The sequence below is a fragment of the Mauremys reevesii genome, linkage group 1 (assembly GCF_016161935.1).
Source record: "Mauremys reevesii isolate NIE-2019 linkage group 1, ASM1616193v1, whole genome shotgun sequence".
Taxonomy (NCBI): domain Eukaryota; kingdom Metazoa; phylum Chordata; order Testudines; family Geoemydidae; genus Mauremys; species Mauremys reevesii.
Window position 1 is genome coordinate 188,276,821 of NC_052623.1, and position 72,089 is coordinate 188,348,909.

A 72,089-nucleotide genomic window follows, 5' to 3' on the forward strand; every position below is an offset into this window, starting at 1 on the left:
CACATGTAAACAGACAGGCAATAGCAGGCTGCCCCAGTATGCACCCAGGTCCCAGGTGGGCGGACCTTGCCTCTGCAGCCACAGCTTCATTGCTATTGTTAGTCAAGATAGCTAGCTTTGATCTAGCTAGATCAGGAACATCTACATTGCAGCAAACTCAGCAGTGATATAATAATTGTGTAAAAAAAGCATTAGCTGGAAGCTGGTTAGAATGTGTGCCTGATTGACAAGCAGTATCATTTACACTGGCTTGTTACACAGAGGATGTATAAAAGAGATACAATTTGGTATGTTCTGGGATAATGTGATTGCAAACTAACAGGAATGTAGCATGCAAAAGGGGAAGCGGATGTTTTGTCTTCTATCCTCCAGCCAATTGCTTTTTCCACAATCCTCCCCTATTGCTCCAATACCAGGCAAATTGATTCTAACTATAGCAAAGAACAGAATGATCAGACATGTAGATCACCACAATATGTAGGAGAAGAGTCGACATAGCTTTTATGAAGGGGAAATCATTCTTCAGAGGGATCAAATAAACATGTGGACAAGTGCACTTGGACTTTCAGAAAGCCTTTGACAAGGTCCCACACCAAAGGCCCTAAAGCAGTGTTTCCCAAAGTGTGGTATGCGTACCCCTGGTGGTACGTGAAAGGGTTTCAAGGAGTACACAGCCTGTTCACCCCAGCTGGCAAGGGGCCAGCAGCAGGCTGAGCTGGGCCAGTGGCCGGGACCCCGGGTGGCAAGGGGTCAGCTGTGGCCTGAGCGGGGCCTCCCCCACCAAATTATCTTCATCGGAGAAGGGGTACGCCGGTAAGACAAATGTCTCAAAAAGGGGTACGCAAGTGTTGTAAGTTTGAGAAACACTGCCCTAAAGCAAAGTAAGTGGTCATGGGATAAGAGGGAAGGTCTTCTCATGGATCAGTAAGCGGTTAAAAACTAGGAAACAAAGGTCAGTTTTCATAGTGGAAAGAGGTAAATAGTGAGGTCCCCCAAGGATCTGTGCTGTTGAACATATTCATAAATGATCTGGAAAAAGAGAAAAACAGTGAGGTGGCAAAGTTTCCAGATGATACAAAATTATTCAAGGTACTTGTGGGTCACAGAAACCCCTTTGGGACTGTCACATGATGTGCCTAGACTACCTCTGAGACTGTTTTCCCTGCTAGCTTGGGACTTCAGTCCCTTGCCTGGTTTGAGCCAGACACGCCTGTCTGCTGCAAACACAGATCCAGGGTCTGAACCACGTCCCCCACAAGCTGCAGGCTTAACTGAAAACAGCATAAGAAGTGCTCCTGTCTCCAGCACTCAGATGCCCAGCTCCCAATGGGATCCAAACCCCAAATAAATCCATTTTACCCTGTATAAAGCTTATACAGGGTAAACTCATAAATTGTTCACCCTCTATAACACTGATAGAGAGCTATGCACAGCTGTTCCTCCCCCCCCCCCAAGGTATTAATACATACTCTGGCTTAATTAATAAAGTGATTTTATTAAATACAAAGGGTAAGATTTAAGTGGCTCCAAGAGACGAAACAAAGTAAATTACCAAGCAAAATAAAATAAAACACGCAAGTCTAAGCCTAATACAGTCAAAACTAAATGCAGATAAATCTCACCCTCAGAGATGTTCCAATAAGCTTTTTTTTTTTTTAAAATACAGATTAGACTTCCTCCTAGTCTGAGCCCAATCCTTTCCCCAGTACAGTCCTTGTTCCAGCTCAGGTGGTAGCTAGGGGATTTCTCATGACTGTAGTCCCCTTTGTTCTGTTCCACCCACTTATATAGCTTTTGCATAAGGCAGGAATCCTTTGTCCCTCTCTGGGTTCCCACCCCTCCTACTAAATGGAAAAACACCAGGTTAAAGATGGATTCCAGTTCAGGTGACATGATCACATGTCACTGTAAGACTTCATTGCCCACTTGCCAGCACACAGGTATACAGGAAGACTTACATGTAAACAGAGCCATCTACAGTCAATTGTCCTGGTTAATGGGAGCCATCAAAATTCCAAACCACCATTAACAGCCCACATTTTGCATAATTACAATAGGACCTCACTTATATTTCACATTTCTAGTTTCAGATACAAGAATGATACATTTATACAGATAGGATGAACACACAGATTATAAGCTTTGTAATGATTCATTACAAGGAGACCTTTCGCATAAAGTATATTCCAGTTATATTATATTCACACTCATTAGCATATTTTCATATCATATGGAGTGCACTGTCACAGTAGTCAAGTCCAAAGCTGACTGCAAAGGAGTTACAAAGGGATCTCACAAAACAGTGACTGGGCAACAAAATGGCAGATGAAATTGCATGTTGATAAATGCAAAGTAATATATAATGGAAAACACAATCCCAACTATACACAGAAAATAATGGGATCTAAATTAGTCGTTACCACTCAAGAAAGATCTTGGAGTCACTGTGACTAGTTCTCTGAAAACATCTGCTCAATGTGTGGTAGCAGTCAGAAAAGCAAACAGAACATCATCAGGAACCATTAGAAAGGGGATAGATCAGAAGACAGAAAAGACCATAATGCCACTATATAAATCCATGGTACGTCCATATCTTGAATACTGAGTGTGGTTCTGGTCACCCCATCTCAAAATATATATTATATATATATATATATATTAGAACTGGAAAAAGTACAGACAAGAGCAACAAAAATGATTAGGGATATGGGACAGCTTCCATATTAAGAGAGATTAAAAAGACTGGGATTGTTCAATTAAAAAAAAAGACAACGAAGGGGGTTTATGAGAAAGGCCTAACACATCATGAATGGTGTAGAAAAAAAAAGGTTATTTATCCCTTCACATAACACAAGAAGCAGGCGGAAACCCAATTAAATTAATAGACAACAGGTTTAAAACAAACCAAAAGGAAATATTTCTGTACACAACGCACAGTCAACCTGTGGAAGTCATTGCCAGGGGATGTTCAGAAGGCCAAAAGTATAACTGGGTTCAAAAAAAGAATTAGATAAGTTCATGGAGAATAGGTCCATCAATGGCTATTGGCAAAGATGGTCAGGGATGCAACCCCATGCCCTAACCCTCTGATTGCCAGAAGCTGGATCACTTGGTAATAGCCCTGTTTTGTTCATTCCCTCTGAAGCATCTAGTTCAGTTTTCTGTCTTCCAACAGTGGCTATTGTCAGACAGACCATTAGTCTTATGGTAACTGAAGTTCACCCCAGTGTACAGGGGCTGCTCAAGACCTCTGCCCATTTTATGGACGGAAGTAGTGCATAGGCCTTGTGCAGATTCTTTGCACAGAAATATTGCTCTTATTGAATTCCAAACTGATGCAAGTTCCATGACTGCCACTTCCATTCATTTTATGATGTGCTTTCACCTGAAGTCACCTTTAAATTTGGCCCATTGACTTCAATGAGATTTGCACCCACTTCCTTCAGGCATAGTGCATTTGGGCCATACAAGGGAAGTAATTAAAATAGGTGAACCAGAAAGATGATATTACAGTCATTGGACTCTACAATAATTTTGTCCCATATTTGTTCTCATTGAAATGTGTGTCCGAAATCTAAGAGCAGGGGAAATGAAGATGAACATGAGCTTCCAGTGCAATGCTGTAGCTACAAAGACTAACGTATAAGCAAAGGAATACAGAGTAGAAGGAAGGTGTTATCATCACTGCATACAGCTTAAGTTAAACCATGACTGGAGTACTGTGTCCAGTTCTGGTGTCTACATTTCACAAAGGGTGTTGGAAAGGGTTCAGAGAAGAGCTACAAGAACGATTCAAGGTCTAGAAAATCTGCCATACAGACGAGGCTAAAGCTCAGTCTCAGTTTGTCCAAGAGAAGATTGAGGGATGGATAATCATTGTCTATAAGTATCTACATGGGGGGAAAGTTTCTGATAGAAGGGTTTTTAGTTTAGCAGAAAAACAAGATCCATTGGCTAAAAATTGAAGCTTGACAAATTCAGGCTAGAAATAAGCTGCACATTTTTTTAATAGCCAGGGTAATTAGCCACGAGAACATCTTACCTATGGATATGATGGATTCTCCATCATTTGAAGTTTTTGCATCAAGACTGGATGTCTTTCTAAAAGCTACACTGTAGCTTAATCCGAGGTTATAGCCTTGATGTGGTGAAATTCTATGGCCTGTGCGATGCAGAAGGCCAGACTAGATTATCACTATGTTCTCTCTGGCTTTAAGAGTCTAAGAAAATTCCACAATTTAATAAAACATGAAGGGCTTCAAACCCAGGCCCGTAGCCCTGAGTTCAGAGACCAGCCTTCCCCTAGGCAGTCTTATCCTATTCCTGGAGCTGCTGCTTCTGGCCCCTCCCTGGAGCACCTGTGTAAGCAGCAGCATTAACCCCTCATTTTCCAGAGACAGGGAACTGCCTCTGCAGCCTGTCACAGTCACCTAAAGTCCTCTTTCGACAATAATATCCCCATGAGTACTGCTGCCTCAAAGAATGACAGATATGAGAGGTGGAAATGTCCACCTTATGCAGTTAATACACCAAATGTTCAAGGCTGGAATTGTCAAGGGAGCCTAAAACAGTCAGACACCCAACTTTCTTAGGCTCCTTAAAAAAAAAAAAAAATCTCGGCCCAAGCAATCAGAAAGCTCCATAAAAGCCTCTGTTCCTTTTTGCCACTGGACTGCCATAGACAGATCGTCAAAAGTCCTCAGAGTTCTCCATAGGAGCTGCTAGTTGATGAGCATTTTTGAGACTCTACCCGCTATTTCTCAATGCTATCTTCGAAAATATCAGAGATACTGCACCTCTGGCCACATGCGTTATCACTGGCTCACAATGAACTCTCATGGATAGTTTCTATTTTCCCACGTTGACCGTAAGGAAATCCCCAAACAGTACAGCATTCTTACGAGCAGACCTTGAGGCCAAAGATGTTGACTCCTATGGAACAAAGTGTGTTGAGAAGAGTTGGAGCCAAATAACGGGTTTAGCAGTGTGGTTTCAGTGAGAAAACCACACATTGGTCTGCATTGATCCTAAAGACCTCGTTAGACTCCACAGAGCACTAAAACACTCTCAACCACAATTCAGAAACCGCCAGGATGTAGGGGAGGAAAGGAGTAAAAGATGAAAGCAAAATAAGTAATGTTTGCAAAGTGTCATAAAAACACAAAGCATTATTAAGCCCCGTCAGCAGCACAGGTGGGAATAGAACTGAGGAGTTCCTGGCTCCCAGCCCAGCTCACTAGACCACGCTGCTGACAGACACTCAGCAGACACAAGTGCATATTTTTGAGCAAAATAAACTTTTTGCTTTAATGCAGGAAATGTCCAGCCCCCTAGATGTGATGGGTGCTAATGCACAAACACCAAAACAACAAACATTTCCAATTAAATTTCTATTTTATCTTTATTAGCCAGTTTTAGTGAACTAGTTATTACCTGAAGAGCCCCTGTTGAAATACCAATGATGGGAATTAACCTTTAACCTCCTTATAGGTGGGCAGAGGGGAGCATGACAACATGGAAATAGGATAGCAAAATAACATCTCTGTTGCATGTGCCCCCCTTTCCCTAAACCAGCAGAAGCCCCTCTGCTTCAACTCAACATGGTCAGATACTCGGACTGAAGAGGGAGGAACAGGATCTGCTCTCCATGTGATGAACCCTTGAAGCACACACAGAATCCCAATTAGAAATCTGAACAGTACTTAGACTCCCTCACCTTTGCATTAACTGACCGCACTACAACCTACTCTGAGCTTTGGGAGTCATGCCACCAGAAGAGCAGGGATTACAGCCACTCCGTAGGTATGCTTGGAGTTCCAGGGGGTTGGATCCATATTTCCCACAGCCTGAAAAGTTGGCCTCCTCCCCCCTTCCATGAAAACATCACCCCTGCATTATAGATGGAATAATATGGCAACTACACTGTGTGCCAAGATACTTCTCTCAGTTTTTAACATCTCTTTTCCCTTTCTGTGGATTTTTCCTTTGAGTGGGAAAGTCATGCACCTAGATCTGATAGGTGAGGTGGTCTCTTCCTGCCCAAAAAGTCTTTTTAAATGAATAATGTGTCACTCTCCTGTGTCAATTGTGTTGCTCTACTGTTTGAATTGTGTATTTAAGGGAAGGAAGTACATGTTTGCTGAAAAGCACGGGAAATTAGGTTTGCATTTTTCACCCACATTGTCCTACCCAGCCCAGATCCTCCTGTAACACCTGTTTTACACTTAAAATTAGACCAGCCTAGCTACTGTGCATAGGGGTGTGAAAATTTCTAGACACAGCTAGATCAACAGTAGAATTTTTTGACCAAACTAGCTACTGCAGCATGGGGAGCTGGATAACCTACCTCAACAGAAAAAAAAACTTTTTTCGAGGTGTCTGCACTACAGCACCACAGGGGCATAGTTGCAGGCCCAAGTTGGTTTTGTTTTGTAATTTAAGAGGAAAGCTCATCTAACTTAGCTTGTAGTGTATCAATATTAGATTAGACTCCATATGCCTGCAGGCTGTTTGTTTTAACATCTTCTCTCTTTAATACTTTGTTCCAACTGCTAAATAAAAACACTTTTTGTTTTAAGAAAGTTGTTGGGTCACTGAGTCACTATCATAGGCTCCCAAAGGGAGGGTCAAGCAGATGCCCAAACTAGGGTGACCAGATTTCCCATTTTTAAAGGGACAGTCCCATTTTTTGGGACTTTTTCTTATATAAAGCACCTATTACCCCAACCCCATCCCATTTTTTCCACAGTTGCTATCTGGGAACCCTAGCCCAAACAGATAGGCCTGCAGGGTGAAAAGAGGTTGGTATACATGGCACACTGTGCCAAGGTCCTGGTCTAAGAGTGGCAGAATTGAGAAGTCCCATCTTGAGACAGGTAAGGGCAAGAGCAAGAAAGAAGACAGACATGCAGCTAGCCCCGTAACTGTGACGTATTGGTGACCATGCTAGTAACAGATCCCAATACTGTATTAATAATCTATTACAGAGCATCTCATAATAGTCACAACATTCCACTTAAAGAGTGGAGGAGAAGGGGAGGTTTCGGAGGAGGGAATGAAAATACTGATGGAAGCAATGGTTGAAAATATAGTAGAGAGTAAGGCAGGGTGAAAAACAAATAGAAGTCATGGTGGAGAAAGGAAAGGAGAGAATATTGACTAAAAAAAGTTACAAAAAAAATTAGATCAGGTTGGGATTCTAGTTAAAAATAAAAAATGGAAAATTGTTCTGGAAGGGGGATATTTGCATTAATTTATTTCTATTTTTAGCTCTTAAAAGCATGTATCCACAGCTTTGAGCAGGGCTGGATTTAGGGGCAGGCAATCCAGGCTACTGTCTGGGGTGCCAGGCCTTAGGGGCACTATTTTTGGTTTTAGCAACAAGAGAGAAAATGGAATTCTTGGCTTTCTGGGGCTCATCAGATAAGTTGTTCACTGAACATAACAGTAATTTCCTCAGTTTGGCAGCGCTCCTTGGGAAATACAACAATGTCATGCATGAGCCCCCATCTTGAGTAGTTCATAAAGCAGCTATGGACCATTATTGCAGCAAAACAATTCAAAACAAATTGATTATCTTTAGGTGCTTGATAACATATTGATAAGTCTGTGGACGACTCTACTGGAAAAGGCCAAACAGAACTGTTTATGAACGTTTTGAATGAGAATAAAATAAAGCTTCAGGACTGCCATGGCCAAGGCTATGACAATGGCATGAACACGAAGGGAAGAAGCAGTGGCATCCCGGCAAGGATCCTTGTGCTGAATCTAAGAGCTTTCTTCATTCCTTGTGGCTGCCCTTCCTTCAACCTGGTCAGATGCAGTGTAATCTTCTTTAGATTCAGTATTAGGGGCTAGCTGTGTTAGTCTGCATTCACAACTAGATTCAGTATTTCTCTTTGGAGTACTGCAAAGGACATACATCCTGTTTTCAGCATCAACTATCAGATGGGAGACCCTCATGGACAATGTTACAAATCTGACCGTTAAGCCACAAAGTGACACTCACTGGAAGATGTCAATGATAAAAACCTCTCTGTCAAATTGGACAACATCCATCACATTTTGTCACATGGGAAGCACTCTCCACTCCAAGTTCTCCAATTCATTAATATGAAGCAGAGCTGAAGGATGTAGTAGGAAGAGAGCCTGAGACATAAGCCCTTGTATCACAGGGCTGAGATAAAGTAATGGTCAAACCTTGCTGATATAAATCAAAGTTAAGTTGTGATCAAGAGGCAGGCCCTGCTAACATAATCTGGCAAGAACAGGGCTGATATTGCAGCAACACACATTTCTAAGAAGTGCTAGGCATAAAAAGATATACACAAACATATTCCGGAGAGGTGGTACCAGAACAGCTCGATATCAGCATATTCCCCAAACACAAACAGGAACACACTGACCTATCCTAAAGATAAGGTCAGGATGACAGCATAATGGATAGAGATGTTTTGATCAAAACATGTACAAGACAATGGGTGGCACTCTAATAGCCAGAGGGTGGACCCCTGATATGTCAGAGGATGGCACCCTGATACATATAGGATAATAGGTAATTTGTTTGTATCTCTGTATAAATACGTATCTCAGAGGCAATGTCTTTGCCCAGCCGAGGGGGGCAGTGGAAAGTCCTGCCACTGACGGAGCTGCATCCATTGTCACGGGCATACATGTCCTAGTGTAACTGTAGACATTGATCCAGGGAGCTAGGACTATGCTTTGCTGACAATAAACCTGACCAAGCACCTTCACGCCTTAACAGATTTTGTGGTCTTTAGGTGGTTCGCTCGAGATCTGCTGGGCCAGCTATCTGCGCAGAGCTGGGACAACACACATACACAGCCGGACACCTGATGACAAAGGACACTTTTCCTAATGTGTGGATAGCTCTGAGGATTCTGCTCATGCTGGCGGTCACAGTTGCAAGTGGAGCTTTTCAAAACTCAGAGTCATTAAAACATGTCTTTGATTGACGATGGCCAACAAGAGACGGACATCGCTTCCTATTTTATCACTTGAAAATGCCACTGGCCAGTCTTTGGATCTCTCTGATGCAGTGCTTCAACTCACGAGGGCAAAGGCGAGAAAAAGTGACCTTTTGAACTGAAGGACTAGGGCTAACATTCCAAGGCTGTCACCTACTGTAACACTATTTAATACTGGTCCACCCAATGTTGGTGCACAATTCAATTTCTTGACATTATTTCATTTCAGTTATTCTTAAAATTTAAAAGTTTCTATAAGCTTAGAGGAAATGAATTTGTATTTGCTTATATGTGGCATGAATAAATGCAGACTTACAGATCCTAGCATGGCAAATTGTGTCATCTTATATGACATGGATAAATCATGCATGCAAATCCTGCATCAAAGTCGTGAAATGGTCTACAAATGGAATAAAAAATAAAGTATTTAAAAGTTTAACAAATGGAAGGGGGGGTGCCGAAGACGCTCCTCACTTGGGGTACCATTTGGCCGGCTCCAAGCATTTTTACAAAGAATTAATGCAACAAAACAAAAAATGCTTGCATAACTCTAATAATTATCATCCAATAACAGGAATCCAAATGGCCTTCAATGCTATCCTATTCCCCACAATTTTTCCTCTTCTCAGGGGAAGAGAAAGATGGTTTTGTCTGGAAAGTTAACAAATCCTGTCTTTGATCCAAAGCTGCAGGGAGAGCAGAGTGAATTAGGGAGGCCAGGTGCAGAAGGAGAACATTATTTCTGCTTTACATACTGAATATCTATTTAGTGTTAATACACACAGTGAGGTCCGGTGGTAGGATACTGTAGTAAGGGGAAGCAGAATATCCCTCCATTATTTGTTAAACTGGAAACATATGTGCCAAACTTAAGTGCTACTGCAGGAATGTTCTCTCTGTTCAAGAACATTAGAGATTATGTTTGTTTCTGTCTTGTCAAAACATGATTTTGCTACAGTAATAGGTTGGCAATATTTTGAAAATGTAATTAAGATTTTGATTTCAGGTCCCTACATTATGTAAATGTGTTATAAAACTAGATATACTCAAGGCCAGTCCTGCTCCTATTGAAGTATGTGGGAGTTGGATTATTGGCTTTAATGTGAGCAGAACTGGCCCTTGATCAATTGGTCTTTGAATTTACCCTTTTCCTTCAAGCCACAATTTCCTTTTTCATGCTGACAGGTCTGTTTCTTCCTGCTGGCCTACAAAAGGGTGCCTTTAATGTGGAAAAGGTTACCAGATATCTTTGAATGTCAGCTAACTTTTTTTAAAACATCATTATTTCAAAAGAAAGTTATTTTGTTTTAGACTAGTACCTCTTCATTTGCTGTATTGTTTTGAGTAAATTAAATTTCTATCTCCCATCACTCCAAAACACACTCTACCACACTAAGATTTTCTATTTACAACTCAATAATCAAACGAGATTAAGATCATTACTATCTCAAGGCAAAGTCAAACTCATTGAACCTTTGACTTCTGTCTTTTGTGATGGCTTTCAAGTTCAGGCACTGAAAAAAATCTTGAGATCTTCAATTTAAAAAAGCTACTTTTTGAGATAGTCAGAACATCTAATGAGGTAATAGGGGAAATGCATGTTTTAACCTGTTAGAAAAAATAATGTGCATTTTATCAGTGAGACAGCAAAGTGTAAATCTGTTTGCAGACACTGTGTAGTTCAGTATGCAGAGTTTTACAAAAGAGTGGGTGAGATGATACACTTTCATGCTTAACAATCCCATGAGGAACCCCTTCAGTGTGTCATGCCCCTAAGGGGCCCCACTCTTCCTTAAGGGTAGGGCACAGCCCACTGGGTAGTGCCTCTGAAACTGAGCCTCGGGCTCCAGCACTCCTGTTTCATACCATGAGTTCTGTCTCAGTTGGCCTCACTGAGACAGACACCTGTTTCACCCTTCTTCAGCAATCAATGCACTTCCATGAGTATTTGTGGTGACACAGGCAGCCTTTTCAAAACAGAATAGGGTTTATTAGTCAACTGGAGCATAGTGTCATGAGGTCCTTAGCTTAGTATAGAGAAGCTAAGGTTAAGACATGGAACCCTGGCTTGGCCAATGTAGACCATCAAACCATGTTGCTGAAGGGGGAAAAAAAAATCTTGATTTCTTCTGACCCAGAGTATGAGACTAACTATAGAGATGATGCTGGCAGAGCCATATGACCGTAACTAGGCTAGAATATCCTTGTAGCGTAGATGCAGCCTACACCAACAAAAGGTTTTTTTCCTGTTGGGGTAGTGACAGGAGCTAGGCTGATGGAAGCATTCTTCTGTAACCAGCTGCATCTATGCTAGGGTTAGGTCAGCATAGCAATGTCAGAGGTGTTTTTTCACATCCCTGACTGCCCTAGATTTATCAATCTAATTTTTAATGTAAACCAGGCCTCGTGCCATGTGTATACTACAAACTTTGGTCAATTCACATTATATTGGCCTAAAGCTGCCACAGTTAGTATCATATGTATGCATACTCACCAAGAGCGCTTGTGTTGACACAAAGTGTGGTGCACCATGGGTAAGTATCCCAGTATGCTATGCACCACTACAGGCTCACTGCCTTCTGGAGAATTTTCACCATGAATGGTGGGGCACACAAGTCATGCAGGGAGGGCTGGGAACAAGAGGTCAATCATGCAAATTTCTCCATCCCATATTGCCATCTATACCCCATAATTTTTGTGCCTTTTTTTGAAAAAAAATCCCACAAACCTGTGCAACTATATTTGCTATCTACCATCTCTGACACAAGCATTGAGACTACACAGCTCTGCACTAGTCATGAACATTGCAAAACACAGGACAATCCTCCAGTAATTGCAGAAAGTACTGCAACAATGGGAGACAAGACTTATTGGAGAACAGATTGCTCTGGGACATAAGGAAAAATAATTCAAGGCTGTTGGTAGCATTCACAGAACCATTACAGGTAGAGGAGTGCTGCTTCTGAGCCCAAGAAATGAGCATTGACTGGTGAGATCTCATCATCCCAAACTTTCATTATGATGCCCAGGGGCTGCAGAACTTTTAGATGTACAAGACCACATTCCTGGGTCTGTGTGCTGAGCTCGCCCCAGCCCTCCAGAGTGGACACCAGAATGAGAGCTGCACTGATGGTGGAGAAGTGAGTAGCAATTGCACTATGGAACATTGCAGTGCCAGATGGCTATTAGTCAGCAGGAAATAATTCTAGAGTTGGAAAAATCAAGTGGGATCTATTGTCATGCAAGTGTGTGGGGCCATTAATTATATCCTGTTATGCAAGACTGCAGCAAGCAGGTGCTTGGGGCGGCCAACGCAAAGGGGTGGCACGTCCGGGTCTTTGGTGGCAGGTCCCTCGGTCCCTCTCGGAGGGAAGGACCTGCCACCGAATAATGAAGCGGCCACAGTAGAGCTGCTGCCGATCACAGCTTTTTTTTTTTCTCCCCTCCCGCTTGGGGCAGCAAAAATGCTGGAGCCAGCCCTGTTGGCAGTTATGGGGTTCCTGAACTGTGGTGGGTGATAGATGGCATGCACTTCCCTCTTGTGGCCTCAGCCAATCATGCCACAGAGTACATCAATAGAAAAAGTTACCACTTTTTCTATTGATGGACAATAGACAGAACAGGTCGTGCAGGGGGAGGAGTGGCACTATATGTGAAAGAAAGTGTAGATTCAAATGAAGTAAAAATCTTAAGCGAATCCACATGTTCCATAGAATCTCTATGGATAGAAATGTCATGCTCTAGTAAAAATATAACATTAGGGATCTATTATCGACCATCTGACCAGGACAGTAATAGTGATGATGAAATGCTAAGGGAAATTAGAGAGGCTATCAAAATTAAGAACCCAATAATAGTGGGGGATTTCAATTATCCCCATATTGACTGGGAACATTTCACTTCAGGATGAAATGCAGAGATAAAATTTCTCAATACTTTAAATGACTGCTTCATGGAGCAGCTGGTACGGGAACCCACAAGGGGAGAGGAAACTCTAGATTTAATCCTGAGTGGAGCGCAGGAGCTGGTCCAAGAGGTAACTATAGCAGAACCGCTTGGAAATAGTGACCATAATACAATAGCATTCAACATCCCTGTGGTGGGAAGAACACCTCAACAGCCCAACACTGTGGCATTTAATTTCAAAAGGGGGAACTATACAAAAATGAGGGGGTTAGTTAGACAAAAGTTAAAAGGTACAGTGACTAAAGTGAAATCCCTGCAAGTTGCATGGGCCCTTTTTAAAGACCCCATAGTAGAGGCCTAACTTCAATGGATACCCCAAATTAAGAAAAACAGTAAAAGAACTAAAAAAGAGCCACCGTGGCTTAACCACCATGTAAAAGAAGCAGTGAGAGATAAAAAGACTTCCTTTAAAAAGTGGAAGTCAAATCCTAGTGAGGCAAATAGAAAGGAGCACAAACACTGCCAACTTAAGTGCAAGAGTGTAATAAGAAAAGCCAAAGAGGAGTTTGAAGAACAGCTAGCCAAAAACTCCAAAGGTAATAACAAAATGTTTTTAAGTACATCAGAAGCAGGAAGCCTGCTAAACAACCAGTGGGGCCTCTTGACGATGAAAATACAAAAGGAGCGCTTAAAGACGATAAAGTCATTGCGGAGAAACTAAATGGATTATTTGCTTCAGTCTTCATGGCTGAGGATGTTAGGGAGATTCCCAAACCTGAGCTGGCTTTTGTAGGTGACAAATCTGAGGAACTGTCACAGATTGAAGTGTCACTAGAGGAGGTTTTGGAATTAATTGATAAACTCAACATTAACAAGTCACCAGGACCAGATGGCATTCACCCAAGAGTTCTGAAAGAACTCAAATGTGAAGTTGCGGAACTATTAACTAAGGTTTGTAACCTGTCCTTTAAATCGGCATCGGTACCCAATGACTGGAAGTTAGCTAATGTAATGCCAATATTTTAAAAGGGCTCTAGAGGTGATCCTGGCAATTACAGACCGGTAAGTCTAACTTCGGTACCGGGCAAATTAGTCGAAACAATAGTTTCCAGGGGAGGGATAGCTCAGTGGTTTGAGCATTGGCCTGCTAAATCCAGGGTTGTGAGTTCAATCCTTGAGGGGGCCACTTAGGGATCTGGGCCAAAAATTGGTCCTGCTAGTGAAGGCAGGGGCTGGACTTGATGACCTTTCAAGGTCCCTTCCAGTTCTAGGAGATTGGTATATCTCCTATTATATTAATAGGCAGCAGGTTTAAAACAAATAAAAGGAAGTTCTTCTTCACACAGCGCACAGTCAACTTGTAGAACTCCTTACCTGAGGAGGTTGTGAAGGCTAGGACTATAACAATGTTTAAAAGGGAACTGGATAAATTCATGGTGGCTAAGTCCATTAATGGCTATTAGCCAGGATGGGTAAGAATGGTGTCCCTAGCCTCTGTTCATCAGAGGATGGAGATGGATGGCAGGAGAGAGATCACTTGATCATTGCCTGTTAGGTTCACTCCCTCTGGGGCACCTGGCATTGGCCACTGTCAGTAGACAGATACTGGGCTAGATGGACCTTTGGTCTGACCCAGTACGGCCGTTCTTATGCAAGCATTGGTGGATCACCAGGATGCTTAATCAACATCAATGTGGGCTGGTCAGGAAAGGTACATAATGCTTGCGTCTTTAAGAACCCAGGACTGTTCAGGAAGTTGTAAACAGGGATATTTTTTCCCATCCAGTGGATTATCATTGGCAATGTTGAAATGCCATGAGTGATCCTGGAGGACCAGGCCTACCCCTTGGCTCCTTTGGCTCATGAAGCTGTACATTGATCACCTTGACAGCTCTAAGGAAAGATTTAGCTTCGGGCTCAGCAGGTGCAGAATGACTGATGAATGTGCTTTTGGTTTATTGAGGGGACACTGTCTGTTTACACTCACTAGATTAGATCTTAATGAGAGATATCTCAATGGTTATAGTGAAGGCTATGTTTTAGTCATGGGTATTTTTAGTAGAAGTCATGGAGAGTAAACGAAAACTCATGGCCCGTTACCTGTCCATGACTTTTACTATATACCCCTAACTAAAACTTGGGCGGGGGGCTGCGGGGAGGTGGCCTGTGCCCCGGCTGGTGCTGGGTGGGATTGGCAGGGGCTCCCTACCTGGCTCCATGTGTGCCTGCAGCTCCTAGGCAAAGGAGAAGCCAGGAGCTGCCTCACACTACAAGTGCCAGCTGCACAGCTCCCATTGGCCAGGAACCGCAGCCAATGGGAGCTGTGGGAGTGGGGCCCGCAGTCATAGGCGGCGTGCAGAGCCCCCTGACGCCTCCATCTAGGAGGAGCTGCAGGGCCAGGCCAGTGGGAGCTGGGGAGCCCCCAACCCCAAGCTAAGTGCCCCAGCACCCCCGCAACCTCCTGCCTCTAGCCCTGATCCCCCTCCCACACACCCAAACTGCTGCTGCTGGCCACTGCAGAAGTCACAGAGGTCATGGAAAGTCACAGAATCTGTGACTTCCGTGACCTCTCCTACAGACTTGCAGCTTTAGTTATAGCTGCCTGCTGTCTCCTGCATAATGTCTAAAGCAAAAGGGGGGGAAAGTTGCTGTTGGGGTGGAAGGGAGGGTAGCTGTCTGCTGACTTTGAACAGCCAGATACAATGGCCACTACAAGAGCTCAATGCAGAGCTATGCAGCTAAGGGAGACCTTGAAAGGAGCACTTTAAATGGTCAGCCACAGTAACATGCGGTGCTAGATATCACTCTACTTGTCCCTGAAGATTTGAGGGTTGTACAGAATTGCATAGTGCTTGGCCTACATTTATGAACATCACACAGCTTTTTTATGAACCCATGAATTATGCTGTGCTTACCGTATGTTTATAATTATTACACTGGGTTTTTCACTAAACCTGAGAGTTCTGGGCTGCTGTTTTATTACAAAACAACATACTTTGAGTGCCACTAGACATTCTGCACAATGTGCGAGGAAGATGAATTTCCAAAAAGTGAACTAAAATAATGTGCAATTAAAAATTGACACAGTATAAACAGATCAATTAATGGAGCAGAACTTTTCTACTATTTTAAGCTTAAACATCTGTGTCCATTTCACTCCATTTCTGCCAAACATACATGAACACTGGCTCTCACATAGGCCAGTGTAGGTGAAGCTGTGGTTCTCCTTACTACCCCTGGCATGGAGTGGCAGAGGTAGGATGTGGCCCGTGATGAGACCTAGAATGTGGAGGGCGGGAGGGAGCTGCTGAAATGAAGTGTTCCATTGACTGCAAAGGGAGACGAGCCCATGGTTGTAGGTCAACAAGCGTTTGCAGCATGTGTGTTTGCTGATGGAGAAGTCCCATTACATCCTGGTGCCTCTCCTTCGCCGTTTACTGCTGGGACTCCTAAACCTTTCTCCAGTCCCTCTGTCTATGGTCTGATACAGCACTGGCTTGCAGGATCTCAGTGAATACAGGGGACTTCCATGAAAGTGTCATTGAGATCTCTCAGGAGGCACAAGGAACATCCCTATGTACATAAACACACTGCTCTGAATGCCCCCACTCCACCCCGCCTAATTCTAAAGTGGAATGAAAAAGCAGATAATCAACTCTACCTCTCTTTGTTGTACTGCTACATCTTCTCATAGGAGAGAAACAATGAAAAAGTAGATACTTGTGTCCTGCCAACTTGGGGTTGGGCAGGGTTCCAGCTTCACATTTAAACACTGTAAGGGAGAATGGATGCACACACTTACTGGAGGTTCTTTCTCCTCAATTGGACTCATCTGTGCTCAGTTGGTGGGACTAGCTAGACTGTAGTAGAGTCAGGATCTGTTCGAGACTTGCAGCATAGCTGGACACCCTGCCTCTGTCACGTCCCTCTTCCGCATCACTTTTCATGGCAGAGGTGTTGGTCTTAGGCTTCACTGAGGTATCCATGGTTGTCTGGGAATGCTGGCGAGGTCTCTGCCAAGGATGGTATGCAGCTCATTGTAAAGATCTGTGGCCAACATCAGATTGACTTGTCTTCCCCAGCCTTGTGGTGTGCCTGCCACAGTTCCTTTGCTTTCATGCTGCCAATCCCTGTTATACCCCTGCATCGTCTGCATCCCCTATGCAGTCCTTTCATAGAGGTCCAAGTTTCTAAGACTACGCCATACCTGTGATTACCCAGCCCCTTCTCTCCACAGGCCCAGGAGATCCAATATCTCCTGTCTGCTCCAGGCAGGACCCCATCTAGAGCATGTAGCTGGTACGGGCAGTTGGCACACAAGGGAGAGCTGCTAGGTGAGCTTGCCATGCTGAGCAACCAGGAAAAGATATTTCAAAATATGTGGGGATTTTAAGGGGGGAGCCTTCTGGTCTCCATGACCCCTGGGCAGTAGAGTTCACAATTGTGACCAGAGTGGTCATTGTTGGACTGTTAGGGTTGACATGTGTCATGCAGGATCTACACTTGGACTGCATCAACCATGGCTCAATGCTGTTTGGAGAGGTGGTGTTACTGCATCATCGCAACGAGTCTCTAATGCCAGCAAGAGACAGATTTGAGTGCAAATAGGTCGACACAAGGCAAGTTACCTCAACTTAACTTTGTAGTATAGACCAGGCCTTAGTCGAGTTCCCCGAGCCCCCTGTTCAAAGTGGTTTGTAGGTACCTAGGGAAGCAGAACAGGGTTAGGGTCATTAAGGCTACTGGCTCTGGTATTGTTTCCTTGCAACCTGTAAGTGGAAACTGTTAGGCAACTATTAAGAAGGGCTGCCTCCTTCTTGCCCTTGGCTCTGCTACCCAGACAGACCTCCTGAGTGGGCAAAACCCACCCCTATGTATGGTACAGAAACACCATGCTAATGATGAATCCAGATATAGTATTAAATCCTGAAGAGCACCTCCACATTTGTCACAAAATACAAATTTAATATTCTAGTTTAAGATGACCTTTCAACACTCACCCATATCTAATGGGATTTAAAATTTATTTTTTCAGTCATTTTTAATATTGCCCCAAGGCCTTGATATTCTCCAGAGAAAAGCACATTCAGATGCAGAGTAGCAGAAGATTTCATCTAAGGTCACTCCCTTTTAGCTTCTTCATAACGAACTATGGGCCTGATCCTGCAGTCCCGTCCATTGAGGGAAGTTTCCTGCAGCCCTCAGCCTTGCATCGGTCCTTATATGAAAGCTAAGATTTTCTAGCTGTTTCAAGCCCCCATATGGATTTCCACCTAATCCAGTAACATTTTCAAACTACCAAGTATTAGTAAATGCTTCTGAGCATATGGAAAGCATGGAAACAGTAGTTCAGCAACTCAATTAGTGAGCATCAGAAGAAGATGGAACCACCACTTTGGCATAGACAGGTATAACTCCAAGTTTCATGTTAAGGGAACAAAGGAATCAAAGTTAATTGATATGGAATTAAACTGAATTTGAGGTAAAATATTGCATAGGTACATGGGTCTTTTCCACTATTATATACTTGGAAAAATATACTCCTTGTCTAAGTACCTAACTATGAATCAAAATAGCCTAACTAAGCATGATTGATTACAGCCTCCTGGTTTACCTAAAAATGCAAATTTTTCTATTAAAAATAAAGTAGAGGGTAGGGAGTTACCATTATGATTAAAGAACAGGTACTTCCAGTTTCAAAATACTTAATAATTGGCTGAGGCTTCCTTTTCAGGAATGTCACATGTCAGATGATCCAATTGTGATATTTTGTTGGCAGAATGATTCTTCCCCTTCAGTGAGTTTCACTGCTTTAAAAGTTAACTGCAAAACAAATGAAAAAAACTTAGGACTTTTGGGGGTGGGGGAGAGAAGGAGCAGAGAAGTGACATTTTCCCACCTCTACACAGCTTTCCCGCTGACTCCCACACTGGAATGAAAAGGAAACTCATCAAGGGGACACTGGAGTTTCCTGCCCTCTCTCTGGGTACTGCTACCCAGGGGAATGACCTAGGTCTGAGTTAGGCCCAGTATTCTTCACTGAGTGTTCTGATCTGCAGCTTATGAGCGGCATTCAGCACAGAAGGAAGTTTAGTTCAAGCTTTTCATCCATTGCCAAACACTCACTGTGAAATCCTCCTCAAACTTCCTGGTTCACAACCTCAGAATGCACCGCGATCAAAAATACCATGGTGCTGAAAAGTGTGATCTTGTATTCTGGGATAAATTCAGTAAATGAGGAACTACCAAGAGGATTTCACAGGCATAAGGAATGCAGGTGGAAGGGAAGATGTTTTTCCATTATCTGCTTTGCTGTTCACCTGTACAGCGATAGCCTGGTTTGAAGAATTTCAAGTCTGAGGCATGTCTTATGCTCTTCTCAAAGGAACTCACATCAAGGGAAAGCCTATTTGCTTTAAAAATGATAGATACTACCTTTGATTATTTTTATCTTGTTGAATTCCTTAAAACTTGTTCATATAGCTAAGGATTCCATCTTCAAACGTTTTCATATTACTCAAGTTTTCTTCTGAAATTCCTCCCCCCAAAATTCTAAGGGAATTTCCTTCTTCATAGATTTGCATATCCGAAGTCAACTGTTCAAACATTTTCCACATGCCTCTCTCAAAGAACGCCTCATATGCAGCAAGGTTCTTACCTCTCTAGCCATTGTCTGCAGAGCACAGCTGAGAGGAGGCTTGAAAAGGATTCAGTTGTGATCCCCTCATTGTGGGGGCAGTTTTACATACACTTTAAAGCAGCCTGGAAAATGCTCTAATGTATGATGGCAGGCAGTAGCCTCAAGGGACCAGCTGCCTGGTGGAGAATAGTATTGCTCTGACCACACCCTATGCACTCACTACATATGAAATAGTCAGGAGTAGGTGTCCTAGATACCAGAGGAATTCCCAGCCAGTGAGAGCCAATGGCTTTTAGGACCATAGGGTGGATTCTGGCTCAGAGTAGGGAAGATGGGAAGAAAAGCACTCATAAAAGGGTTTTCACCTTGAGGAATGTACACGAATTATTCCTCATGATTAGAAAGAGACACCCCACTCCATGCCATGGTATTTTACTTCATTTGGAAGGGTCCCTAGATATAGGCCAGATTTTATGTCTACTGAAGTAGAGAGCAATTGACTTCCCTGGGAGTGGGGCATGTAGTGGTACTACCAACCCTAAATGTAGGATGAGCCATACTGGTATGTTAAACTGAAAAAAAAAAAATGAAGCTTTTCCTCTTTAAGCATCAGGAATTCCTTTGGAAAATGTCATACCATATCACACTGAAATATCACAAGACTGGCCTAACTTCTGCTATTTCCCTCTTCAATGCCAGCTCAATGCTCTTTCATGCACTAAGCGAGTGTGAAATGACAGAGCCCGGTTACACATTTTGTAGCCGATATTTTAAGGGAAACTAAATGTTTTACAAATCAGCAACATTTCTACCCTGCCCCCCAATGTCGCAGTCTAATTTGAGCTGACATTTTCTTAAATATCAAATGTATTTTTAAGTTAGAATTCAAGACATTTAAGCTATCTCGAGTTTGTCAGAGACTTCTACAGGAATTTTTTACTTAAGTGAGGATAGGAAAACTGCGTAGACCTGAAGTGCAATATTTAAAGGGCCCACTGATCATGTGTACATCTAATCTATTGGTAAACGTGTTACGGATCTCCAGCTCACATCCTCTGTGGAACAGGTAGAGTCTGTTACAGCCCTAGCTACAGACTCCTAACTCATTAGCTCAAGCTGAAGTAGCTTTAACTCCGGAGGTCACTGGTTTAATCCCTAGCAGCAGCACTGACTTTCTGATTTCTTGGGGGTGTTTGACCCCCCGCTGTGCCCCAGGTCCTGCCCCCACCCCACCACCCCTTCCTGCCCCATCCTTGAGCATGCCCTGCTCCACCTCTTCCTGGCCCCTTCCCCCCAGCGCCTCCAGCCTGCCGCTGAACAGCTGATCCTCAGCAGGCGAGAAGCACTGGCCGGGAAGGGAACAGGGAGGAGCTGATTGGTGGGGCCTGCCAGTGGGTGCTGAATGCCCATCTTTTTTTCCCCTTCCTGTGGGTGCTCCAGCCCCAGAGCACCCATGGAGTCAGCACCTATGATCCCTAGTGTATTGGCCATCACATATACATCTGCAGTGAAATGTTTTAGTAATAGAATTTTCCCCCATGCAGTAAACAGATTGAGAACCCATTCTGTATACAGTGAATGTATGTTTTCGTAAATTCTCTTCCTTTTTGTAAACTAACAGGCTGTCAAACAAGGGAGGAAATAAATAATTTACAGGATAGAATGAAAAAAAATCTGCCCTGTGTCAAAGAAAACTGTGTCAAAGCACTGGTGAAGGTTTTATATTTATTCATTTCCTCATAGCTAGGCCACATGAGGAGTTTCAAAAGAGGGCAAGAGAATAAAAGTTGAATGTCAAACATCATCCAACAGTCTTTCCTTTTTAAAAAAAAAAAAAAGGCAGACTAACCCATCTGAGCAGCACATATTCTCTAAAATAAAGTTTAACTAGCTAAATCAGAAAAAAAAAACTCTTAAAAGAAGCAAACAGGCCTGGGGCTTTGCAATCTAAACAGTGAGATTTTCAGGCCTAAGTTGCAAAGCGAATGAACATTTATTAGGAAATCACCAAATCCTAGTTTAAAATTGAGAGAGACCACCTGTGGGCTGGATTAAAGAAGGGCTCATTCCTTAACTATTTTAGTGGCTAGCATAACAATGAGAACTGAACACAATATTTTTCCTATTTTTGTACTGTGCAGATATCTTGGTTTGTGTGCATGCCTGGAATACTTTACAAGGGAAAGATTCTTACGAAGAAGAGATGTCACCGTTTCAAGGGTTAACTACACTTTTTGACTTCCTCTCTAGTCTCCCTTGAGGGCACCCACTTATGGTTTCCAGCTCCCAGGCATCACCTCTGACAGAGGTCTGTATTTCTCTGCCTCAAGACCTCCCGTTTAGGCTAAAGGCCCTCTGCACATCACTGTGGTTTTCCCAGCAGGGTGAAAACTTTACAGAGAAAACAAAAACAACAAAAGCCCTACACACATGCTAAAAGCTCACTAGAGGTCACCCCAACTCCAACCTAGAGGTCTGGTAGGTTGAAGTCTCAGACCCCCACAGCTAGATTTGTCCTGTCGGTTACAAGTTCATGTCAGTTTTTAGTTCAGGAACCAGAAGCCTGATCTAGATAGTTCAGCTGTTTCCTTATACAGCTCAGGCCTCTGAGACCCAGTCTCGGGGAACAGATAATCATCAGGCAATGGCCTTCTCCTCAGGGTACAGATTCAAAAGGCTGGGGTTTGGGTTTGCTTTTTATTTGGGGTCTTTTTTATATAACCAAACTTGTGGAATTTACCTTACTGTGTCCTCAGGGATTCCCCTGCTTATCACCTATTGTATTGTCCCCAAAGCCTGTCTGATATATATCTCAATATAGTCTTTTTTTTTTTTAAAACTCCTACTTCCCAGGACTCTCATCTGTCACAACAGGCATGCTATTAAAACAAAACTTATTTCCACATGTGGGGGAATTTTACTTAAATTTTACTGTACAGTTTTTGAAAATGGATTCTAAGTAGCTAAAAACATTACAGCTGTTAAACTGGATTGTATGTAGCTGTATTATGAAATAGTAACCAATAGCACATAGGACTTGATTATGTAAGCCTTTTAACAGGAAAAACTCATTCATGTTAATAGGAGTTTTGTCAGCAGGATTGGTCCTATAATGTTGAAAGGGGCAATATGTAGAGTGCCTACATTTTCATATTCTCTTTCAAATCTTCAACATACACTTTTCAGAAAAAAAAATTAGCATTATGTTTCTTTGTTCCATAGCCTGCAGAGTGACAGACATTATCTGCCATGATTAAACCCTCTGAACAAGCACAAAGCTCAAAGGAGAAGAATTTATTAAACTTGTGCTCTCCAATCTAGTGTCCTTGTTCGGAAGAAGCCTGAAGCAGGTATTAACTTCGTAAGGTAAACCTGCTGAAAATCGTGTCTATGCACAGGGAGAAGATGCAGATGCAGTAACTTCTACTACCCCAGCAAACCCACAAAGCAGGAGGGGAGGTCACCCTTCCAGTGTGTAATTTCTAAGAGAGGCCAGAGCTAACATGCGTGGGCTAATACGCTGGGCTGTGCTCCACACAACCTTAAAGGGGTGTAGCCTGAGGGTCAGAGGGTGCAGCCAGGCCACTTCTCCAGCTGTGCATATGCAGTTAATAACTCCCACTGAGGGACTGGCTCACATTACTCCGTTATGGAGAAGCAGCACTTGCATCTAGAGTGCATTTCCCCCTTATTCTCCCTTGGCCACTCTGCCACACATTATCATACATTTTGTGATACATGCCAGTAAAAGGTCAGATTTTTTTCCGTAAGGCAGTTATTTCTTAAAACAAATGATAAACAATAATAATCGTATCAAAAAATGAGTGTAAGGAGGGTAGTTTTGCCCAAACAAAAACAGTAGCTTTTTCCTGAAGTAACAAAGAAAAGAAAAAAACAAAAAAAACCACCACACACCTATGAAAAAAAGACATAGTATTACCAGGTGTTTCTGCTTTGTGTCACTGATGTATTTTTCACAGTAAATTATTTGAATTTCCTATAAAGAGACAGATATTGAGATTAGAAGTTATTACTGCTTAATAACAAGGTTGAAATATCTCATTAATGACAAGGGAAAAGTGGGAGTTCAAATTCTCAGATTTTCTGTATAAATCTATCATGGATGCAAACATATTGCCAGACTGCACACATCTTTCATGAACCAGAACAAAAATTACATGATCAAATTAATTTACAAACTGTTTTGAGTAGCACTTCTCTTGTTTTGAAGTGATTTACAATACTAGTCAATTAAGATGATGGCTTGATCATATATTGGGTGAAATGGTTCAGAAAACTTACATTAGTTCCACAGTAAGATTATTCATGAAGACCTTTAAATCTTACTGTAGGTTCTAATCACCTGCTTGGAAGGTTATTAGGAATATTACAAGAGCATTGACATTCATGCTATGTATAACTGTAACATACAAGTTTTCAATTTGCATATATTTCACTGAGCTTTGTAGCTGCAACTAAAAGCAAATCATCCTCTCAGAAGGGTAAATATTTAGCACATTGCTCCTCAGTTTAAAGAGAGCCACATTTTAAACAGCACAAAATGTTAACTATAAAGGGTGATTAAAGATCCCAAGACCCTTTTTCGCAAGACAGAGTTCGAGTGTCCTTGTCAAACTGCAGTTTGAGTAATTACACTCTGGCTTCCCAAATTCCCTTATCACTGCAGCTGAATGAGATAGAATGGAAGTCATTAAAAAGTCAACATTTGCCCATTACCATGCAGCTAATACTGTGATGGACCCCACTACAGGGTATGTCTGACTGCTGTGTTACATCCACTAAAGTGTCTGGAAGCATGCTCCGCATACCTCAAGGTTGGCGGCACATGTTGCCATCATTTCAAGCACTAAACTATCCATGTGCTAGCAGTCAATGGGTCTCCATAAGCATTCACATTTTCTGTGAGTGTCTTCACTAGGACTACCAGAAACAAAGGTGGCAAATTCCTTAGGCACAATTTCTGTAAATTGCATTACAAGATTACCCTACAGTTCTTAACCTAGTCCCTACTAGCAGGCCAATACAGGAGTATTAAGGTACCGCTTGCGGTCTATGTACTTGCTGGCTTGGTGCTCCGGTGCCAATATAGAGATATGGGTTCTATTGCAGCAAAGCAATCCACTATGACATGCACAATTCCCAGAGTCACTACCCTTGATTTCAGCAGCTCTTTGGTTGCATTGGCTGCTTGGATCACAGCAGCCCCCACAGTAGATTTGCCCACTCCAAATTGATGCCTGACTGACTGGTAGCTGTCTGGCATTGCAAGCTTCCACAGGGCTATTGCCACTCGCTTGTGAACTGTGAGGGCTGCTCTCATCTTGGTATTCTTGTGCTTCAGGGCAGGGGAAAGCAAGTCACAAAGTTTCATGAAAGTACCCTTACACATGTGAAAGTTTCGCAGCCATTGGGAATCATCCCAGACATGCAACACTATGCGGTCCCACCAGTCTGTGCTTGTTTCCTGGGCCTAGAATTGGCATTCCACAGCATGAACCTCTCGTTCATACTTTCCTGGACTCTGACATTGTCTGCCTCCACACATTCTGCTGGGCTCTTTCAGTGTGGGAGGACTGCATGAGCTCAGAGAACATTTCATCATCAGTGATTTTTTTTGCCTTCTAATCTTTGCTAGCCTCTGGGAAGGAGAAGCTAGTGTGAGTGTTGAAACATTTGTAGCTGGTGGAGGAAAAAAAAAGGGAGAGTGGTAGTTAGAGACATTTTAGAGAACAATGGGTAGACCCTTTCACAGTAAACCTTGCTGTTAACATTACATAGCACATGTGCTTTTGGTACAAGGTCGCATTTTGCCTCTTATTGAGGGTATGCCAGTTGGGTGTGAGAGATCACACACGCAGGGCCAGGCAACAGAATTCGGCTTGCAGGCTGCCATGGTAAGACAGTCTTTTGGCTTCTTTAACCTTTATAACATGTAGGAATGGTTTCAAACAGCAGCACCTTCATTTCTGATAACAAGCAGCCTTTGGGTTGGCCATTTAAAACGGGTTGGCTATTTAGAAGGAGGAGGGGCTGCGATTTTGGGTTTGTGCTGCACATTAACCCGAACTCTCCCCCCCACACACACACACAATTCTCTGGGATGATCATGTCACCCCTCCCCCCACTGCATGGCTAACAGCAGGTAACATTTCTGTTCTGCCACAGGCAAACAGCCCAGCAGGAACGGGCACCTCTGAATGTCTCCTTAATAAAAATCACCCTATTTCAAACAGGTGACCAGGAATGATATCACTCTCCTGATGATAGCACAAAGAGATAAAGAACAGATGATGTTTGAATGCCAGCAAACACCAGGACCATATGCTGCCATGCTTTGTTATGCATGGATTCCAAACTACTTGCTACTGGCCTGGTGTGGTAAAGTGTCCTACCATGGAGGATGGAATAAAGCTGCCCTCCCCAGAAACCTTTTGCAAAGGCTTTTGGAGTATCTCCAGGAGAGCTTTATGGAGATGTCCCTGGAGAATTTCTGCTCCATCCCCAGACATGTTAGCAGACTTTTCCAGTAGCTGTACTGGCTGTGAATGCCAGGGCAAATTAAACACGCTTGCTTTTAAACCATGTATAATATTTACAAAAGGTACACTCACCAGAGGTCCCTTCTCTGCCTGGCGGGTCTGGGAGGCAGCCTTGGGTGGGTTCAGGGTTTACTAACTCCAAGTCCAGGGTGAGAAACAGTTCCTGCCTGTTGGGGAAAATGGTTTCTCCGCTTCCTTGCTGTGAGCTACCTTCCTCATCCCCAAAACCCGCATCCCTGTTGCGTGCTACTCCATTGATGGAGTCAAAGCACAGGGGTAGGGTAGTGGTGGCTGCACCACCTAGAATGGCATGCAGCTCATCATAGAAACGGCATGTCTGGGGCTCTTACCAAAGCAGCCATTTGCCTGTTTTTTGGTAGACTTGCCTCAGCTCCTTAAGTTTCACGTGGCACTGCTGTGGGTTCCTGTTATAGCCTCTATCCTTCATGCCCTTGGAGACTTTTTCAAATGTTTGGGCATTTCATCTTTTTGAACGGTGTTCCGATAGCACAGATTCATCTCCCCATACAGCGATCAGATCCAGTACCTCCCATTCAGTCCATGCTAGGGCTCTTTTGTGATTCTGGGACTCCATCATGGTCACTTCTGCTGATGAGATCTGCACTCACCTGCAGATCGCCACGCTGGCCAAACAGGAAATGAAATTCAAAAGTTCACAGGCCTTTTCCTGTCTACCTGGCGAGTGCATCGGAGTTGAGAGCACTGTCACAATGGAGCACTCTGGGATAGCTCCCAGAGGCAAATACTGTCGAATTGCAATCACACTACCCCAATTTTAACCCAGCAAGGTTGATTTCCGCGCTAATCCCCTTGTTGGGGGAGGAGTACTGAAATCGATTTTAACAGCCTTTTCAGTCGAAAATAACAGCTTCGTCGTGTGGACGGGTGCAGGGTTATATTGATCTAATGCTGCTAAATTCGACCTAAACTTGTAGTGTAGACCAGGGCCCAGGCTGTGCCTGCTCTCATACAGTCTGACTCAATCCCCAGTCTGGACTCCTCTGATTGCAGGATGTTACCTTTCACCTTACCCTAAGACAAGAGTCATTCACCTGGGATGTGGGAGAGTCGCATTCAAGCCCTAGGTCTGTTTGATTCAGGTCAGGTGACAGTGCTCTCCACTGACTAGCTCCTTTTCCTCCTGCTCAGCCAGAGTAGAGGGAAGGTACCAAGTAATAAGAAACCAGGCTCATTACAATGCAGATATCACCTATTCTATGCACAGGGGCAGTCTCAGAAACCATAAGCTGGACACAGAGGAGGGTTTCTCTACAAAGGGAAATTGAAAAGAAATTCTGCAGTGTTTTGGGGCAAATTGCTTTTAGTTGTCTGTCTTGTCTTTAGATTGTAAGCTCTTGAGGCAGGAACAGTCTTTCTTGTGTTGAGTACGGTATCTACTGAAATGGGGCTCGTAATCCCTGGTTGGGACATTTAAATGCTACTGCAGTACAAATAAAGTATCATCTATAGTCACATCAGATACCATTGCATAAAAACTGTTGGCAAATGCCTTTTAAAAAAAATAGCAACTATTGTTTTTTCTTCCTCTTCATGTCTTAAAACTGTTGCTTTATTGCTGTCACTGCAGTGATGTATTTTCAGGATGTGTGAAATGATCCCTACTATATGCTGTGCACAGTATGAAAAGTTGTGTTACGGGTATTTCTTTATATACACACACACACAAAATAGGATTTTGCCAAAGACTGAATGTCAAACTATTAAATTTGTCTCTTCTAGTGTGTTATGGAATTTAAGCTTCAGTTAATGGGTTTGGAAGGATGTTAAGAGAAGTACTCCGGAGACCAAGACCGAATACTTTAAAACCAACAGGTGACAATATGAACTGTAGAGTGTTTGCTACATAAAATATTCCAGTGAAAGCTTAATAAAAATATTTTAATGACATAAGAAGATAAATGCTTAGTGTTTGCATCTTCTTACAGAAGAGATCCATTAAAAGAACAGAAACACTTGTGCAACAAATGCACAGCTTAGAAATATAAAAATCAAGGTGCTATAAAGTTATGAGCTAGGCTCCAGTGTAGGAGCTCAGCTGTGTGTGACCAACTACAGAAAGGCCAGTGAATAGCTACTCTGTTCCAAAGCAGCATAACCAAGAATGCAAGAATACTCAGAACAGCTGTAGCTGCCCCTCCCAGGCTTTAATATTCTAGACCGTAAGAATTATGGCCATACTGGGCCATACGGTCCATGTAGCCAGTATCCTGTCTTCTGACAGTGTCCAAAGCCAGATGCTTCAAAGGGGATGAACAGAACAGGTAATCACTGAGTAATCCATCCCATCATCCACTCCCAGCTTCTGGCAATCAGAAGGTAGGGACAACCAGAGAATGGGGTGCATCCCTGACCATCTTGGCTAATAGCCATTGATGGACCTCTCCTCCATGAAGTTATATAGTTCTTTTTTGAACAACAGGGAGGACACAGAGACATTTAGTAGAGGGCTAACCAATGGATAAGTCAGCAACATAAGAAGACTATACTGTAGCGAGCCTGTGGGGATGCAAATAGTTTAAGGTCCATGAGAACTGACCCACTTCGTTTGTGGACTTCTGTCTTCCATGAGAACCCATGGGCAAAGGTGACATATTGGGGGCCATGTGGGGTCATGTGCCCCTCTGCCCAGATTTGCTGCTTGGCTTGTACTGAGCATGCTCAGTAACACTGCTGAAGCCAGCTGCCTTTACTCTGTCCCCCTCCCCGTCCCGCAATCAGCAGGTATGGGTCATCTCTGCCCACGGGTCGCACCTAGTAGCAATTCTGCTGTGCCACCAACCATGCCTCCATTAGGGGAGGATGCAGCAGAGCAGAAGTGACTCAGTAACCCTGGCTCTCAAGGGCAAGTTCTCCCCTTCTATCTCTTTCTGTGGACAAATGGAAGAATACATCCTTAAAGATAAAAGGAGAGGAACTGTGTGTTGTGCGACTTGAGCGAAAAAGGCCCCAAAGAAGAGCCATAGTTTGAGGCAATGGGGGAGGCAGAAGGGGATAGGGAACAACATGATCAAAAATAGATACCCAGCCAAGTAATTATATATTGCTCTATAAACTCCATCAGAATTCATTTTGTATCCTGAATTGCTTCCGCCTCATGTTTAGGAATACCTGATCATCAAGCATCACTGCCAATAAATATACTGTATTGTGGTAGGAGACACTGGGCTGAAAATTAGATTCTAGTACAGGTGCAAAAAGAAGACAAAATTAATTGTACAACATTTCAGATAAAGATGACAGAAATCAATTACAATAAGTAGCTGTTTTCGCATGCTATAGTGCAAATAAATCAACACATTGTACTTTGAACAATGTACTTTGATGAAAGCATGATACTTTAATTATTCAAGTTGAATTTTGTCCATTGAAATGAAAGGTGGGTAAGGAATTGACTGACTGAAGTGTGGTTTTTTTGTTGTCTCAATACTAATACTCCTACTCCATGAATAGTCATGAGGTACTACTCCTTGGTTCTCAACCTAAAAGGTATGAATGAGTTTCAGAGGTTCATGACTACTGTTAGCATATAAACCTAAGGTTTCAAGTATCCCTCATGGTTATGCTAAAATAATAGTTAATATAAGCAAAACTATCATGAAGCTTGCAAAAGTTATGCTAAGAAAGAATAGAAATCACTAACAGATTAAAACAATTTAACTTTTGAGTAAAATTAAAGAATCACAGAACCATAGGGTTAGAATCTCCCATTGGTCTGACCCAGTATGACCATTCTTATGTTCTTAAGTGGTCTATAAAAGACCTATATAGATTGTATACCAGCTTGGACCAGTGTGGGCTGCAGGTGCTGAAATCCCAACTGGTAAATACCATCTTTCTGTCAGTGCTGATAAATCCTGGATGTTAAATTTTGATTAAGAACATAAGAACGGCCATATTGGGTCAGAACAATGGTCCCTCTAGACCAGTGGCCAATGCCAGGTTCTTCAGAGGGAATGAACAGAACAGGGCAATTAGCAAGTGATCCATCCCCTGTTGTCCGGTCCCCGCTTCTGGCAGTCAGAGGTTTAGGGACACTCAGAGCATGGGGTTGCATTTCTGAGCACTTGGTCAATAGCCATTGTCGAACAGATCCTCCATCAACTTATTTGATTTTTTTCACCTAGTTATACTTTTGGTGATCACAACATCTGCTGGCAAGGAGTTTCTCAGGTTGAATGTGCTTTGTATGGAAAAAGTACTTCCTTATGTTTGTTCAAATCTATGCCTATTAATTTGGTTGGGGGACCCCTGTTCTTGTGTTATGTGAAGGGGTAAATAACATGGTCATTCACGATTTTATAGATCTCTCTTTTTTTAAGCTCATGCGTCTCAGTCTTTTCAATCTCTCCTCCTATAGAAGTTGTTCCATACCTCTAATTTTTTTTTTATTTATTTAGCCCTTTTCTGTATTTTTTCCGATTCTAATTTTTTTTGAGATGCAACTAGAACAGCATGCAGTATTGAAGGTGGTGTGTGCACGTGCATGCCTCCTGATTTATATACTGGCATTATGATGTTTGTCTTGTAATCTATCCCTTTCCTAATGGTTTCTAACATTGTTAGCTATTTTGACTGCTGCTGCACATTGAGAGATGTTTTCAGAGAACTACCCACGAGGACTTCAAGATCTGAGTAATAATAGCTAATTTAGATTCCATCATTTTGTATGTATAGTTGGGATGTTTTCCAAGGTGCATTACTTTGCAGTTGACAATTTCCTGTAACATTTCATTGTCCAAGCACCTAGTTTAGTGAGATCCTTTTGTAGCTCTTTGCAGTTAAATTTAAAAAAAAAAAAAAAAAAAAAAAGCTAACTACCTGCAAACTTTACCACTTCACAGTTTACCATCTTTGAGATCATTCAAGAATGTGTGGAACAGTACTAGTCCCAGTAGGATCCCCCAAGAATCTCTACTATTTACTTCCCTCCATTCCCAAAACTGACCATTTTATTCATACCCATTGTTTCCTATCCTTTAATCTGTTACTGATCCATAAGATGACCTTTCCTCTTATCCCATGGCAGCTTACTTTGCTTAAGAGCCTTCAGTGAGGGACCCTCTCAAAGGTTTTCCTAAAGTCCAGATATACTCTACCCATCGGATCACCCTTGTCCATGTTTGTTGACCCCCCCCAAAAAAATTGAATAGATGGGGAGAGGGAGAAGAGTCAACATGGCTTTCGCAAAGGGAAATCATACATCCCCAAACAAATCATGCAAAGAGTCTTGTGGCACCTTATAGACTAACAGACCTTTTGGAGCATGAGCTTTCATGGGTGGATTACCCACTTCGAAGTGGGTATTCACCCATGAAAGCTCATGTCTGTTAGTCTAACAGATCCAGACTAACACGGCTACCCCTCTGATACCAAACAAATCATGTTAATCTACATGTCTGATCATTCCGTTCTTTAATTTTAACCAGTTTGCCTGGTACTGACATTAGGTTTACCGGCCTGTGATTCAGTGGTAGGATACAGCCCCTAACCCATTTAGCATATGAATATAGGAGCTATGGACTGTACCCTACCACTGAACCATAAGTAGGAAGTTCCTGGTCCTATGTTACATCACACATTTACCGGTTTAATTCAATCTTGTTTGTGTTTGTTACCCAGTGAACACAAGTGGTGAGAATATCATAGACCCCCTTGGCTCACCTGTTTTTCTCTGATGAAGACTTATGCACAATAATTTTTTTTCACAAGTATAGGTGCATGCCCAGTGCTGCTCAGTGAGGTGTTCATTATGATGTACCTCTCTACTGCCCCTTTCCTAGGTCTGCAGAGTCCATGCATCAGCTGTAGTTTTCCAGCCTGACCAAATTATGTTTTGCTATCCAGCTTGTTCAGATTAGATCTTAACAAAAGACTAGCCCTGATATTTGGATAAAATGCTTTCTGTTAAAGTTTAGTGATATTGAAACCCAGGAGCACATCAGATCCTTTACTGGTATATTCAATGCAAGAAAATAAATAGACACATAGGTTGATATAGTTCCTAAGACAGACATTTTCAAAACTATTTAAGCCTATACTTATAAACAGTCCTTTCAAAAACATAATGCAGCCACTCAATACAATCCTAATCATGTGCTATAGATGTGTTGTGCAGAATCTCACTCTTTAGGCAACTGTCCTAAAAATCAAACGAGGTTTTCCTACAACCACCATTTGTTCCTTGATCCAGCAATTTGTCACTTTAAAGGAATGTGAAAAAGTTAGTATGGACTCGATTAAGCTTTGAATGTCTTTTTTAACTGGTCCATTACTCTATGGCCCCTGAATGTTTTAGGAGTGACTTGCAAAATCCTTATTTTTTGTTAGCAATAGAGAATTTTGTTGCTGCTGGAAAGGAGATCTAGAGTCTGGCATGATGCTGACAGGCAGCATCGTGAATGTGCAATTCTGCCAATCAGGGCTGTCCTTAGGCATACACAGCAGCGTAGAGCACCTGAAAATTTGGGGCACCACTGGGGCAGCAAGTAAGAGCAGGTCAGCTCCTGCACACCCAGCGTGCACTGCAGTCTCCTTAGGCAGGGGCCCTATTCACAGCGCTGGTGCGGCGCATTCTGCGTGAGGGAGAGGGTACAGGAGTCTCTGCGGGAAACTGTGATTTTCCACCACCCTGAGGTGGGTTGGGTGGCTCAGTATCCTTTGGTGCCTCATCCCTCTCCCCCACCCCCAACGGCTGTGAGCCTGGGCTGCCACAGCGTCTGCGACATGAAGTTTGGTGTGTGTCAGTAATGGGGGAGGGTCTTCTGGGAGTCCACGGACTATGCCCCAAGTCGGGCATAGGGGCACCAGTTTAATAATACTGCGTAGGGCCCCATAAATCCTAAGGATGGCCCTGCTGTCCATGCACCTCAAGGAATTGGAAGAGGAACAGAAGACATTTATGAAGTTAGGATTCTCTGGATTCATAAAACCCAGCCCCTGCAATTGAACTATGAATAATTCTCCTCATAATACCAGAGTCAGAAAATCTCAAGTGGGCCATTTGGTAAAGGATAAAGATTTCTAAACTAATTAACAGATCCTGCATCTCAACAGGTCACTATGACCTACAGGGTAAACCTGGGATTTTAAGGATGCAAGTTTAAATCAATTTCTGACATATAATAAGGAGCTCCAGAAACTGGGAAAAGTCATTCTATGATGAACCTGTCTGATAAAATGGCATCATGCAAGAAACTAAAAATTTTTAACATTGTGTTTAGATATACTGTACTTACAAAGAAACGCAACAGTAACTATTTATTCTTAAGTACTTGTCTGACAGTATTAACTCAAGTGTCACGTTAAGTACTTCCTAACAGAGTGGGATTATTCCTGCCCCCCTCCCCCATCCACACTTCCTCCTACCCCATCCCCAGATTATTTTTTTAATTTACCACTCACAGTTAATAGTCTGGATTAATAAATTTAAGTAAAATATTTAATTTTATTTCTACTTCACATTTCCTGAAAGTACCAGTTACAGGGGCTCAAGGCCTGAACTAACATTTTAACATATACTGAAGGTGAAAACCTCAATACAAGTTCCTTTGTAAATCTGTTGACCAAAACTCCTCAAAAACTGCACCCTCTACCAACTTCATTTCAGCCCACACCACACAGAAATTCAAGAAAAATAAGCAAGCATGGCAACTTCCTTAGATAGCTTGGACATTATATATAGCATTATTGCTTTTCACAGGATGGTATCAATGCAGAAGGTCTTACTAATTCTGTTCATCTGGCTAATCACCTGGCTCTTGAAAAAAATGCTAGGTATCACATTTAGTGCATTATTTTTAGAAGCTGAATGTATTCACCATTGGGAACTATTCTGTCAGTCTTGCTTGACAAATCATTTTTGTTATAGCTACTGGCTGCAAGTTATTTTGTTTCCTTGTGCGTGGGTATGTTACATCATATTTCTATTTTGTAGTGCCTAAGAACCTCAGCCAAAGGAGCAGCATCTTATTGTGCTAGGCACTTTGCAGACAAGACAATAGACCTTGTATCAGAGAGCTAGTGTACCAAAACACGACAATCTACTGCAAGAAAGAAATATCTGTGAGCTAGTTTCATATAGCTATAATATCTTTAGTGTTTATCTATTCCATGAGGATTAATTATATAAACTAAATACTGTTGTGCTTTCTGAGACAACAATGCTGACATAGAAGATTCAGCAGCATTATTAAAATGAAAGCATGCTCTCTAGCCAGTTGGTTTCAAAGGGCTGAACCTATCTGGTTCATGTTTTGATTTTGGGATGCAAAAGTCATACTTCCACATTTTGTTTATTAATTATAAATATATTTAACACACACCCCTACCTTTCACTTTATTTGAAAATAACCACAGGGTTCCACCCACCAACCAGAACTCCAGAGGTACTAGGTATACTGCTTTGCCTGGTACCAATATTGGCATGCTACAGCCACAAATGATTTTAGTAAACTAGTAAAACACCTTCCTCCCACCCCCAATCTAATATACTACAGATACCAGTATGTTGCAACACCTTCTATAAGCAGTACTGAAGTGAGTCAATACAAAAAAAATGCTTTCCTATAATCCCATCCACGGTGAGACGACATCCCTCTAACCTTCATGATGAGGGAGAGCAACTGGAACCACATTGACCTAAGGGGGCAGGAAAGATGTTGGCAGTTCCTGCCCCTTTTCCTCAGCTCTAGAAACCTTCCAGCCCCCTCACTTCCACCATAGAGTGTGCAGGGCTGGAGACAGTCTAGACTAGCTTTAGATACTTGTACTGAGCTGGAAGTTAAGGTCATGGGTGGGCAGAGGAATGATGTACCGTGTGCTTTCCATGGCATCTGTGCAAAAAGGAAGAATCAGACAGGAGGAACAGGGCGAAGAAAAACATTTGTACCTAATATCTCAGGCATTTTACTTGTCAGCTGTTCAGTTGTAATCTCTTTGGGGCATGTTATTCAACAGCAGTGAAACCCTCAGGCTTCACCTCATCCTGCACAGAACACTACATAAGAAATATACATAAGGAGTCAGAAAGCCACCTGCTGGCTGTGTAAGGGAAGAACAGACATTTCTGCTCATGCAGCTGGCATATAAGAATAGTCCAACCACTGGGTTACCCAAGTGGGAGTTCTGATAGAGCCCTGTTGCTTTGGCCAATGGTATTTAACCTGGTTACAAAAGCCAGTGCCACTGGCCAGCCACAGTTTGAGAGAGGAGCAAGTTATTTTCACAGCCTCCACAAACACCCCAGTAAGAGCATCAGGGCAAGTTACAGCAGAGGCAAATTTTTCACAATGCTATCCTCTAAGTGAGAGCTGATAGGATATTGTAGGTGTTCATAAAAAATGTGTGATCATAATAAACAGCTTTCAGACAGTTTAATGTGTTAGATTTATGTTAAAAGTGTTTTCAGTGAATTGCATTAGCAACTTAGTTTCTTGCAATGTAAACTGACACCTTTATACACCAGCATAACTAAGCCTCAACATTTTTAATATGTAGAAAGAGATAGGATGGATAAACAAAGGAGCATTGACAAACAGCAGTAACTACCATAGTTTGCTTTTCTCTATCACTGAAATAAGCATTCCATCCCATTTTGTCAGCACTCTGGAGCATATCCTCTCCACATCTCACACATGGTGCATATACTGCACCGTATCAGACAGTTGCATTGCTAAGGATATTCATTCATAACCCATTAAGATTCACCAGCTAAAAAAGCTAACTTAAAAAATATTTGATTTGACAGAAGCAAAAAACTACTCAATGTAAAGTTTGGACCAATTACAATTGATCCATTGCACTTAATATCTGTTGATGCACAATTAAAGAGAGCTTTGGTCCATCAATACTACAGTATAGTATTTGGAGATTAAAACAGTGGAGAATTTTATCCTGACATCAAATGCTGTCCTGATCTTATATTTGTCAAAATTATGAACAAAATGAGAAATTTCAGTGATAATGCAAAAGTCTCTTTTCCTAAGATTAACTCATCCCTACACACACTTTATAATATATAAACAAAAGCAAAACAAAACCTTTCATAGATTTTTTTTAAATGTTTAAAGATTTTCCTCTGCTCCTTGACATGACATTATTATACTTAGGAGCAACTTGCAAAAGTTTTGTTTTGTTCCATTTATATAGTTAATGCTATATAGCTCCTGGTCTTTAAAAGCTGTAGCCTTTATGATGTTGATAGATTGGTGTTACAAATGATATCTTAAACCACAGTAACCTGTATCAGTGGCTCAAGTATCAGAAATAGCAGGGTTAGAATCACTATGAGGACTATCACTAGGTTTGAAGACTCCAGGAGCACACAAGGAACAACATCAATGACCGCAACAGCATTCACAAGTTATCAATCATCCCTTTATTACACGCCTTATTATGCAGTTTATATCTGTGGCACTGATTGATTTCTCTCCATCTTAACTGATGTATCAAAGTGTCCAGCATTTAGGTTTTCATACTCACATGAGTGAGTAAGGATACCATAGAGATGGGTGGATCTTCCAACAGGTGGCCATGTGTGGAGGTTCTCCTGATGGGTTCTTCCTCCCTTATTTATGCTAGGGAAACCCCTTTTATCCTGTGTTACATTCACACCCATAACCTTTATGCATATGCTTGAGGGTTCCAACCCCTTTTTCCTTATCTGGACTACCATACCCCATAAATATTCAGGTTCATTTTCATAGGCTATCCTCTTAGTTCCCCCCTTACTACTTTCATATCAACAAGCCCCCATGGTAACTTGCAGGGGTGGCTCTAGGCACCAGCAAAGCAAGCACATGCTTGGGGCAGCCCATTTGCAGGGGCGGCAGGGATCAAGCCTGGGAGCTGAGAACCAACAGGGGGCCCTGGGAGCTGTAGTTCCTTGGTTAGCTCCCTGCCTATAGAGCCAGCCCTGGAGCAGGGAAAAAAACTACATTTCCCAGCATTCCCTTGGCCACTACAATGGGAAAGGAAGGGGCGGGGGACCTCATGCTGCAGCCTGCTATGAGTGGAGAGTTGCACCGTGAAGGGTAGGGAACCATATTTTAACATTCAAAAAACAGGACACTCCACAGGGAGGGAGGGTAGCCCCAGCCTGCCACCATCCACTCCCTCCGACTGCCCCCCACAGAAACCCCAACCCATCCAACTCCCCCCACCACTCCCTGTCCTCTGATCACCCCTTCCTGGGACCCCTGCCCCCAACTACCCCCCCTAGAACTCCACCCCCTACCTGTCCCCTGACAAGCCCCTGGGACTCCCATGCCTATCCAACCGCTGCCTGTCCCCCACGAACCCCTGACCCTTCTAACCCCCCTTCTCCCTGCCCCCCTCCGTCCCATCCAACCCCCCTGCTCCCTGTCCCTTGACTGTCCCCCCCCCAGATCCCTCTACCCCTTCTCCAACCCCTCTACCCCTTCTCCAACCCCTCTACCCCTTACTGTGCCACTCAGACCAGCGTGTTTGGCTCCGCACAGCACCAGACACGCTGCTGCACACATGCTGCCGTGCTCCCCTGCGGAGCCCACACCCCCCTCACCCCCCACACACACCCCCAGCACCTGCCTTCCAGATTTGAACACCTCAAACTTCAGGAGTGCTCAAGCTCAGTTTGGGCAGCTGTTACTTCATTTCTCCCAAATCAAATATACTGATCCACTGTAACTTGCTGTAGAAAAAGTAGGATAAAATTGAGCAAGAAATGCTTCCCAGTGGTTATTAGGACTGGACTTGCTATTTTCAACAGCCATTGCCTTTTTGTTTGTTTGTTTAAAAGGAAGACAGTGATACTGCATTGGCAAATTCCCCATAGAAAGAAAGATTGGAACAAAAGAATAATAAAGGCACTTCAACTTTTCCTCATTTATGGAGGACAGTCTTATAATATGCATCCAGATATCCTCCAATCACACAAGCTGAAAATTGTTCCACTTTACTGCAGTTCTGTAACCATATGGGAACCAATCCTGTCAGTGTACATCTAAAATTCCTGCTGAATGACCTGCCCTGGGAGCGAGTTACCAGTGACCCAGAGCTGCGGCGGAAGGAGGGTGCAGGTGGGTGTCGGAGGGGAGAGCCCAGGGCTGGGGCGGCAGGAGGTGTGTGGAGGAGGGGCAATGGTGGGGGGAAGGGGGAGCCCAGAGCTGGGGCGGTAGGGTATGTGTGGGGGAGGGGGGTGGGAAGCCCAGGGCTGGAGCAGCAGGGGGTTGCAGCGAGGAGCCCAGGGCTGGGACAAGGGGCAGCCAACATTTTTTTTGCTTGGGGCAGCAAAAAACCTAGAGCCAGCCCTGGTAACTTGTAGTCATTGTAACATCACAGGAAAGTCTGCAGTCAGGCATCTTGTAGCAGGGACAGACATATTAGGGTACACTTTCCCAAACATAACCCATTAACACATATTTACTGATATAGGGTTAACCCTGGTTAAACTAGTCATATCAACTTCTTTCAGACCTAAGGCCTGCTAAGGTTAAACTGAAATTTGACAGGCCTCAGGCTGGTGGACCTTGCTTTAGATCCTTACCTTACTTATATACCTTACACACTTAACAATATATACTTATCAACCCTTTACCCCTTGTGACAAAGTTCCTCCTCTACCTTGGTGGGCCCTGCGCTTATTGGCAGATTTGCTCACCTCAGTGATCTTCCCCTCTGGTGGAATCCACAGTCTGGGTCAATTCCTCCTGTGTCTGATCAGGAGTTGGGAGGTTTGGGGGGAACCCAGGCTTGCCCTCTACTCTGGGTTCCAGCCCAGGGCCCTGTGGATTGCAGCTGTCTATAGTGCCTCCTGTAACAGCTGCATGACAGCTACAACTCCCTGGGCTACTTCCCCATGGCCTCCTCCAAATGCCTTCTTTATCCTCACCACAGGACCTTCCTCCTGGTGTCTGATAACGCTTGTACTCCTCAGTCCTCCAGCAACTCACCCTCACCCTCTCAGCTCCTTGCGCCTCTTGCTCCCAGCACCTCTCACACACACACCACAAACTGAAGTGAGCGCCTTTTTAAACCTAGGTGACCTGATTAGCCTGCCTTGATTGGCTGCAGGTGTTCTAATCAGCGTGTCTGCCTTAATTGGTTCTAGCAGGTTCCTGATTACTCTAGTGCAGCCCCTGCTCTGGTCACTCAGGGAACAGAAAACTACTCATCCAGTGACCAGTATATTTGCCCTCTACCAGACTCCTGTACCCCACTGGTCTGGGTCTGTCACACCCTATAATACTATTGCCTACATATTTCTACACTAATGCCTACAACTTAAATCTATTCATCACACATTATTTGTGTATGGGTGAATCACAACAATAGATTAAATTATATATGATTAGCTACAAAGCTTTTTTTTTTTTTTTTAAATAAAGAGCAGTGGAGAGCTCTCCTTAAATTCCCTAATTTAGGAACCTTCAGATAACTGGGATCGTTAGACAAATAAGGGACTTGGTTTGGTTGAAAGAAAATGATAAAATGCATTCAGTTCTACCCCCAGTCCAGGGGCCTCACTATGCTCCTATTAAGTCAGTGGCAAAGTCCAGATGACTTCGATGGCTGCAGGAGCAGTCCTTCAGCAGGCTTGCAATCCAATGCATCTGCAAATAAATTCTGGAGTGCAGCTACTATACAATCAGACTAAACAATGGTTCAAATATGTGGCCATATATCCAGTAAGAAGTTTCTCTCTGATGATGTATGTAGTCACCAGAATGCCAAGACGTGGACTTGGTTGCCTCCATCAATCCTCCCCATACCACTGTCCAGCAGTCCCACTGAAATCAAGGCCTATTATGAAGATCTGCAGAATTTGCTATGAGTGATACCCTATTCAGTTGTCATAAATGACTGGAGCATCTTATTCTCCCCCCACATCCCACCCCTCTCCTGCTGCAATTCAACCTGTCTATACAACTATCATTATTTGAATGCCCCTATGATGTCTCCTTTTATTTATTCCCTCTCCAGGTCAAACACTCCCAATATTAGCACTAATTTCTTCAAAAACAGAAATTTTTCCATGCCACTAATTTTTTTGCTGTTCCGTTAACGCCTCCACTATTTCTCCTCCATCACTTATGAGATAAGCTGACTGGAGCTGCACACAGCATTCCAAGTGGGGGTGGGAACAGCAGGGATTTATATAATGGTGCTTCAGGTATTATTTCCTATGCTATTCCTTCTGCACCCTAATATTTTGTTCACCTTTTAATGACACTCTGGTGTTTTTCCTAAGTAGCTAAAATTAATTTCTAAATTAACAATGTATATAAACAATTCAGATTAATCTTTCCAATGCTCATTAGCTTGCATTTATTAATCAGTTTAATGTCATCTAATGCCCATTTCATCTTGTTTTTCTAGATTCCTCTGAAATGCCTTTGTATTCTCTAAATTTTTATTATTATTTGTATTACAATAGTGCCTTTAAGCCCCAGTCACGAATCAGGATGCTGTTGTACCAGGCACTGTACAGACACAGAACAAACTCTAGTTTGTTGAAACATACTCCTGTAAAAGATGAATGCAAAAATTTGACACTGAAGAAGAAATTGGAAAGCAAGGGAAAGCAGATAAAAGGTCTGCAACAAAACAGAAGCAAGACTTCAAGCAGTTGCAGCACTGAAAAGGAAGTGCTTGAAAAAAACCTCAAGGCCATGGGGACGGCGGGGGGGATTATGTTTTTACAATAAAGGAAGAGTGAAAAGGTGCTAAGCCAGCAGAGACTGAGGGGAAGGAATACCTAGTGGCAAAAAGACAAAGGAAAAATTAAACTGCTATTGGTTGTGCATTAATAGTACAGCTAGCACAGCAAGTGTGATGCGCTTTCAAGGGGTAACCAGGGTTTCAAGGCAGAGCGCTACTACCTGATCTTAGCATTAGGGAGCCTTGTCTGCGCCTGCCTGGGGTCAGCTCCCCAACTCCACTGGCCACAGGCAAAAAAAGCACTCCCCTCTAGACCTCAGAGACCCTGCTGCCACTGTACACAGTTAGCAATAGATACACTCCAACCCTGGGGCCCTCCAGGTGTCTCCCTGGAGTGCCCAGTCCTGGTTCCACAGCAGCAGTACACCCCAGCTTAACAGTTCCCCCTCAGATCACCGCTCCACTTTACACGGGGCACTTGATTTCACTATAAACAAGTATAAAAGTTCATTTAACAAAGCACAGAGATTAAAATAATAGCAAGTCCTGGAAACAAACGGTTATATATAAAGTTAAATCATAACACACATCCCAGAGCCTAGACTTAATTAACTAGATACTCTTATGCCCTGTAGAATAGTGCTCACCCAAAGCCCTTGCAGTTTTTTATAGCCAGGCTTGACTGTGATCCTCCTTTCATGAAAAAAAAAAAAAAAGAGACACTCTGTCAGCATGTCTCCCAGGTGAAGGACCCAGCCTATTCCTTTGTCCCCCAAGTCAGGGGTTCTCAACCTTTTTCCTTTCTGAACCCCCCCCCCCAATAAAAACTCCATGGTCCACCTGTGCCACAACTGTTTTTCTGTATATAAAATCAGGACTAATGTTAAGGGTACCAACCATGGCAATTGCCCATTACCCCACGAAGCTAAGTTGCTCGGGCTTCAGTCCCGCTGCAGCTTCGGCTCTCTGCCTTGGGCCCCCGTGAGTCTAATGCCAGTCCTGCTTGGCAGACCCCCCTGAAACCTGCTCATGGTCCCCCCAGGGGGCTTATAGACCCTCACTTGAGAACCACTGCCCCAAGTCCCATCTTATGCCTTCATTCATAACCATGACAAAACATGCTGTTGTGAAATCTACAGGAGGAGACAAAATCTTTCAACTGACACCTGGCTTAGTATACAAATGGGCCTCCATTGAGAGACAGACAAACTGTTGGCTACTGCAGCTCCACTAATAAAGCAGTATTAATTCTGTTCCTGGTGGGTGGGTGTGTGTGTACACAGAGTTACACTTTATAAAACCACACTCACCTGCCTATTTATAAATGCTGTAGCAAGGCACCTCCCCTGCCTCCACATTTCTCTCTCTCCCCCCCCCCCCATTGCCAGAAACAACTAAAGTGAATCAATCCCACTCTGGGGGATAAATAATTGATTATTACTTCACTCTGATTTATTTTTCAGTATTTATACAGTTAGGCCCAGTAGTTCTCTTAAGCCAAACAAAACCCAAAATTATAAAAAGAAATGCCTCACCCTGTTCCCTCTCTGGGGTGTTACCTTATTGTACCCACTTCTGGTTGCCAGCCCTTCCCTAAACAGCAGTTAACTTGGATGTTTCCACTGTAGGGAACAAAGCAGCCTTCCATCCAGGAGAAACTTTTTCTGCCACTAATCCTGCTGCAGTTTGTTTCTCATCCCTCCTCTCTGGGGAGGTCCCTGGCAGGCCTTAATTGGCCTCAGGTGTCTCTCATTAACCTGAGATAACCTCTTTTCAGCTTATAGGGAACACAGCCCTCACCATTCCAGAGCTGATATATCTCTGTTCCACTACACACCTACAGTTGTCAGGTCTGACTTTGTTACAGTGTATGTTAAATCAAGCCAGCTATATTTGTGAGACCCCATATAAACACCCCCATATTTCATTCTATACTGATACAAGCAACACTAGGATTTCACAAGCATGAATACTCCTGATAAGTGCAATGAAGTGGATCACTGCATATAGATTCCCTGCTTGGTAACTATCTGGCCATCTAACACATGCATTCTTGGTGTCTGTATTCCACAGAGAAGCCATAGAACACAGCTGCTCTTTCAGCATTATGTGAGCTTGTCTCTCTTTTGTTGAAGATTTCTCATATGAGGTAACTAGTAGCAAGGGGGGGCAGGGGAATCAATGCCGCTATTAAGCAGCTTGTGGCTTCTTCATTTCTTTGGATGCTGTTATGCTTCTCACTTCATAAAAACATTTAAGGTTTTTGTTTTTGGAAGAGTCCAAGTTTTTGTTTTAACTCTTTTGTGACTACATTTTATCATTCTCATTACTAAACCAACCCAGGAACCACTTTCCTAGCAAGCTCTTGAAACTTAGGAGTTTTGTGACCTTTTCTTTCCCAAAAGCACTGGAACTCCCTCCCTCTTTGCAATCATGAAACATCTGTGGCAATGACTATCACTTAGGTGGAAAACTAGAATTAGGAACATTTTTCATGTATCCTTAGCTGTCTCTTAAATGCAGTTCAGCAGATGGAAATAAGGCAAAAGAGCCAGCACAACAGACATAGCCAGCTCTCTCCGGGCCACCAGAAGTCCACAGACTACAGATTGGGACCTCTGTGCTAGAGAGTATTGACACTTAGCCCAAGTGGTGTAGTTAGGTTCCCATGTATCTTACTTATGTCACAGAGCAGCCATTACAGTATTTGATTGACTGTCTTGAGCAGAGGACAAATAATCTTTGCCCCTAATACAGGGATGATGAACAGATCCCCTAAAATAGACATTTGTGAAAGCTGTCTGAAGAGCAACAACAAAAGAAAAGAAAAAAAATCCTTGACTCCAATCTCTCAAAATGTCCATTTTGCCATTAGAATCTCAAGAGGTTCATTGAAATTCAATTGTCTGGCAAAGAGCAGATATGCTGAATAGATTCTATCATTCTTACCACATCTAATGTCCTTTTGAAAAAGAAGCTGAAAAATAGACAGCAGGCAAAAAATCCAAATGGTGATGGGAACAGATGTCTTTTACATTTTTAGTCTGCATACATTTTTATTCGTTGAGGACAGATCCCACCAGCCAGCCAACAGCCCACTCTGCCAGGCAGACTCCAGAAGAGATCTAGGGGTGTTGTAGGGAATTATCAAGGATTATCTCCCTCCTCCTCAATTCCCAGGCCACTCTGCATCACTACAACCTCAGGGCTGCAGGCTCCCAGACTCCTGGCATTTCCCCTTGACAGAGGAATGGTCAGTGGATCTATATAGCAGTGGATTCAGGAGCCTCCCCCTGCTGACAACCCTGAAACACACATGCTCAGGCACAACCCCAAAGTCACATTCTTTCAAAATCTCCCCCACTCCCACCCATACAGCAAAAGGAGTCTTGGACTTTTTTAGGGGATTTATCCCCTATGTACACCTCACAAGAGACAAAAAAATGACAGCTTATTTACATTTATCCACTCATAATTCAGGAGTTGGGTATTAGACACCTGATTCAATGAATATTCCATTATTTCTAATATGAACAGATCAGTTACAGGTGAGATTGTCACGGACCCTTATAGAGTGCATGGTAGAAGGCGCACACAAAGGGGATGCCCCTCTCCCCCATGCATGACGTGTGCAGTAGAATACAAGGACTGCTCTTTTGATGCAGTCCCGTGCACACAGTACCCTAAGTGGGGAGGGCAGGGGAGGGGCAGCCTTGTTCTCCACACCATGGGGCAAGCTAGCTACACTGGGGGAACAGATAGGCTGCAGCATCATAAAAGAAGGGTTAGTATGTGCAGTCCTTTTGCCTATCAGGCCCCTTAGGTACAGTACACAATCCCTTCTCAAGCATACCCTGTGTCCTAATCTCACCACTGGCAGAAATCTGCAGTTTGGCCCGGATTTAAAATTATGCTGCACAGTAAATGAAGTGGTAGAGAATTGTTATAATAGAGAACCATTAGGTACATTAGTACTATGGGCTTGTCTGCATGAACATTAAGACTGTGGCAAACTAGGAATCTACCTGAACTAGGCTGCCACATTTTAACTGTGCACATGCACCCAGCTAATGTGTGTTAACAAGTTGGTTAGGACACTTTGATCTAGTCCTGTTTCAAGGAGGACTAGGTGAAAGCTCTCTAATGCACATCAGTAAGGTGCAAATGGACAGTTGGTCTGTGGCAGGCTCTTGTGGGGTAGATTCACACCCCAGCTTGCCACAGTCTATACTCCTGAGGGAATTCTGCACACAATATTTTAAAATTCTGTAAACTGCATATTTTACTTGTCAAAATAACACAATATAATCACTTCATTTTTAATTATTTGCTGACAAGTATTTTGAAATAAATTACCAAAATAATTGAAAATGTAGAGATGGTGTTATTGTGTTATTTAACAAATAAAATATGCAAAACTTTGCAGAATTTTAATTTTTTAAATTTTGACACAGAATTCCCTCAAGAGTACCAGGATTCTGTGTGTGCCGTAGTCTGGGTGCGGGCACCTTGGTGTGGGTCTGGGTGCAGGGGGGAAATCTGGATGCACAGGAGCTCGGTGCAGAGTTCAGGGTACAGGGGAGTCCAGGTGAAGGTGGTTAGGGCTCAAGGGGGTGAGGTTCAGCAGAGTGGGGGGTTTGGGGAGGCTCAGTGGGCAGGTTCTGGGTGCAGGGTGGGGGTGCGGGGAGGGCTATCACTGCATGGGGAGCTGCCCCTCTCTCCACCCAACCCCTGTCCATCCAGGACCACCCTGCATCCAACCTCACCCCCCCACACACACACTAAGCCTCAGCCCCGGCACCCAGAACCCCACCCTGAGCCTCACTCTCCCCTGCACCCAGACACCACCCCCTGCCAGCCCCCTCCAAACGGTGCAGAGCTTCCTGCAGCCTGGGGAAGTTTCTGGGGGTTGATCTGATGCAGCCCTGGCTTCTCTGTGCAGGGAAGGGGAAAGGGGAACTAACATACCTGGGTGGCTGGGGAATCCCCAGACCCCACCTCTCCTCAGTGATTTACCTCTCCCTCAGCTGCCTGAACAGCTGCATCTGAGCTGCCAGGGAGGGGTGAGTTAGCACTGGTGCAGCTTCTCTTTGCTTCCCCACAGAAATCATTTCCTGCAGAAAGTAAAAAACCAGGGGGTGGGGGGCATTTTCTGTTTTGCCACAGAATTCCCCCAAGGAGTAAGTCTAATTGTTTATGTAGACAATCTATAGGAGCGAATTATCTGCTGAAAACTCCCTGTACACATCCTCTTCTATTTAGGTTTTATACCACACCCATCATCATGGAATCAGAGTGCCTTCCAGCTTACACAGAAAGAAAAATCCAGACAATTTGAATATGATGGCTTTATGGACTTAATTCTGCTATCAGTTCTTAGCATAACTAGTGAATTCAATGGAGGACAGGTGCATGAATCTAGGTATCATAGGTGCTTATATGATATTTGAACACTTCACAATCTTTTTGTTTTATTTATCTTCAAACCTCCCTCTCCCCAAAAAAGTATTATCCCCATTTTACAGATGAGGAACTGAGGCACAGGGAGACTAAGTGACTTGTCCAATGTCACACAGCAAGTCTGTGACAACAAGAAATAGGACCTGTGTCTCAAGTCCCAGGGCAGCACCCTAACCATGGAACTATACTTCCTTTCAATGATGGAGCCCTTAAAATTGTAACACTGGAAAAAGAGTGGAAATCTGAAACAGATGCTTTTCCAAGTGTTCTAAGGCAGTGCTTCTCAAAGCTGGTCCGCCACTTGTTCAGGGAAAGCCCCTTGTGGGCCAGGTCAGTTTGTTTACCTGCCGCATCTGCAGGTTCGGACGATCGTGGCTCCCACTGGCCACGGTTCACCACTCAAGGCCAATGGGGGCTGCAGGAAATGGCACAGGCCGAGGGATGTGCTGTCCACCGCTTCCCGCAGCCCCCATTGGCCAGTGGGAGCTGCGATCGGCCGAACCTGCGGACGTGGCAGGTAAACAAACCGGCCTGCCAGGGGCTTTCCCTGAACAAGCAGTGGACCAGCTTTGAGAACCACTGATCTAAGGCCTGGTCTACACTAGGACTTTAATTCGAATTTAGCAGCGTTAATTTGAATTAACCGTGCACCCGTCCACACCACGAAGCCATTTAATTCGACCTAGAGGGCTCTTTAGTTCGAATTCGGTACTCCACCCCGACGAGGGGAGTAGCACTAAATTCGACATGGCTATGTCGAATTAGGCTAGGTGTAGATGCAAATCGAACTTAGTAGCTCCGGGAGCTATCCCACAGTGCACCACTCTGTTGACGCTCTGGACAGCAGTCCGAGCTCAGATGTTCTGATCAGCCATACAGGAAAAGCCCCGGGAAACTTTGAATTCCTTTTCCTGTCTAGCCAGTTTGAATCTCAATTCCTGGTTGGACATCGGGGCGAGCTCAGCAGCACTGGCAGCGATGCAGAGCTCTCCAGCAGAGGAGTCCATGCAATCTCAGAGTAAAAAGAGGGCCCCAGCATGGACTGACCGGGAAGTCTTGGATCTGATCGCTGTGTGGGGCGATGAGTCTGTGCTTTCGGAGCTTCGCTCCAAAAAACGGAATGCAAAGACCTACGAGAAGGTCTCCAAAGCCATGGCACTCAGAGGATACAGCCGGGATGCAATGCAGTGCCGCGTGAAAATCGAGGACCTGAGACAAGGCTACCAAAAAATCAAAGCGGCAAACAGACGCTCCGGAGCCCAGCCCCAGACATGCCGCTTCTACAAGGCACTGCATGCCATTCTCGGTGGGTCTGCCACCACTGCCCCACCAGTGACCGTGGACTCTGAGGATGGGATAGTGTCGACGGGCAGTTTCTCGGCGATGTTCGCTGATGGGGAAGATGAGGAAGGGTTTGTGGAGGACGAGGCAGACGACAGCGCTTACAATACTGCTTTCCCCGACAGCCAGGATCTCTTCATCAGCCTCACAGAGATCCCCTACCAACCCTCCCCGGCCGTTAACCCAGACTCTGAATCAGGGGAAGGATCAGTCGGTAAACATGTAAACATTTATTTTTTAAAAAACAGGAATAAAACTATATGAAAAGAAGGTCAATACATAAAGGGATCGAACAGAAATCCTCTTGGGACAGTTCCACGAAGCTCTCGTAGAGGTACTCGAAAAGCCTCCGCAGGAGGTTCCTGGGGAGAGGTGCCTTATTGGGTGCTCCGTGGAAGCACACTCTTCCGCGCCAGGCCATCCTGAGGTACAGTGGGAGCATTGCCTCGACCAGCATGGCAGCATAGGGCCCTGGTCTGTGCAGGGATTCACGCAGCATGCGCTCTCTGTCTCTCCTAGTGACCCGCCTGAGGGTGATCTCGCTCGGCGACTGCTGCATCTAATTCGGGGAATTACTGTAATGTTACTATTGTGAATGCTTGACTTTTCCTTTGCATAACAATGACCGTCGTTTAACAGCCACGTGGTGGAGGATGCAGAGGAAAAGCATACAGGGATCTTTCCCGTGGAAAGCCGCGAGGGGCTGGAACAGGGTCAGACTTTATGCTTTCCAGATTGCCTGCAGCAGGAGGGCACTGCTATCCATTAACTGTTAAGCAGCCTAAAGTTTACGGCTTACCAGGCCTGGCTGCTACATGGATTCTGCTGTCCTGCCCCGCTTGTCCGATCTCCAGTGCAAGACCCCAGGCAATGAAAGCGAATGCCGAAAATTCGAACTTGTCCTGAGAGCACATGAGATTAGGTGCCCTGTATGGTCTTGTTCACAGAAACTGAGTAGACTGTGTTCACTGTTCACAAACATGTATCTTTGCAAGGTAATCACATCCTTTTTCCCATCACACAGCTGCGGCTCTTTCCCGAACTGCCCTGGCATCCCCCTCACAGAGGCTGGTGCACATTAGGCAGCGAAAGAAAAAGACTCGGGACGAGATGTTCGCTGAACTGATGGCCTGCTCCAGAGCCGAGGCAGCCCAGCAGAGCCAGTGGAGGGAGACCCTCTCTCAGCAGCAGCGCTCACACAGCGAAAGGGAGGACAGGTGGTGGCAGGAAGACCAGCATGCGACTCAAACGCTGCTTGGACTAATGAGGGAGCAAACGGACATGCTCCGGAGCCTTGTGGATGTTCTGCAGGACCGCAGGCAGGAGCAGAGAGCCCCCCTGAACTGTATCTGCAACCGCCCTCCCCCGCCACAAAGTCCTGTCCCCCCCCACCCAAAATCACAAGAAGGAGGGGCGCTAGGGGCCGTGAAAACTGTCACTCCACCCCAGCAGAGCGCTCATGTACCAAACAGCTCTCATTCCCTAAAGTATGAGAATTGCTTCCCTTCCTGGCTCACCCAATCCCAAATCCCAGTTTCATCCCCCAACTGTGTAGTTGAGTATTAAAAATAGTTTGCTGTTCATTACTGTTTCCGTCATGTTTCTTTGCAGAAGACTTTGTGTGAAGGGGAGATAGGGGTTTGTTAATTGCATAGGACAGCCACCATTACCAGGGTACAGACATGGGGGCAGGATCAACAGCAGGTCACACACAGAGTGCAGTCACTAGGCACCCGGGTCACTGTGGGAGGTGTCTGCTGCCCCAGGTCAGTCTGGGAGGTGTATGCTGCCCCAGGGTCCGAGCACCTGGCATCCACAAATGGCAAGGCAGGCTGCCCTTACCATGCCCTTCCACCCTAGCCATGAACCTCTCCAATGCCCTGAGCCCCAGCCAGAGCCATCATCTCCCTACACCTACTCACCCTTCCCACACACCCCTCACCCCTTCCTGCAAACCCACCCCTTCCTGCACACCCTCCTGTAACCGTCCTCCCCCCAGAGACCACTGTAGGAGCAGGAGCCTGTCAGTCCTCGAGTGTAGAAGCGGTCTGTACATCACTGCACACCGTACCCACCACAGTCTGCATCCCTGTTTGAACCCTTTAACGCGAAGTCGTTAGTAAAGAAAACTTTGTTAATTAAAAATGTTCCAATAACTTTATTTTTAAACGTCTGTTGGAAGGGGGGAAACCTGGTGAACGGGGTATGTAACCGCTGAAAAAAGTCAATAGTAACTGAAACAGGGGCAGGTTCAGCTTCTCTGTAAAGAGACTGGACAGTCATAGGTTACCCTGCTCTCTGAGGAACCTAGCTTTCAAAGCCTCCCGGATGCACAGCGCTTCCCGCTGGGCTCTTCTAATGGCACGGGTGTCTGGCTGAGCGTAATCAGCAGCCAGGCGATTTGCCTCAACCTCCCATCCCGCCATAAAGGTCTCCCCCTTGCTCTCACAGAGATTGTGGAGCACACAGCAAGCTGCAATAACAATGGGGATATTGGTTTCGCTGAGATCCAAGCGAGTCAGTAAGCTCCTCCATCTCCCCTTGAGACATCCGAAAGCACACTCCACCACCATTCTGCACTTGCTCAGCCGGTAGTTGAAGAGCTCCTTGTCACTGTCCAGGGTGCCTGTATAGGGCTTCATGAGCCAGGGCATTAGCGGGTAGGCTGGGTCCCCGAGGATCACTGTAGGCATCTCCACATCCCCAACAGTTATTTTGTGGTCCGGGAAGAAACTACCTTCCTGCAGGCGTCTAAACAGACCAGAGTTCCTGAACACACGCGCGTCATGAACCTTGCCCGGCCACCCGACGTAGATGTTGGTAAAACGTCCCCTATGGTCCACCAGTGCTTGCAGCACCATTGAAAAGTAGCCCTTTCGGTTAATATACTGGCTGGCCTGGTGGGCCGGTACCAGGATAGGGATGTGAGTGCCATCTATAGCCCCACCGCAGTTTGGGAATCCCATCGCGGCGAAGCCATCTATGACGACCTGGACGTTTCCCAGGGTCACTACCTTTGAGAGCAGTAGGTCAACGATTGCGTGGGCTACTTGCATCACAGCAACCCCCACGGTAGATTTGCCCACGCCAAAGTGGTTCGCTACTGACCAGTAGCTGTCTGGCGTTGCAAGTTTCCAGAGGGCTATGGCCACTCGCTTCTGCACACTCAGGGCTGCTCGCATCCGGGTGTCCTGGCGCTTCAGGGCAGGGGCCAGCAAGTCACAGAGTTCAAGGAAAGTGTCCTTATGCATCCTGAAGTTTCGCAGCCACTGTGATTCATCCCAGACCTGCAGCACTATGCGGTCCCACCAGTCCATGCTTGTTTCCCGGGCCCAGAATCGCCGTCCCATAGCATGAACGTGACCCATTGCCACCATGATCTCCGCGGCGCGGGGTCCCGTGCTTTCTGAGAGGTCTGTGCCACTCTGACACTTCATGTCCTCACCGCGCTGCCCTAGCCTCCTCGCCCGATTTCTCAGCAGCTGACTGTGGAAGAGGTGGACGATAAGGTGCGAGGAGTTGACAACGGCCATAAGTGCAGCGATGATCGCAGCGGGCTCCATGCTTGCAGTGCTGTTGCGTCCGTGCTGTCACTGACCAGAAAAGTGCGGTAACAGATTTCCCACCGGCGCTTTCAGGGAGAGAGGGCGGGAGTGAAGGTTGAATGACTACAGTTACCCAAAACCACCTTCGACACATTTTTCCCCCAGCAGGCATTGGGGGCTCTACCCAGCATTCCAATGGGAAGCGGGGACTGCGGGAACTGTGGGATAGCTGCCCAGAATGCACTGCTTCCAATGTCGACGCTTGCCCCGTTAGTGTGGACTCACAAAGTCGAATTAGTGTCCTTAGTGTGGATACACAAATTCGAATTCATAAGGTCGAATCCACAAATTCGACCTCAAGCCTGGTCTACACTAGGCGTTTAAACCGGTTTTAGGAGCGTAAAACCGATTTAACGCCACAACCGTCCACACTAGGAGGCACCTTATATCGATTTTAATGGCTCTTTAAACCGGTTTCTGTACTCCTCCCTAACGAGAGGAGTAACGCTAGTATCGGTATTAACATATCAGATTAGGGTTAGTGTGGACGCTGATCGACGGCATTGGCCTCCGGGAGCTATCCCACAGTGCACCAGTGACCGCTCTGGACCGCAATCTGAACTCGGATGCAGTGGTCAGGTAGACAGGAAAAGCCCCGCGAACTTTTGAATATTTCCTGTTTGCCCAGCGTGGAGCTCCGATCAGCACGGGTGGCGATGCAGTCCGAAATCAAAATAAAAAAAGAGCTCCAGTACGGACCATGCGGATGTGATCGCTGTAAGGGCAGGCAAATCCATTCTATCAGCGCTCCATTACAGAAGATGAAATTCAGAATCCTTTTTTTAAAATCTCCAGACAGACGCCATAGCAGGGACTCAGCGCACTGCAGCGTGACAAGCGTAACGGAAAGCCAAAGAATCAAATGGACGCTCATGGACTGGAGGACTGAAGCTATCCCACAGTTCCTGCAGCCTCCGAAAAGTATTTGCATTCTTGGCTGAGCTCCAAATGCTTCTAGGGTCAAACACAGTGTCCGCGGTGGGTCAGGGCATAGCTTGGCAATCTACTCACCCCCCACACACACCCCCAGAAGTGAAAGGGAAAACAATCCTCTGACTCTTTTACATGTCACCCTATCTTTACTGAATGCTGCAGATAGACACGATGCTGCAGCCGTCAACACCAACATCATCACTCCCCCCCTGCGATGGGTGGCTGATGGTACAAAAGGACTGGTAACCGTCCTCGTCATCAGCCTATTGGCACATGGGGCAGTAACCATGCTGACTAGCATCCGTCAGGTCGATCAAGGGCGCCTGACCCTAATTTTTTCTGGTGGTGGATGGTGCAATATGGCTGGTAACCATCGTCATCATAGCAACAGGGGGCTGAGCTCCATCAGCCCCCACCCTTCATGTGTAAAGAAAAGATTCAGTTGCCCCTGGACTAGCAGAGGGATGCTGGGCTTCTCTTCTACACACTGCTTAATGTCCTGTCTGGACTATCATAGCAGCTGGAGGCTGCCTTCCACTCATTTCTCACTAACAAGTCACCATGTCTTATTCCTGCATTCTTTATTACTTCATCACACAAGTGGGGGGACAATGGTACGGTAGCCCAGGAAGGCTGGGGTAAGAATGGAATGAACAGGTGGTGTTGTTACAGGAGCACCCCCTGTGAATAACATACAGATCATAATTTCTGCAGGATCTGACACAGAGCACCTGTGCTCTCTGGTTCTATGATACAGTGGTTATCTAGTACACTTGCCTATATTCTAGGCAGGACTGATTCTATTTTTAGATACCAAAAAGGAGGGATTGACTCAGGGAGTCATTCCCAATTTTGGCTTTTGCGCCCCTGGCTAAGAGCAGCCAGGGGCACTTATGACAGCAGCAAATGGTACAAAATGACTGGTAGCCATGATCATCTTAGTTCCAATTTATGGAAGGGTTTGGATGGTGCAATATGGCTGGTAACCATCTCTGCTGTCGTGCAAAAGCAAAAGCATGCTTCTGTGTAGCGCTGCTGAATCGCCTCTGTGAGCGGCATCTAGTACACATACGGTGAGAGTCACAAAAGGCAAAACAAGCTCCATGATTGCCATGCTATGGCATCTGCCAGGGCAATCCAGGGGGAAAAGCGCAAATGCTTGTCTGCTGTTGCTTTCCCAGAGGAAGGAGTGACTGACGACATTTACCCAGAACCACCCGCGACAATGATTTTTGCCCCATCAGGCACTGGGATCTCAACCTGGAAGTTCCAAGGGGCGGCGGGGGAGGCTGCGGGAACTATGGGATAGCTAGGGAATAGCTACCCACAGTGCAACGCTCCAGAAGCCGACGCTAGCCTCGGACCGCGGACGCACACCACCGAATTAATGTGCTTAGTGTGGCCGCGCGCAATCGATTTTATAAAATCTGTTTTACAAAACCGGTTTATGCAAATTCGGAATAGTCCCGTAGTGTAGACGTACCCTAAGTTCAATCGAACTACTCTTGTAGTGTAGACATACCCTAAGGCCTGGTCTACACTACGCGTTTAAACTGGTTTTAGGAGCATTAAACCGATTTAACGCCACACCCGTCCACACTAAGAGGCCCTTTATATCGGTATAAAGGGCTCTTTAAACCGGTTTCTGTATTCCTCCCTAACAAGAGGAGTAGCGCTAATATCGGTATTACCATATCGGATTAGGGTTAGTGTGGCCGCAGATCGACGGAATTGGCCTCCGGGCGGTATCCCACAGTGCACCACTGACCGCTCTGGACAGCAATCTGAACTCGGATGCAGTGGTCAGGTAGACAGGAAAAGCCCCGCGAACTTTTGAATATTTCCTGTTTGCCCAGCGTGGAGCTCCGATCAGCACGGGTGGCGATGCAGTCCGAAATCAAAATAAAAAAAGAGCTCCCGCATGGACCATGCGGACGTGATCGCTGTAAGGGCAGGCAAAACTGTTCTATCAGCGCTCCGTTACAGAAGACGAATTAAAAAACATTTTTAAAAAATCTCCAGACAGACGCCATAGCAGGGACTCAGCGCACTGCTGCGTGACAAGCGTAACAGAAAGCCAAGGAATCAAATGGACGCTCATGGACTGGAGGACTCAAGCTATCCCACAGTTCCTGCAGTCTCTCTGAAAAGCATTTGCATTCTTGGCTGAGCTCCAAATGCTTCTAGGGCCAAACACAGTGTCCGCGGTGGGTCAGGGCATAGCTCGGCAATTTACGCACCCCCCCACCTACCCCCAGAAGTGAAAGGGAAAACAATCCTCTCTTGACTCTTTTACATGTCACCCTATCTTTACTGAATGCTGCAGATAGACGCGATGCTGCAGCACTCAACACCAACATCCTTGCTCCCCCCCCCCCGCCATGGGTGGCTGATGGTGCAAAACGACTGGTACCTGTCCTCATCATCAGCCTATTGGTACATGGGGCAGTGCAAAAGGGCTGGTAACCATGCTGACTAGCATCCGCCAGGTCGATCAAGGGCGCCTGGCCCTAATTTTTCCTGGTAGATGGTGCAGTATGGCTGATAACCATCGTCATCATAGCAACAGGGGGCTGAGCTCTGTCAGCCCCCACCCTTCATGTGTAAAAAAAAGATTCAATTGCCCCTGGACTAGCAGAGGGATGCTGGGCTCCTCTCCTCCACACTCCTTACTGTCCTGTCTGGACTATCATAGCAGCTGGAGGCTGTCTTCCACTCATTTCTCACTAACAAGTCAGTGTGTCTTATTCCTGCATTCTTTATTACTTCATCACACAAGTGGGGGGACAATGCTACAGTAGCCCAGGAAGGCTGGGGGAAGAACGGAATGAACAGGTGGTGTTGTTGCAGGAGCACCCCCTGTGAATAGCATACAGCTCATAATTTCTGCAGGATCTGACACAGAGCAGCTGTGCTCTCTGATACAGTGGTTCTCTAGTACACTTGCCCATATTCTAGGCAGGACTGATTCTATTTTTAGATACCAAAAAGCAGGATTGACTCAGGAGTCATTCCCAATTTTAACTAAGCCCCTGGCTAAGAGCAGCCAGGGGCACTTATGACAGCAGCAAATGGTGCAAAATGACTGGTAGCCATGATCATCTTTTTACCAATTTATGGATTGGTAGATGGTGCAGTATGGCTGGTAACCATCTCTGCTGTCATGCAAAAGCAAAAGCATGCTGCTGTGTAGCGCTGCTGAATCGCCTCTGTCAGCGGCATCTAGTACACATACGGTGACAGTCACAAAAGGCAAAACAGGCTCCATGATTGCCATGCTATGGCATCTGCCAGGGCAATCCAGGGAAAAAAGGCGCGAAATGCTTGTCTGCTGTTGCTTTCCCAGAGGAAGGAGTGACTGACGACATTTACCCAGAACCACCCGCGACAATGATTTTTGCCCCATCAGGCACTGGGATCTCAACCCGGAAATTCCAAGGGGCGGGGGAGGCTGCGGGAACTATGGGATAGCTACGGAATAGCTACCCACAGTGCAACGCTCCAGAAGTCGATGCTAGCCTCGGACTGTGGACGCACACCACTGATTTAATGTGTTTAGTGTGGCCGCGCGCACTCGATTTTATACAATCTGTTTTACAAAACCGGTTTATGCAAATTCGGAATAGTCCCATAGTGTAGACGTACCCTAAGGGTATGGATGTTTGGTTAAAATAATGTCCAGGGTACACAGAAAAACAAATCACAGGGACCCAGTTAATATTATACAGCAATAAGAGAATCGGAAAGAAAATATTCTGATAAATAAAACCACATACAAAGAAGAGACAGTAATATCATAAATCAGTGGAGTACAAGAATTATCCATATTCACATCACCACATGATGGGACCTAACTTCACGATTGAGGTTTACCCAGAGTGCACAAAATCACCTATTGAAAAACTACACTGGGGTAGGATGAGACCAACAAAATGATCTTACGTGAGCAAGAAAACTGATCATCTGGGAGGTGTCAACTGAAACCTGTCTGCCTTAACAGACCCTTGAGTCAGTTGGTAATAGAACCAAGTTGCCTGTCAAACTGATTCCCAATTTGCAGCTGCTGGTTTTTTGTAGCAGATGCCTCGAGAGAAACTCCTGCTAAAGATATATCTGGTAGATATGCACCAGTGTTGTTTGGAGCATCACAAACAGCCGCTTTGGTTAACTCACTTTTAGGCTTCACAGCTGAGAGGCACAAGACCTATGAGTAAGGCTACGATTCTGTCAAGGATTCTGTGATTTTAAGAGTGGCTGCGAGTTCCTGAAAATTCCATTAAAAGCATCGGTTTTGAGAAAAACGAGAGATCGGTTATTTCCTTTAAAATCTGCAGTACACGAGTCGAAAATACCGTTTGGTGCACCATTGTTGCTTAGCCAGTAAGATTTGTTGTAATTGAGCAGTCAGGTATGAGGAGCATGCGTGAGGTTTAGTTAAAGAGTGAGAAAAAAAATGGCAATTCCAAGAATACTGAGGAGCAAACTGGCAAACACCACTGCTAACCAGAGGAGGAAACGTTTCATGAACAGAGTGGATTGATGTTTTGAACAGCATGTAATGTTCCTGTGTAGTTTACGAGCAAAAAGCAAACTGCAACAAATGTACAGAAAGTGCTTTGCATAAATGTGCCTTGAATAGAGTGTGGGCGAGAAAGCTAAAGTACAAAATAGGCAAGTGATCTGTTTACTGAAAAGACTGAAGAACAGAGAATTGCAGGACAGAAGTTTACCGATTTTCAGTCTTTCTGCACCACTAACGTTTCACTACATGTCCTAGACTGACAATCCTGACACATTATACCTACCTCGGATCATCTCTGAAAAACATGCCGCAAAAGCTTTTTGAAAGACATGTAAATGACCTGAAAGACCCGCTGAATCAATGTTTTGGAATTAGTCTCATAGCAGATGAAACTACTGATGCTGAAGGGCACAACATACTGAATATCCTGACAGTGCCTGGTTTGTCTTTTACAGACATTTCAAGCTGACAAGGGGAAGGTAGTTTGGAATTGAAGTCTTTGCTGATGGAGTGTGTATGTTTGGAGGCTGTTAACTTTAAAACAGTGAGTCACGCAGTGGCAGAAACAGTTCGGCAATATGGAATTCCTTTTGATAAAGTCACTGCTTTTGTCACTGATAATGCTGCATAAATGAACAAAACCTGGAAACGAGGTCTCAAAGTGCTTTTTCTGAATGCAGTGCATGTTACATGCACTGCGCTTCTTCACAACTTAGGGCGATACCTGGAGAAAAACATTTGGAAAAGTAAATGAACTTATCATTGCCGTAAAATGTGCATTCACTGCCTGCCCTGCCCTCAAAGCACGGTTCCATCAATCATTGTGGGGGGTGGAGGGCAGGGAAGGAAAGTGCCTGCAATTCCAGCTTCACTGGTAATTACATGGGGGAACAGCTGGTTTGAAGCTGTCCATTTTCATACCAGTCACCTGCAGGATTGTGTGGATTTTTTTTTATTAAAAAGAGTAGTGGGAGCAAAGCTGTAGTTCATCTATTGAAGATGTAGTCACTTAAGTAAATCAACAGAAATAAAAGCAGATGTTGTGGCGGTAGAAGCATTTGCACCAAGAATAATGGCAACTGTCACTGCTTACAAAAAAAAACAACAGAAATCAGATCACATAAAGTGGCAAATGAGTTGGCCGATCTTGCCAGTTGCACAAAGTCCTCAGTGGCACAACTGACAACCTGTTAGCTAAGAAAGTCCTTTGCAAAAACAGCAACAAATATCGAAGCCTATATGACTAGATCTGAATGGTTTTGATAATACTGCCAGTTTTTTGAAAGCCTGCTCTGTGTTTGATTCCAATCAGGCCAAACTTCTTAGCCTTGCATCACTAAATATATTTGAGTTTATTCCAGGGGTGGGCAAATTTTTTGGCCTGAGGGCCACATCGGGGTTCCAAAACTGTATGGAGGGCTGGATAGGGAAGGCTGTGCCTCCCCAAACCTTAACCCTATCCGCCCCATCCCACTTCCCACCCCTGACTGCCCCCCTCAGAATTCCCGACCCATCCAACCCCCACTACTCCTTGTCCCCTGACCATCCCCTCCTGGGACCCCCTACCCTTAACCACCCCCAGGACCCCTTATCCACCCCCCCCTGCTCCCTGACTGCCCCAACCCCTATCCATACCCCCACCCCCTGACAGCTGCCTGGAACCTCACCCCCTATTCAACCCCCACTCTAAAGCCCCTTTTAGAATGTGGCTCTGCGAACATGGGTGGAGGACTCAGGAGGAGCAGGAGGAGCTGCGCAGCTGGAGGGAAGTGGCGGTTTCCCCTTTAAAGTGTCCCCTCTCTCCAACCAGTTGTGCGGCTGCCCGGTGCTCCTCCTGAGTCCTCCGCCCACGTTCGCCACGCTCCTACCACCCACACCGCCCACCTGCTCCCCTGAGGCTGCAGGTGAGCCTCCCTTCCTGCTCTCCCCTGCCCCCGCAGTGCAGCCCCCTTCCGCCCTGGTGTCACATCATTCTGAGGCTGCAGGGGAGGGGGTCGAGCCTCCCCAGCCGGGAGCTCAAGGGCTGGGCAGTACGGTCCCCGGCTGTATGTGGCTCACGGGCCATAGTTTGCCCACCTCTGGTCTATTCCCATGTTTGAAGTCAACACATTGGCAAAAGCCGAGTTTTGTAGCTACAGCAGTACAGTTTTGAAAGGAAGTGCCTTGACTTCATGGAATTTCGGTGCAACTTAAAAGATCACTTTCCAAGTCTGGCCATAATAGCTCTGATGTGTTTATCAGTGCCCGTTAACAGTCTGGATGGCAAGAGATCATTTTCATCTTACAAAAATATCTTACGAGACGACAGACACTCAATGAAAGATGACAACCTGGCAATGTACAACATGCTGTTTCAGAATTGTGGAAAGCTCTAACTGTAAGTACATGACTTTTTTACACTCTAACAATTAATCTTGTCAGTAGTCAAAGTTATATTATAAAGGTTTAATTGGCAATTTAAAAGCTTCTGTATTGATTTAGTGAAAACTGCATTCATTATGTGTGTACATTTCCGTGATTTATTGTTTATTGCCCGCATCCTGTCCGGACTTTTATTAAAAATACTCATGGCAAAATTGTAGCCTTATTTATGGGATGTTAATACCCAAAAGTGAGTGATTTCAAAGCATGATTCATTGTTATATGTTCAGTTACACAGCAATAGAGCTGTAGCAACTTGAAGAATCCTTCACCCAAAGCAAAAAATCACCTTGTACATATGTATAGCTCTAAGATGAAGTGTAGGAAAGGCTGGGAAACAGTTAAAGGAGAACTTCTGGACAACCACACTTTGACTAAAAGGTACTCAAGCATCGATTTAGACACTGCAAGTCCTGCTTTTATCTGGGGAATCTCTTTAAAGGCATCACTGCAGCAAAATATGGCATATTCAGTAGCGGTAGGGTACTCAGATATTAAAACGGTATTGGAAAGGGTTTTCCATCAGAGAGAAAATGGTTAAGGTAAAGCCCAAGTCAGATTATTATTATTTATATTGCAGTGGTGTTTAGAAGCCAGGTTGGGGCTCCATTATGCACAAATTCACAGTAAAGGACAGTCCTTACCCCAAAGATCTTACAATCTGAAGCATCCGACATCAGATATAAAATAAGGGGACTAAAGACCAGAAGATGGAGATGTGAACTTTTTCAAGTTGGAATGGCATTGAGTGGAGCACTCTAGACAGAGTATTTAAAACATGATGTCCAAGTCTGCCCATGAACAAAAGATCAACAAAGTTTATGACTTGAAGGAGGTTGAAGAAAAGAAACCTGTTACAGCAATGGCTCTAATTTAAGGCTTTCAAAAAATTAGTTACCCGTGGGCTGATGATCATCCCAAAAGCAGGTGCCATCACTGCTGCCCACAGGAAACAAAAATAGAGGAGGCAGGGGGTGGGAGGGAAGAAGAAGGGAAAAAAACAAGAAAGCTAGAGCATTGCATCATGCTATATAGGGTGGGAGTTAGGAGAGGCACACGGTCATCACATATTCTTCATATCTGAGCAAAATATCAGATGCTGACTGCATTTTTTGTAGTTGATGGAGCAAGTTCACATTAGAAAGGAAGGCCACAGCATAATTTAAAGCAAATTAGTGGGCTCCATCTCACTGGTCTTGACTCAGGTAGGAATTAAATGGAAGCTTTGTCTGAACCAAAATTGCAGAATCAGTCCTTAGTGGTATGTCTACACTGCATTTAGACACCCAAAGCTGGCTTGTGCCAGATGACACAGGCTCACAGGATTCAGGCTCATGGGCTGTTTAATTGTGGTGTAGACATTCAGGCTTGGGCTGCAGTCCGAGCTCTGGGACCCTCCCTCTTTACAGGGTCCTAGAGCCCAGACTCCAATCTGAGCCCAAACATCTACACCACAATAAAAACAGCCCCTTAACTTGTGTCAGCTGGCTCGGGCCAGGCATAGGTTTTTAATCACTGTATAGACATACTGTATGTTTTCCTTCCCTGCCCTTTAAAAAAAAAAGAGAGAGAGAGAGAGGATGGTGGACACTTTTCCTCTCCATTATGGTGACACTTTCAGTGAATTGTTAACTTTAGATGGACAAAATACATTTGGCCAATCATTCCACTCTGTCTTTTGGTGATTTTTCTTCATTCCGACTTCTCACATACTCACCATACCTCTATACTCCCTCCTCCTTCCCAAACAAATGCATCATGGTGGATCTGATCCTGCATTCCTGCACATTACAAATTCCCTCTGTTGTCAGTGGGGATCCTTGGTGCTATTTTGGGCCTATGTTTTTTCTTGAAATAACATATATTTGTCACTCCACTAGCTTCCTCTTGAAACGTAAGATTCCATGGATGTGTTATCCTTCCTCAGAAATGGCTCTGGCTCATTTCCTTGTTTCTTCTTACTTTCCTCATTTTTATCTTAGAGTATCCCTACGTTATGATCCCCTTTTGCTTTAATAAAAAAAAAATCAACTTTATCTTTAAAAAAAATATTTGAATTACTTCTGAAAAACAAAATGTTCAGAATCATTACTAAATGACAATTGTCAAAACATCCCCAGCATCTTGCAGTGGTATAATCCTAAGGCGCATACACACGCCATAAACCCTTGGAAGGGAGAACTTACTTTGGAAAAATTGTAAATCACCATAAAGGGTCTCAATGTGCAAATGAGAAGATGGTACCAAGGAGATTTATTAGTCACTGTTGGTCTTATTGGAAAGGGATGGGCTCCCCATTAACCAGAGTGTAGCTATCGTCAGCATAGCAAATTAACAAGGTTCGGGTGATTATTTAAACTAAGAGCAGGAGGAAAGCCAGTAGGGGAGCACTTTAGCCAAAGACCCGATAGGGCTATCAGTAACTAAAAGGTAACTATCTGGCAAAAAAGAAAAGGACCAACATTGCTGCTGACATGGAAGGAGAGGGTGAGATCAGAAGCACATTCTGGAAAGTAATATGGTATCAGTCAAAGAAGCTAAATACAAATAGGCACAGCCAAAACTAAAAGCTGTACCTGTATACCACAGAAAGCAACTAGAAGACAAAAGTGGGTGGAACTAAGAAACCTGGCATTGAAACAGAACCTGGACATAATAAACATTACTAGAACATGTTGAAATGATAAAAATCAATAGTGTACTCTAGCTCCTGGATTTAAATGATACAGGAAGTCCTATACAGCAGATGTGGCAAAGTAGTACTGTACCCAAGATTTCACTGACTCTAATAAGATCAAATTCCTGAATGTAGAAACCACACAACAGAATCTGCAGATACACAACTTCCAAGTCATAAGAATACAAATAAACTAGAATGATTACGCTACTGACCTTCAGATCAGGAAACAGTATGTGCAGCATGGAAGATGAAAAAGCAACGAAGTGTAATAAAACAGCAATAATGGACTACAAGGCTACTTGAAGGCAAGCATGTCCATCAACAAAAAAGGCAGCAATAAGGCAAGAAATAATACTATGGCTAAATGGCAAGGTTCAAGAGGATTTTCAAGCCAAGTAGTCATCCATCAGAAGATGGATCATCAGAAGAAATCCAGCCTAAGTGAAGCTAATAGAAAGTGAATCAGAAGATGGATCATCAGAAGAAATCCAGCCTAAGTGAAGCTAATAGAAAGAAACAAGCTATAACAAGCTATAACAGTACAACATAACAAATTCAGAAAGAATTTGAAGAGCAAATAGCCAGAAAAGAACAATATGGAATTTCTTTAAAAGTCTACCAGAGCTCTGCTGGAATACCAAGGAGTGAAGGGAACAATTGAGAAACTAAATAATTTCTTTACATGATTTCAGCACAGAGGATGTTGGGGAGATACCTACTCTTTTCAGGCAATAAAGATGAAGCATTGCCAGAGACCAAGTTTGTGGAATATTAGTGTTAATCTCATCTATATCAAATAGGATCATTGACAGAAGTGATATTCAGATAATTATAAAAATGTGAACAGTTTAAATTCAGATGCAAGATAGAGAGCAAATTGGATCCAGGTTAACACCTTAACCCAGGACAATTAGCCTGTAAAAGCACAATCCACTTGAACAATTTACCGAGGGCTATGGTGGTTCTCCATCACTGGCAATATTTAAATCAAGATTGGATTAAAAATTTTATATATATGCTCTGCTTCAAAAAGAATTATTTTAGTTCTCTGGCCCATGTTGTACAGGAAGTCAGACTAGATGATCACAATAGTAACTTCTTTGACTTTGAAATCTGTGAAAAAAGTCTTTAGATTAATGCAGTGAATCTCGGTCTTTCCCATACCATGACCATGTGTTACAACTGAAAAGTTTCAGGATCCTCCATCCAGCTAAAAATGAAGAAAGGGATGTTGATGGTGATCCTCCAAAACCCATCTGCACTCTCACCTCAGTCATGGCCAGGGCAGGCTCCAGGCACCAGCCAAGCAAGCTCGTGCTTGGGGCGGCAGATTCTAAGGGGGCGGCATTACGCCCAATCCTAGGGCAGCATGGCCGCTCTTTTTTTTCCCTTTTTTTTTTTTTTTTTTTGGTTCGCCGCTCTGGCCACCCTGTAGGGGGAGGCGGTGTGGAGGAGGGGAGCGCCCTGATGGGAGCGGGCTGTGTGCTCCGTCTGCCCCAGTCGGTGCCAGGTCCTCAGCAAGCCCGGCAGCCCACGTCCTTCCTAGGGCTCTGAAAAACACATTTCTGTGTGTCAGTAGAACTTTCCAAACTGTAAAATTGGCACAAGGAAAAACAGGACTGGAACTATTTATCCAAAGCAATACATACATTCCTGAATGGATATGGGATACGAGCAAAGGACACATTACAATGGAGGTGTTCCGCTTTTCAAAAGTCTGCAATACTAATCAACACTTTTTTCTGTATTTTGAGACAATAAATCTTATTTTTGGCATTTCAGTCAGAGTAGCATCTAGGCTGTAAAGTATGCAAATTTCACGCCCAAAGATGGGGGAGCATCAAAAAGCTCCCCAGAATAGACATTTCTACCAATATCGCTCTAGTGAACTGCGACTAGATAACACATATCTTTGCATACTGTAAATATAGATTTTTCAGTCCAACGTTTTCTTCTTGTGCTATGCACAGGCTAAATCACAGTTCAGTAAGACATGAGCTAATGGCAGTACAACACATGTACCATCTTTATTAATCATCTTACTTAGCATTTTGATTAAAGATACACATGCAAAAGTATTTACTAGCTCATTTTTCCCCATTAATTGGCTATTCCTAGACCTGTGCTGTACAGAGGGTAGGAAAATATTATAGCCGACTCCACTGCAGGACGTCACTGAATGCTGTGGTACCCCAGACATCAGTAGACAGCTTGCTAGTGTGCACTGTGTACCAGGAGGTTGAAGGGAAGTGCTATAGGTGCTCCAAGCTCTGAGTGCAATAGGTTCTAGCCTGTCGGGAGTTCCCATAAATACACACTTTCACATAGAGGATTATTTTACCAGGGCTGCCAATAAACAGAGCAAATAAAGGGTACACAGTGACTTCCAGTTACTATGGAATTTCAGAATAGTTCTTATTCCAGCTCTCTGAGGCAGTCCAGTTCAGGTCCCATGAAACTCCTCAAGCCTAGTGCCTAGGGTACTTCCCTCCAGTCCATCCCTCTCCCATTCAAGCCCTGGCCTACAGACTGCACCAGCCAGAGCTCAGCTCCTTTGTCTGTGATTTTGTTGGGCCCATTCTGGTATCACACCTGCAGTTTTCCCATGCCTCCCTTTTGAAGGTGTTTCCCTGTATCCTGCTGCTGTTGCTGGCCCTTCTACCAGAAACAAGGTGGTTCTCTGCCCAACTCTTGACTTCCACTCACAGCTCAGGCTGTCTGCTGCCTGAAGCTTACTGCTTCATGTCACACACATCCCTTCCTCTCTCCCAAGCCTGATCCCATCTGACCTAAGGAGGTTCCTTTTCCTGTACTGTAGGATAGGTGGCAGAAAGGGTCTCAACCAACTTGTCCTTCCCATGTTGCTAAATGTAGGGGAGAGGGTTCCTACCATGGAAAAGGTTGAGAACCATTATTCTGGGGATTATGAAGCCCCTATTGACTAAATGTTTAACTGAATAACAGCCCCCCTTTCCTCATTAGATCCTTTCCCTTCAACTCATTCCAGTTGGGGGAAAGTCCACAGTAATGAAGGAGCCAATTCATTTAAAAAAATGGTAGAAAAGGCCCTGGAAAACTGCAGAGGGAGGAGAGCTGTGACACTCCCCTTCCCTCAGAAACTGCAGAAGTCTCTCCACTGACTGTGAGGATGTTGTGTGCAACATTTCTGGGCAGGCAGAAATTTGGACAGAAATCTGTCCTGAAGTCAAAGCTGACACTTGGTACCCCACTCAGGCACAAGATGCAGGAATAGAGTGGTCTTGTCAGCACTGGCACAGCTTCCCAAGAGAGCCATCCTACAGAGAGGGCAGCCATGCCATCCTCAAGCACAGCTTGTGATCCTGCATGGTATCACCCTTTACTGTTACAACAGGCCTGTAGCAGGGTGACCCCCTGCTTCGGGCCAGAGGGGTTTAAAAGTGGCCTGGCAGGGCTTGAGAGCGGCGGTTCTCAAGACTGGGCTAATGGAGGAAGTGGCTGCAGGTGAGGCCACGCCCCAAACTGAACCACAGCTGGCCCCTATAAAAGGCCAGGGAGCCAAAGGCAAACAGTCTCTCTCTGCCTTCAGAGGGAGATAGGCCTGGCTGCTTAGGGGCTGAGATAAGTACCTAGGGTGAAGCAGGGCTGGGGAAAGGCTGAGGAGCTCTAGCCAGGAAAGCCCCAGGCTGCGGCCTAGCACAAGGCCAACGGGTACTGGGGGTTGCAGAGGGCAGCCCAGGGATAGGCCAAAGCAGCAGGTCCAAATCCAACCCTGCCAATGATGAATAGGCTGATACTGCAGTCTGCCCCAGGGTGTGGGGTAGACAATGACTGACAGTAGCCACATACTGAGGCAAGGTAGGGATAGAGGGTGGGGGTTCCCTGAGACAAAGGGGGAAGCCCAGAGCGGAAAAGGGTTACTGCCAGGGGGCAGCACCCTGCAGAAAAGGGGCACCGGATCCAGGGAGGGACACGGGGGCCTGAGAACAGGTGGATCACCAGCCTGCAGAGGGCGCTCCGGTGCCGAACAGAGCTAATTCCCAGAGTCACCAGCAGGAGGCACCGCAGGGGTGAGACTGACCCGTCTACAAGGCCCTTAGGAATTGTGGAGCTTGCAAGCCCTACCCCTATCCTCCTCTGTAATCTCCCAGACAAACAGGTAAAAACTAGATGGAATAAATTCAAAGGTTTTTTTCCTCCTCTCATAGATTTTTGTCTCAGGAGAGCAGCATGGAGGTTTGTGCTCCCCTCCGTTACTGCTACAAATTTTACTTTGGTTTGTCCATCATGCCCTGTATGCTGCTTATTTATCTCTGGAGAGTCACATATTCCCCTTAAACACTGGCCTGATTTTGTGTCTTCCCAGCCCCTCCCCCCATTTTGTTTTGTTAACACCCCAAGATAAAAGTGGATGGATAACAGGCAGAAGTCTCTAAATAAATAAATAAATACACACACCACACACAAACACTTAAGAATATGGTCATTTTGGAGATAAATAGATCTGAACGATGTTCTACCACCCACAGCCATTATGAGGAAAGAATTACATTACAGTCGAACCCATTTATCTTGACCTCGGTTAACTTGCCAATCCTATTAAGTCGACGTTTTAGAAGTGGAACCGCCAAACTCCCTCTTTGTCTTATGGGTTTCTCATCCGTTATGTCGATTCTTTAATCTCACCGAACCCTAATATCTCGAGCCCGGCTCCCCGCGTCCCCGACCCACCGTGTCCCCAGCCGCCCGCTCCCCGGCTCCCAAGCCGCGCGGTTCCCCAGCCGCCCGCTCCCCGCGTCCCCAGCCGCCCGGCTCCCCGCGTCCCCGACCCACCGTGTCCCCAGCCGCCCGCTCCCCGGCTCCCCAGCCGCGCAGTTCCCCAGCCGCCCGCTCCCCGGCTCCCCAGCCGCGCGGTTCCCCAGCCGCCCGCGCCCCGCGTCCCCAGCCGCCCGGCTCCCCGCGTCCCCGCCCCACCGTGTCCCCAGCTGCCCGTTCCCACGTCCCCAGCCACCCGGCTCCCGCGTCCCGGCCGCCGCTCCCGGCTCCCCAGCCCGCGGTTCCAGCGTACCGCCCGCCCAGCCCGCTTACCCGGTCCCGCCGCCTGCCCCCCGCCCGCCCGGCCCCGCATACCCGGCCCCCGCCCCGCCGCCCGCCCGTCCGCCCGGCCCCGCTTCGCCGCCCGCCCGCCCGGCCCGCATACCCGGTCCCGCCGCCTGCCGCCCGCCTGGCCCCGCTTACCCGGTCCCCGCTATCTCGATCATCGGTTATCTCGACGCTTTTTGGCAAACCCCTAGGCCAGCGACATAACAGGGTTCAACTGTAATTTTAAACTACATTTCTTGCCCGGCTGGTTTACATTTTTATAAAAATACAGTATGCTACAAAATGTTTGTGCTCCGAATAAGCACTTTCCATTTCTACAATGAGCTGGTCTTTTTACATAATGACAGACTGTCACAGATCAAATTGCTTTCAAAACTCAAAATAAAGAAAATAATGATAGGCTGCTGTCAACCACAGCTTCCTTTTTTACATAACCACACCTTTGACCAACCATAGTGCAAGTGTGTTTATCTACAGGTCTGACGCACAAAGCGGTGTTCATGTACTCAGACTGGTACTTTTGTAAAACTGCACAGATTAAAGAAAAAAATCCTACCTTTTAGGGAAATCACACACACACTTTGAATAGCAGAAGGTTGGTTATAGTTACAATGGAACTAAATAAAGTCAGTTTGCAAAATTGTGCAGCATTCAATAACTGGCAGAAGTGAAGGCTTACCAGCCTTTGCAAAGAGCCAGCACAAGGGCTAGGCACACTTAAGCTGTCAAATCAGATCTTAACTGTGATTTAAGTAATGTATAGCTAGCTAGCCCCATTGAACCCTTTCTCAGTAGGACCAATTCCAGCTACAAGAGTGGAATATTTAAGGCAAAAACTGCCAGCTTGTGACAGTACAGTAATACACTGAATTTGTGGTCTAACTGGAATGGATGAAGATTCATCTCTTTCACATAAAAGGAAAAATAAGAACTCCAGGACCAGCAAGAAAACAGAAGGAACTTACATTTGCTTTGTGTGTGGTTGTCTTCACCACACAAAGTACAAGTCAAAGTTGTAAATGTAATTCCCATTCTTGGGAGCATTCCAAATAATTTGGCTCCGACTCAATGCCATGAATTCATTTTTATTACATGGGTAGAGAGAACACTAAACAGAGATGCCTTTGGCAACATTCACATCTTGGATTTAGCCACTGTGTGTATAATATCAAGAAACTATCTGTAAAAAGGGGGAAATAATCCTGTTTTCAAAGTTTATTAACTCAATATTGGATATAAGAAAAAATCATTTGAAGAGATCCAATTCTAATCATGCATCAGAATTAATTTTTGGACTAAATCTGTATCAGCTATTTACTTTGATCCAGGTCAGGAATCCTAATGGCAAAGATATTTTCTGTCAAAGTCTCATTGCGAATGCTTCACTGAAACAGGTAATTTCAGCCCAAAAAAATATTCCCTTAAGACGATGATGATATTTTCCTCTATTTCCACTACAGCTGGGTGATTACTGCATAAAGTAGTAGGTGTGAACATTTGAATAAAAGCTGGAAAATTCACTTAGTAACTCCCTTCCCCTACTTTTCACAAATATGCACCTGAGGGGAATTTGTTCACAGGAATGTCCAAGGAAAGAAGCGTGACTAGCAATCCTGCTGTGAACAGGGTTTCAGATCAAATATCTCCAATGCAATCGTGTGTGCAGTTTGCGGGTTTGGGAGTCATCAAGTCAGGGAGCAAAAATACCGTATTTCTTCAATAACCAATCACACAGCTAGCTAGGCCAAAAGCAATAGTTAAAGCAGAGAGAACATGATCAGATTCATCTGTCAGAACTCATCTCTTTGTTTATTGCACCTGTATTGGTGCGAAGTCTGCCAGCACGCTGGGCCCTCCATTTTGTAGTGTAGTTTCAGTTCATGATGGCTGCTGTTAGAGAGGCTCACTGTGCTCTTTCATGGAGACTTTACACTTGCTCCTTGGTTTTGTTGTTTTCTTTAATATTGCAATGAATCTGCTGAGCAGTGAATCACTGATTTTCTCTCCTTTCTCAAGGAGATACAGCTGGTCATAGGTCAGCCAGGAAGGAATTCACTTTGGGGGAATCCAGCAGCAGCCCGAGAGTTGGAACAAAGAGGCTGGGAGAGAGGCAGAGACAGCAGGGAAACAGGCTGTTGCATGTTGTCGGCAGCAGCTGGATATAAGGGAGGTGGCCTGTAAGCAAGTGGTATGAAGTAATAAGCATGGCTGGATGACAGAAGAACAATCCTGAGGGCCCCAATGAGACTGAAGATGATGGCATTGAATCCTAGTGGAACCTACATTGTCTTCCTCTCATAAATCCTTTCAATTATTTTCACAAAGTCTTGTGTTTAAACACCTTGTGATTAGCCTGGTGGCCATTTTCAGCTACAACAACTGTGGCAGCTAGCATAAATTCTGACACCATTCATTTATGCAAACACACCCATCTATTAGTATTACCTCTCCCATACTCCACCACCATTTGCAGTGTCTTTATCCACCTACTGAGTCTTGTCATAAGTAGAACAAGTTGAAATGTTTTATGCACTAAGTTTTCCCCTGAAAGATACAGTTTCATCAAAAAACAAGTGTAGGCCAGTGGGGCCATCCCTCCGCGTTTGCATCTAAGGGCGGGGGGTGGGGCATGCCTCCCTGCAAGTTGGTCTGCAACAGCCTTCTCTAAGCACAACAAGAGTGGAGGAATTAGCAATTCACGTGGGGCCCAGTCCTTCAAGGGGGGCAGGACGTATATAGTCTGGGCTCTTGCTGGCACCCAGGGGAAGCTGCAGCTGTCTATTCACCCGGCTCTTAGGCAGGGTGGGGTATTTAACAGTCAGGGCTCTGGCCTGCAATCAGGCAGAGCTGTAGCCTCCCATATACAATAGAAAAATCTGTGTGGTTGATAGAACTGGCTCAGCTAGAATGAGTCACAATGGCTAACTTTGCTTTCCTTAGCCCCATTCAGAATTGAATGTTGAATAGTAAACCAGATATTATTTTAGTAATGATAACGTAAAGTGTAGGTACCATGACTTGTCTGTGGTATTGCAAGTACTGGCATTTTTTATATCATCCCCAGAGAAGTTGCCCCTGAAAATTTTACCTCTAGAAATAAACCTGATTCTCCTCTCTTGCACAGCAACACAACATATACTGAGTTTGCAGAAACACGATTTGTACATTCACTAGAAGGTAGAAGATATTATCCCTAATAAATAATTATTGTGACATTTTAGACAATATAATCCATGAATCAAAATATGGCAGTAAGAAACCCTTAATTCATATTCTATCCAATATTTCCATGAATGCAAGAGATCAATTTTGGACTATTAGGCTCTTCAGAATTACATCCAGACACTTCCCTGAGCCAGTCTTGACAACTCAGTGGGAGGGCTATTCTTAATGAGCATCAGCCAGTCAGATAAAATATTCAAGAGGGCTTGTTGAGTAATTGGATGGAAAAACTCTAGAGAGAATTCAAGTGATTGTGATTTAGTAAGTGAAACTATTCCCTTAAAGTCATTAATGAACCAGTGCCACAGCATGGCATAGGGCAGAGGCAGAGGGGAATGTTGTTCAATTTTGACCAGAGGCAGGCTAGAGCCTGTAATGGCCATGGCCTCCCCTTCCTGCTCCAACTGTACAGAACACAATTTAAAAAACACATGGGGGGAGATCGTCTTGAAGTTTCTCTCAATGAATCTCATGATGCAGCCCTCCCTTCCATAACAGCCCTGTTTTACATGCAGCAATTTGCTTCCATGGGAAAGTAATATTAGGAAATTATTCATTGTATTCATTGATTTAAATGCAATTCAACAGCTGGCAATGAGGAGCTAGTGCCATGTGGCTAGCCAGATCTCCACAGACTAACAGCAAGGACTCCATGGACCACCAGTTTGTGAACCAAAATCTTGACTGGGACCTTTCCATCATAAAAACCCATTCACATCCCAATCTATTTGCTTCTAAAGTCTAATGTACTGATTTAAAGCAAATGGTCTAGGTAAAAAAATAAATAAATTATGGCAGGAATCTTTAAGTGCTTTTATAAAATGTTTCCATGATCAGATATACATAATGACACTCCTACTGAGATCATTCTTCAGTTATTCATTTTTTAAACCTTGCAGTGTGTATTTTTTGGACAAAAGTGGGAGGCCTTTATATGTTGGGCCTAGGTTATGTGAATCTGCATTTTTATGGTGGCTGCACACTACCGTTCTGCCTCCCAATGGGTTGGAGCCACAGGGGATGTCTACTCCACAAAGAAAAATCCCATTGTGCGAGTCTCAGAGCTGAGTCAGTTGACTCAGGCTTTCAGGGATAAAAATAGCTGTGTAGACTTTCCTGCTCAGACTGAACCTGTGCACCAAGGTCCTCTCCCATCACCAGGCCTCAGAGCCTGGGCTCCAGCCCAGGTGGGAGCATCTACACTATTTTTAGTCCTCCAGCCTGAACCCCACAAACCAGTCAATTGATCCAAGCTCTGGGACTCAGTAATGTGGGCTTTTCTTTGCAGGGTAGATATATCCTCAGAGACCAGAGGGAACAACCACTAGGGATTTTGAAAGTGTGGAACTATCTATCTGTTTTAGGGTTTGCCTTCTAGAATAATATTTTGTTTCTTTCTTTTGTCCCTTTCTCTATAAATGCAGTGCCCTAAAGTTTCCCAATAGGAGTTCTTGCAGAATACAGATAAGCATTCACTAGTGCATTGACTCCTTACAGTAAATTACAATATGTTGCCTATTCTATATACATCCCCATTAGGGCTGGAGCCACTGAAAGCACAACTAACTGATTATATGAGATCCTATAGCCTATGAATAGACAATATTACAGTCAAGGTCAGTATCATCATGACAAAATGATCCTGACTCTTTTCTACATATCAGCTAGGGCCACATAATGGAATAAGAATTACACAGGTTTCATTTCTGTAGTTTAAAAGTCACCATTTATGTTGCATTTAAATTTAAAAAAAAAAACCTCTCGTTTTAAAATACCCCTTATTCATTCTCTCTTATTCCCCGCCCATCATTCTTGTCTCTTTTCTTTGAAGTTACACCTGATCCTTCATTATGTACGGACATTGAAGTTACACCTACCTTTTTTCATTTTCAGTCCATAAATACAGCAAACTTAGAGTTATCTACATTTCTAAAGCTTCAGCCATTGAAAACATTAAGATACTTATTAGATGACTCAGTCTTAGTACTTCAGACAGGACTGGTGTATTTAATCTGCTTGCTTGTATCTTAAAATAGCACTGCTCCCTTGAT

General features: G+C 44.5%; 1 long non-coding RNA gene across 2 annotated transcripts; it reads right to left on the reverse strand.

Moving 5' to 3' along the window:
• Positions 1-15,397: 15,397 nt before the first annotated feature.
• LOC120397403 lies at positions 15,398-42,443 on the reverse strand. 2 transcript variants are annotated; one of them, XR_005593777.1, is made up of 4 exons: positions 42,308-42,443; positions 23,474-23,530; positions 18,559-18,716; positions 15,398-17,598 (listed from the first exon to the last, which is right to left on the reverse strand). It is a non-coding gene; the product is annotated as an uncharacterized LOC120397403 (long non-coding RNA). The 2 variants fall into 2 exon arrangements; XR_005593779.1 differs by lacking the exon at positions 23,474-23,530.
• Between the last annotated feature and the right edge of the window lie 29,646 nt (positions 42,444-72,089).